A 71,859-nucleotide genomic window follows, 5' to 3' on the forward strand; every position below is an offset into this window, starting at 1 on the left:
AATTTGAGTCAAACAGAATTAAAAAAAAAAACTCCACCATTTACACTGAAAGCATCATTACTACACAGTTCAGTTACAGACGCTTCAGCACTTGTCCCCTTAGAGGGAGGGGTCACTGCAAAACAATACACAGTTGTTCTGAGTGATCACTTTTATCATACGATGAACACCTATGGGAGATTTTGGACTGACAGCGCTCGCCACCACCGTCATCTAAACACCACAGAGGGGATATGATTATGAAGAATGGTTCATCCTCCAGAGTTCAGATACTTGGAGTGGTGAAGATGTTCTGGTGGAACAACACCTGTATAAGATACTTTGTTGGTTTTTCCTTTGATTTGTCTCCTGACTGTTCATAGAAACTAAATAAATAACACGTTTACCTTATCAGCGCTGGTTACATATAGCCTACTGTTGTGCAGTCTTCAAGCAAGCTACACTATGTGTCTAAAATGTCTGCCGTGTTCCTGAGTCACATTCATCATCTCAACAAGCAGGACTGGCTGCAAAGGTGTCGATGCATAAACACAAATGTAGGATCAGTATTTCATTCCTGAGAAAGTCAGGACATTTATTAAAATGAGAAAAATGATTACAACTGTTAAATAATTATCGCACATTATGGGACCATTATTGATCGTACGCTGTACAGAGGCAAACATTATCAGACAAGCACAACAATTATTGAGTGGACAGCAAATTAGTGGACAGCAAGTGGTACTAGAATGTTTTAGGGTTAAGCTAACGATATGTGTATGATCTGATTGGTGACAATTAGGATCCTTAAACTCAAGGTACTCTTTTAGTCTGACTTTGAATCATAAAGTTAATAACAGTTCCAGGATAAGATTTTTAAACATGTACATGTACATTTTGATAAAGTGTAAAGATGAAATTTAAATTTGAATTCAGTATTTTTATCATATTTGAATTGAATAAACTGACTTATTAAAGTATATCTATAGTCACATATTCATTCAGGTCATCAGAGTTTTTACTTGTGACTTGTCACAGGGTGCTTGAGGTTGAAGGGCATCAGTCTGTCTAACTCACAGTGAACCAAACACCAACACTGACAGGAAGCTTCACCTGATCTGAGATTTTTTAAGGTAAACACAATAAAACTTGTGCTACAGAAAATGGACCAGACTCAGTGAATAGCTCCCTAAGCTTAACATCCTAAATCCTATGATAAGTATTAATTTGGCTACACAGACTAATGAGCAGTGATAACTAACATGTCTTTGGGGTCATCAGGTGGGAACCTCCTTTCACCAGTGTTTCGTCTAGTTGGTCCCACGACACCTCCAGGAGGCTAGACAGTGATCACTGGCGTCCCAGAGTCACTCCCCTAATGCCAGCCATCACTGCTCCTCACACCACGACTATTTTCTCCTTTATCTTGCCTATGCTACCACAAACAACATCATCAACTCAGACAAAACACACTAGCAGATGAGATGATTAAGCTGTGATCACTGCAGGTTTTTTACCTGCAGCTTCATATCAGCTGAGAAAGGCTAACTCCTGAAGGAGAGCTCAGAGTGTCTGACTGTAACTACCTGTTATTTGATTTATATTTTATTTTAGCTTCAATTCCAATGATGAAACTAAAGTCCTTGTTTTCATGTTCATGGGTTTCATGTGACTCAACCCTGATGTTGTTTACTCCACAGCTGTTGATTTGTTTTCTATGTCTGAAGCACGTGGGTGCCCAAAACCTTACTAGGAGAATTTATAATGGTTTTTCCTTTAATTTGTCATCCCTCCATATATGCCAGCTTGAAGCATCCAAATAGCACAACCAACTAGTTGGTCTGCTTTGACATATTTACAGACATTTATTACAACTTGGATATGTATCTAATCTCTCGAGCCACTCGAGTTTGAAGTTTATATCAAGAAAAATATCAAATTCTGAGCTGAGCTTTAAAACAAAAGACAAAGCCTTGACAAAGACACAGCTTCGAGTTGTGGTTCCCTATCATCTTTCACGTCTATGAGTCGTTAGCATTTTCACTAGAGAAACATTTCCAAACATCTCAGATTGCTTCATTTAAATGTTTAAATAACTATGTTGAGGCCTAAAGAGATACACATGAAGTTCACATGTTCATTTACAGTTAAGAGACTCATAACTCCCTGTACAAGTCATGTAAATGTCATACACTAGATGCTAATGTCTGAGAAGGAGATATGACCAAAGAGCTCACCTGCTCTGACAAACTCATTTGAGGTGCATTTCATGACTTTGACCTATAGCTATAACTGTACTATTCCAAACAGTGGGCTCATCCAGAGTTGAACCCGAGACCTCTCGCACCCTAAGCGAGAATCATACCCCTAGACCAACAAGCCTGATGGCAGCATAAGGACCACAAAGACAAGTGTGAATAAGGCTCCTCCCACACAGACAGGTGTGATGGAGTCTCCTCCCACACTAACAGGTCTGATGGAGGCTCCTCCCACACAGGCAAGTGTGATGGAGGCTCCTCCCACACAGACAGGGGTGATGGAGTCTCCTCCCACACTAAAAGGGCTGATGGAGTCTCCTCCCATACTTACAGGTGTGATTAAGGCTCCGCCCACACAGGCAGGTGTGATGGAGGCTCCTCCCACACAGACAGGGGTGATGGAGTCTCCTCCCACACTAAAAGGGCTGATGGAGTCTCCTCCCATACTTACAGGTGTGATGGAGGCTCCTCCCACACAGTCAGGTGTGATGGAGGCTCTTCCCACACAAACAATGTGATTGAATTTTATTTCCTTAGTTCAATCCACATTATTTTACAATGAAAAGATTTCATGAAATAGCAGAATTAGTCTTCCATATGATGCCGATGTTGATTGAAAAATAAATACTGTTTACATTTGAAGCTTGTCATGATTTATGTTGCATTTAATAAACGGACATCTGCATGTTAGATTCCCTTTCTGAAATGCAAATCAAGCTAGAAAGGTACTGACCTCACCAGAATCCTCTGGAAAGTAAACATGGGTCTGGTAAAAGCCAGGTAGGGGTAAGCAGAGGTCTGAAGCAGGTTCAACATACCCAGGATATATTTTTTAATATCTGGCTTAACTGAACCTGACATGACCGTCCTGGGTAACCTGTACTATGACACTGGTCTTCAACTGGCTCAGTTAACTCTGGGTTTACCTGTCCGTTATTTTCCTACAAAAGATTTGCAGCCAAAATTATGATATCAAACATGATCATTTTATTTATGTTTCTTTCTCTCCTGGTGGACGCTGTATAGAAAGTGTCCTACACTGTTGATGATGTGATATGGATGTAAACACCTTCAAATGAATTCTGGGAGCCAGCACTTGAATCCAACATGATGCAGTGCAATGCACACAATAAGCAAATAATACAATATAGTAATAAGCAAATCAAGTCCCACTGTAGATGAAACAAAGCCTTTTTACACAGCATGTTTGCTGATTAGAGATGCAAAGTCTAAATATATCATGAATTATCAAATGGATATTATTTAACCACAGAAGTTCTCCGTCATCTAATTCCCTCTACATTAAAAGCCAATGTTTAAGTCAGCTGCCGGCTGCACTCTGCAGGAGGTTGAAATAATTGTATTTTATGCCAGTGGTTGTATTTTGCAATGTCATCAAAGCAAGGAAGGGTGTGGCTGGCTGCTGAGGGCTCACAGACTGTGCCCTGACTGAAACCTGTCAGGAGATATTTCTCTGTGCTGCGTAGTCAGTTCTCCAGCAGCTCTGACAGTCCCTGTCCTGAACACGGTCTGTCTGAACTCAACAATTCACATCCTTTGATGGGCAGAGCTTTCTGTGAGATTACACAACGTGGGAGAATGTGATGCCTAGAAGACAGAAGCCAGGGGCTAATATTTAACATCTTTACAGTGTTGAGCACCAGCCCTACCAAGCTAACCACAGTTACTGTGGATGTATGAGGACACATCCATTTCCTTTTTTTTTTCACAGTAAATGTGCAAATGTCTGTTTGTGGATAAAGAATTTTGCATTTAGAATCATGAAGTTAAGTAGATATTCACGAGTGCTATCATAGATGATCATAGTAACCAATAATATTTTCAGGTTGAAGGAATAGAGAGAGTTAGCACCTTGAAAAAAAATGTGAGAGTCGAGATCTCTCCAAAACGTCTGGGCTATTTCACACTCAAAAAATAAGTGAGGAATTCTTTCTAAATCATATTCACAAAAGGCTACAAGAGCAAGCACGCCCCCCTGCTTTTATTTTGAAGGCTGTGACCGGAAACTGTGGTGTACACACAGTATCTAACTGGACACCTCAGGGAGAACAGCGGTGTATTGGGTTTCAAGGGTGTTGCAGTTTGATTCAGCGCAATTTCGTAATTCGGCAGCATCGCTGAAGAAGGGAGTGCAGCCATGGCGCAGGGGCTAAAGGAAAGATTTGAAAAGTTTCTCCATGAAAAGAATCTCATGACAGATGTGCTGGAGAAGATCGAGACAAAAACCGGAGTGAGCAGGACGTACATTGCTCTGGGTGAGTGTTGACAGCACGGGGATGGAAAAAGAGAGAGAAGAAGACGGACTGCATCACACAGGAAAAAATAGCGTATAACTCCGCCCGAGGCAACCTATAGTCCTAATTTAACTAAAGAGATCAAATGTCGCTCTTGTTATTGATAAGTAATAGTGTTATATTTAATAAGTGTGATATAATTTGATGATGTTATTATATTTGTGGTGACAAACATGTGCTATGATTTGTTCCAGCTGTCATCCTTATCATCGCAGTTTACTTGGTCATCGGTTACGGAGCCTCGCTGCTGTGTAACCTCATCGGCTTTCTTTATCCAGCCTACATATCGTGAGTGTTTTCTCCTCAAAGCAAGGAGGGGCCTGCCCAACACACACACACACACACACACACACACACACACACACACACACACACACACGTAAACAACACTGAATGAATTTAAACCACCTCACAGTTTGAATTATTGCTGCTGTTGTTGTTATTTTTATCTTCTCAGCTAAGTGAATACATGTGGCCCAGTCTCCAGCAGCCACTGTTACAGCATAATAACGGGTTTTATTATGAAACTGTAAAGCACCACTCCCGTTTTGGCTGAGCAGTTTTAAATGAAGGTTGTACCGTTGTAATTATACAACTGTTTCTACAAGCCACTAGCTACTATTACCTTCTCTTATCTATTAAACTAGTCCTCTACCTCTGATAATCTTCTGATCATGATATCATTATATCATTTTCTCAAACTGTAGTTTTAAGACTTGTACAGAGCTACACCCATGAATCAGTTATTGTGATGCAGTTATCCCAGTAACTGGTGCGGGCTCTGTGTTCCTGTTTGCCTCAAGGCCTCAGAGAATGACTCCATGATCAGACTGATTTAGAGTGACCAGGATTATTCTCAGCTGATGAGACTTTGATACTGTGAATTACAGAAATAGAACATTTGATAGCTTCAGCTAATGTCATGATCTCCTCATTATTTTAGGAAGCTGAATTAAAAATATGAAGATCTAGAAAATAAGAGAAAATAATATGAGTTATGATCTCAACAGACAATGACCAAACCACTTTATTCTGTCATGCTTCTGTAAAAAAGAAAGAGTTGAGGAAAAATAAAATTTCATGGCAGCAAACTTCAGTAAAATTTTGATTTAGGAGAATGAATGTAATTTAGACTTTTGTTAATTTTACTCGAGGTTAAAGTAACTTCATGGTTTATATCTGAGCATGGGGTTTTTTTTTGGTTTTTAGTCATTTATTGTGTTGAGCCTCATCCCTCATTAGAGCTTCTGCTGTATTGCTAACAGTCACAATGAGCCCAGTAACAATGTTCCTCAATATGACCTCTATGACTTCAATCACTTACTAAAGAAGAAATCATCTGAACTATCCTAATCACAGTTTTGACCATTTGACACCTCAGAGACGCATGTGTAAAAAGACACATAACAGCCTCCATCATGTAACTTGTTTCATATTATATAGAAAGGATCTCTGGGTAACCTTAAAGGTCCATATAGTCTAATGGTCTCTGTCCATGTGTAGTTTGATTATAAAGCAGGTCTAAGTTCTATATTAAAACTGTGAAAGTGTCAAAGCCTCAGTCCACAGAGAAACGCACACAGCCTGTATTCAGACACTGAGCCTTAAAACCAGCCGTCAGGACTTTGTGATGTCACAACAAAGCAGTCACTGCCCCACTGGACCCACCATCCAACCTTGTAGGATTTGTTTCTCCGAGTGTTTACCTGAGATCTGCTTTATTTTTATTGGATCACTCAGAAAACAGTCAGCCAATAAAAGAGTGGCTCAGAGCCTCCTCTCTTCTGATTGGCTCACCGACTTGTTGTTATTAGAGCTCCAGAGAGAAGCCTGAGAGAGGAGATGTAAAACTACACTGAGATGGTTTTTGGTTTTTAAAACCACAAATATATCTTCTGATGGATCAACACTTCAAATAAAACACTGGAGAAGAAGAAAATATGGAGCTTTAACGCTCTACATAATTTATATGTAAATAAGCTCACAGTGTTTCTGAAAAATTTTAACTGACAAGTTTAAACTGAACTCATCATTATTAGGTCTGACTCGTGAAACTGACAAACCTATCTAATTACAATTAATAATAAAAGAAAAGTTTATTTTAAAAATCTTTTTGTGGGATTTAAAGGAGTGAAAATTGTTTTCCTGCATTCTCCAACTAAAGAAGACAAGTTAGTAGAACTGGCTCTATTTGTAATGAATAACAGATTCCAAGTCATCAGGACTCTCTTTTGTTTGTTGTCTCTTATTCAACTTTCTAAGGCCTAACAACCTGAGCTGTTATTTATGCCATTGTTATTCATTATTTATTTATGCTGCGCATGCACCTTGGCGTATTGCTGTTATATTGGCACAGAATCAGAATCATTGTGAGTTGATCGCATATTGTGACTGACCAGTCAGTCCAGTCCTGACACACACACACAGCAGCTCTGTGCACTCTGAGGGAAAAGAAAGGGCTGAGTGAGTCAATGTGCTGTGCACAGCTCTACAAGCAGCGATGGCATAAACACAAAGTTCTTTTATGTTAAATTATGAGAAGTGTAAATAATAGTTCAGTTCGTTATGAAACTGTGGTGGACAAATTTAGTCAAGGCGATGATTGAGAAACACTGTAGAGGATTTACCAGGTGGTAAGAAAGAGCGCTTCTCTGCAGAGTCTCACTAATGTCCAATAGACATCCATGACACATGACAACGTTATACAACACACAGTATGCCACAAAGAAGCCTCGACCCTCTGAGGCTGTGTTGTAATGTTCCACCTGGCTTGTGTGTAAGTGGCAGAGTGTAGGCACGTTACTCTCTTGATACTGAGCCTTAAGATAACAGTGAAATACTGCACCACTGACTTCAGAGCAGGTTTTTGTTGGTCAATCGTGCAACTGCTTTCCTCTGCCTCAAGATAGCAATACTCCTGACCACTCCTCATTTTAAGACCAACACACCCATGGGTGCTCAGATGCATGCAAATGTATTTGCTATTTAAACAATGTGGGCACAGGATGGGAAAATGACAACTGTGTTGGTCTGACACTAACAAAGACACTTGTGTTTTGCGGGTGTAAGATAGGGCCCTTAGTCTCATGTGGGCCATGGCCTCCTCTGTTGGGGGCCCATTGTTACTGTCCTCCATGTTGTCTTCTCTTAGGAGGACATATCAAACAGCAGCTTTAAGCCAGATCAACACTGGTACTGCTAATAATGTCAACAAGGTCTTGACACCTGCAGTGACTGTTCAGAGGTGGGAGGAGATTATTACCATCACCCACAATCCTTGAGGCAGTCCTGGATGAATGCTATCGTCACATCAGCGTCTGGCTACCAGGCTGTGCCCCCTCACATTATCCTGCATACTCACCAAGCAGCAGACAGTTTCTAGTCACATGTAACTTCCTGCTGCCTTCAGACGGCTGTAGGGATTTAAAGGGGCACTCCATCAATAGTATCAATAATCAATAGTCAGATGAAGCACTAGTCAGTATGAAAACAGTAGTATAATGACTTTTGTGTCTCTGGTGGAAATGTATCATATTTGAAACTAGCCTGATGATGTCATAGTGATGTCATTAGGGCTTCAGCCTGGAGACATTTACAGCAGAAAACCTGTGTCACAAACCGGAGGTTCACAGTCATCATGAGTGACGTTGTCTTATATATCAAACTGTTTGTCTCCCTCTCTCTCCAGAATCAAGGCCATTGAAAGTGCCACCAAAGACGATGACACTAAGTGGCTGACCTACTGGGTGGTGTACGGACTCTTCAGTGTGGCAGAGTTCTTTGCTGATATCTTCCTCTCCTGGTTTCCATTCTACTATATTGGAAAGGTAAAGGTGTTTCAGTCAATGTGCTGAAACATTGATTCAAAAAAAGTCAACCTCAGTGTGAGTGTGCAGCTTTCCCATCCTGACAGGAGCCGCTCACTGATGAGTCAGCAGCTGGAGTAGGTGTGTATTTACTCTCAGTCCCTCTGAACAGAGTAAACTAATCAACATGTTGAGGGTGGGGCACACCGCTGTGATGATAAAGACTATCTGAGTGCTGAGAGCTTTGTCAGCAGCTGTAAAGCAGAGTGTGTGGTGGTGTTAGGGAGGGGCATCAGGCAGGGAGAGAACGACAGAGTGAAAGATGCACATCCTGTCAGAGCTCAGAAGTTTAATTGCCTCTTGTCATTAACTTAATAAGTACAAAAACAAGATTCTGATGAGGTGATCATTTATAATGTGCTATAACGTGCTGTGTCTCCCGCCTGCTTCCACACTCACACTGGTGATTTTGAGTGAATAAGTACGTTCTGAGTACAGCAACAAGATCACCAACATATTTCTAAACTTCTAAACGATAACAGTGATTGAGGAATGAGGAAAACATCGTTATTGTCATTTCCATGTCACATGACACACAGAGCGCACACACACACACACACAGGAGAGGAAAACATTCATTTGCAAGTCAAGTGAGTAAAGCAGCAGCTGAAAGGCGAACCACGATCACGCTCACAAGCTGCTGTCGTCATATCCGGTGAGAGCACAACGGCAGTGTTTGATTTGAGACAACACTACCCTGTTGGAATTCACACACTAGCCCAGTGAGTGTGCTGTGTACACAGTATACTACATGTGAGTGTACTGACTGAAGTATGTGATTTGAGACACAGCCATGCTGTAAAGCAGCTGCTGCCTACCACAGGCCTACAGCTATACTGTATAACATGAGATAAGAAACAACATGAATAAATAGTGATCTGTGACGTATGCTAATATGTGCTCACTAACATTTACTGCATGTTACTGACATTTGAACATTATGTTTTACGTCAAAGATTAAACAATGTGGTTTAACAGGCAACATGTGTAGGATATGCACATATCTCAAAAGAAAAGTGCATCAAATGAAGTTCACTTTGATTACATTATGTCCATAGTCTGACAACTATTACTTTATTTTGCACTGCAGTAGGGTCACAGTAACAGTATATATATGCAGCTGACAGCAGCAGAACCAGGGTCTTATATCACGGCTGTGTAAAGCTGAGAGTTGAGGGGACAAGAACAAATGGAGTGAAAGTGATATAAATATTAATATGATTCAGTATTTGTATGAATCTGTGCCTCCTCATCAGCAGCCTGTAACTTCAGGTACTACTGCTGCTACACTTCCTCACTGTGGGGCCCAGAACCCTCACTCGCAGTCTTGAGTACTCGTGTGTTCATGTGCCACCAAGTGTGTCCTTGTCAGAAAAATACACATAGCCCACACTTTACACAACCAGAGCTCAGTATGTCGCACACCTCACCACACTTCTCCAGCTGTTGGTGCTGACGTTTTCAGACCAACAACAACAGACATGAATTCATACCCAAACAGTAACTTCACATATGGTTATGTAATATCAAAACTCTTTTCTTCTAAATTGGACTGATGTGAATAATAACACATATTCAATTCACTTTGCTTGTATCGCAACAAATCACAACATACATAATAATATTGTAGAGAGAAACCCAGCAGTTCCACAATCAGCAGCACTTGGCAACAGTGGAGGGAAAAATCCTGCAGGTCTGGAGATACCTGCTTTTGTGAAATGTTGATGTGTTTTGACACGTAAATTTGTTTGCACAAACTGTTAATTAGGGTGGCACAGTGGCGCACGGGTTCAAACCTGCTGGCCTCTCTGTGTTTGCATGTTCTACTCGTGTCTGTGTGTTCTCTCATGGTACTCGTCGTCTCCCTCCCACAGTCAAACACATGCAGGTTAATTGACGACTCTAAGTGCCCATGGGTGTGAATGTGAGTGTGAATGGTGTTTGTCTCTATATGTCAGCCCTGTGACCTAAAGTCAGCTGGGATTGGCTCCAGCCCCCACACGACCCTATAAGGATAAGTGGTTTAGATAATAAATGAAAGTATTAATTAGTGAGCACAAATGAAGTATGTCAATAGCACAAATTAGTAATTGGAGGTTCCCTCAGCACAGCTGCTGGGCTCAGAGGGATGTAATAAATCTGCAGATGTGATGAACTGTTGGAAATGTCTGACTGTATCAGAGTATGACGGCTCGGATCATGTTGAGATCGCAGATTCCGTGATCATTATGATCGTATAAATAAGTATTATGATTACTAATGAGTGTGACTGTCCTCTTCCCCAGTGCGCCTTCTTAGTGTGGTGCATGGCTCCGACTCCCTCTAACGGCTCAGTCCAGATTTATAACCGCATCATCCGACCGTTCTTCCTCAAGAACGAAGCCAAGATCGACGACGTGGTGAAGAACCTGAAGGACAAGGCGTCTGAAGCTGCCGACAAGTTCAAAGATGAGGGTGAGTAAATCAACGTGTGTGTGTGTGTGTGTGTGTGTGTGTGTGTGTAGTGTTGACTGTAAACAGAGACCGACCCATACAGGAACATGAATCTGACAATCAGCCAGTATTCCAATATTTCAAAATATAAATTACAAATAAATCAACTTAAATTAATAAAAGAAGGGATTGAATATAGACAGCTTTATATGTTTTGTCCTGCAGCTTTAAATCTGTATCACTGAGTCCAAAACAGCCCACCAGGTAAACACAATGTTAGAGTGACTGAGTGACTGATTGTACATTTCTGCTCTTAACAAAAACCTACAATCCCCAGGATCCATTCTTTGGTTGACAATCTAATTTTACATTTTCTGACAAATGGTTGACTTAAACTTCTCTTTCATAATCATATCAACATTACTTGAAGTTTAAAGGACGTGTAGACAGGAGTATTATCCCACTAGATGGAGCCAAAATACAGAAATATTCACTCTCATTCAACAATGTTTATGACATTCAGTTATTTTACTTATCATTTCATCAAGTCAGAAGCACTCATTGTTCCGTCTGAAAATCAAAAGTAGAAATTGTAATAATAATAAACCAGATATGTGACGTTTGTGTGTCGTGTGTCCACAGCCAAGAGAGCCACAGCAAACATCATTTTTGAGGAGAAGAAGAGCTCCTAAGAGGCTTCCTGTCCGCAGCGTCGTCTCTGGAGCTGGTTCTGTGAATGATGAAATGTTGCCTTGAAAATGGTTGTTTTTAGTTCAAAACCTAATCTTCATTCACTCTGTATTAGATGTTACACATGTATCACGTGTCTCAGTTAAAGCCATTCCCCCTCAGTTTACTTATTTAACTTTGCCTTCTGGAGGGCTGACAGATAACTGCTGGCCCTGATTCGCTTTATGAACCAAAATAAAGACAAACTTGCTGAAGTTGTTCTCTGGTTGTGATTCTTTCTTCTGCCTTCTAAGGTAAATGAGAAATTCACTACAAGAACGATGTTATGTAAGGTTGTTTACAGGTACCTCTCAAGTCCAGCATTTCAGACTTTTGGAGCTGTAAAGATCATTTACCACTGACGGCTATGTCTGATCAGTCCACTGAGACTTTGTAACGCTTCTTAAACTTCACTGAGGAACATTTTGATCCAACATCAAATAAAAAATATTTAATTTCAAATCATCACAATTTCTGTTGAGTTTCTGAAAGTTCTGACCTCGTCTGTAAAAACACACAATTAAGTTTACAGCTGAAGATAAAGGAGGTTTTGAACCTGGCTGTTCTTCATCACCGTCATCATCACACTGTGATCCACAGAAATATTGTCTGACCTTTAGCCTTTAGGTCCTTACTCTCTCTTGCCTTACGACGACACCTGAGACTGATGCCCTGAAGCCTTGTTGAGATTGATTCTTCTTCTGTTCAAACAGCTCTCAAATGTGTCGTTCTTGGAGTTTTGAACTGAAACAGGACAAAGTCTAGCTGTGACTGATCACTGATATCACCGTGATGCTGCTGAGCCTGCTGTCTCCTGCAGCAGTGAGGAGGCTTCAGAGTGTGTGGTGAACCAGGGTCTCATCTGGTGTGGAGGAGCAGGTCCAGGTCAGCAGCAGTTCTCTTCACTTCTCCACTTGCCTTTAGAGACAATGACCCAGGCTTCTGCGATCTCCGCCCTGGTCTTAATATCATACACTCAAACATGACTCAGTGACCTGCCACAGGTGATCTGCACAACCCTGAACTCCTGCCCTGAGGTAATCCACAGACACACTGAAGCTCACAGATGGAGCTGGGACAATGAATTTATTTGTAAATCAGCCAATCAAGAGAAAATCAATCAGGTTGTGTTCTGATAAACCATCACCGACGCCTCCAGAGAGAAAAAAAAGGGGGTGGGGATCGTCACTAGCTCCAGCCTCGTGTGAAGGGAGGGGCGGCACTTTGTAAAACGTTGAGATTAGTGATGAAGGAACTGATCTAAAACCTTGGGTTTGGTGGAGGATGTATCTCTCAACATTCGATCTACCGCCGCCTGCACAGTGTCAACCACGTCTCCCCACTCTATCGCCTCTATGATGCATTCAAACGCTGCTCCGAGATCCGTCTGCTGCTGTGTCTCTCCAGTTTGTCCTCAGTCGAGCTCTGATTCTCTCACTGAGCTGAGACATCGACAGGAAGCTGCTTTTCACTCCCTCTGACAGGAAACAGCATCAAGTCATAACAGCTTCCTAGTACAAACTACGACTTCCCTACATGTCGGAGGAAACACCGAACATTTTCCTTCACTACATTCACCTGACAGATGATGTTGCTACTGACTTCATAGTTACAGATTTTATGAAGCTTATTCAACATGTGATCAGCTTGTAAAATATGATGCATCTGTCCAACAATATGTAATACTTGTTTTCACCTCAGCAAAAGTTAAACATACAAATAATCCAATAATGTCATGTATCAGGAAATAAACCTTTAAAAGAAGCAAGGACTTTTAATTGGTTTTTCTTCTTCTACTGAAGTAAAGGATCTGATTCTTCTTCATGTGGCCATGACTGTAACTGTATTAACCATCAGCCAATATCCCAATACTAAGATATATTGGCAATGTGTATATTATGTTGCATTATGATAACTAATAGTTCAGAGAAGGCTGACCACTAAAAACTACAACAACCCCCCTTTGGAACCCCAAATAGGCCCTGGGGTTCCAAAAGGAGGACAGTGTCTCCTGCCTGTGAAGACTCCAGCCTGAAGTTGAAGGAGCTGAGTCCCTGTTGTCCTCTTCCCTGTTTGTAAAGGAGCTGAGACCTAACGTCGAAGGAGCCGACTCCTCAGGGTTTCCCTCATCAGTCCTCCGTGCTCTCTTAGAGTTTACCTGCTCAGTGTAGTCCTCGTCCCTGCTCCTCTTTGTCAAGGAGCTGAGGCCTGAGGGTGAGGGAGCAGACTCTTCCAAACCTTTAAGACAGCTTCTGGTGCTCAGCAGGCACCTCAGGGTGCCAGACCATCAGCTGCTGAGCAGCAGCAGGATAAGTGGGAGCAGCGTCTAGAATACGGGAAGGAACACCAACAGGAGCAGCAAGAGGAATGTGAAACTATCTGTCAGTAATCCTGTCAAAAGTTTCCAGGTGGGAGTTGGCGAGCGAGAGGGGGGTGAGGTATGAAGTCTTCATCATGGTCGTCTTCATCCTCTGTCATGGTGCTGTACCCCGAATCAGTGCTGGTGTCATCAGACCAGTCCTCTTCCTCATCATCATCATCATCATCATCATCATCATCATCATCGTCATCGTCTTCATCATCTTCATCGTCTTCATCGTCCTCGTCAGATGAGACGTCGATCGGGCGATTATCTTCGTTGCGCTCCACATCCCAGATGAACGCAGCGCGGCCATCTTCTACAAGACATTCAATGATGTTGTTGAGAGGAAACAGTAAAGTCTTATAATTCAATAGTTTGGATTAAATAAGCAAAGCTAAAGTCAGAAGAAATATTATCATAATATTTTAACATTAATATCAAATGTTGTGCAGTATTATAGAAAGAATAATTGAGATAAATAAGATTTAAAGATGACTACTGTTTACTTTACTTAGTCACTTGGAAAAACTTTTAACCATTGATGTGTTGAGCTTGGACACAACTTTTTCACAAAGATGGAAATTTTGACTCTGTGACTCTACAAGTATTTTCACATTCACAGTGTAAGAGTTTGAGTTAAATTAAGATTAAAACTCAACAACTTTGTGTTTGGAATCTCAGCGTGACTGAGAGTAGAAGCCTGTTTTGTTTATTTACAGGTATAATTGATGTAAACAATCTTTTTGCATCACTGAGAATATGAATATGACAGGATGACTGGTGTTATGATTATTTCATATTTACAAGTTGGACACTAACTATCAGTTGTTGTTAACATTAAGTGTTAGTCTACATGAAAGTTCACAGCATTCTGACTCGTGAGCACAGTCATAGGGATCGTGTTTTACTCTGGACCGAAAACTGAAACAATGGTTTAGCCTTGAATTGAGGAGAAGTTATTTACACGCAAACACATTTAAAATGTGAGCAAATGATAAAAGACATTATTCTTGTGAGCACAGCCATGACATCAAAATCATGTAAAAAAAACATTTAGACACCCAAACATTCAGAGTTCTTCAGAAGCCCAAACAGAGAATACAGGGCAAAACAACAAGGACATTAATAATCTCAATTTAAAGAAAAGTAATATTGTGTCTGTCAACAACTCACAATTCATTCGAAGAGACTGGACAGGAGAGGAGTAGCTCGTGACGCTGCGCGCTTTTACGCACGGTTCTCTCCCCCTTTTTTTGGATTCCGGTCCCCGCCCACAGAGCCACGCCCAAAGCCTAGATTTGACCAAAATGCAAGAAACAGGAAAATGAGACATCACCGGACATGGAAAACGGGATGGGAGCTCAGTGATGGGAGTGCGACTGCCAAGCACGGAGCTCGAGGAAAAATGTGATCAGTCTGTCACTGGCCATTAACCACCTTTGTGTACGAGCACTAGAACAGAACATAGTGAGGACTTGTATGTTTACGTGGACAAAACTCTAAAAGGTTTGCAATAAGTTGCATAAATTGATTTAATATGTATCGCACATGCGTCATTACGCACAGCGAACCGTAGGAACGTTGATAAATGAATGCGCAGCCAACCACAGAGGTTCAACAAAATCATCATTTAAACCTTTGTAATCCTGTTCAGACTAAAACAGTAGTTTGTAACCGAGTCGTCTACAAGTGTGTGAGCGGCAAATCATGGGACGTGAAGAAGACTGTGGCACAGGGCGCACACATGCATCAAGTTACACAACAAACCGTTTTCTTCTTCTACAAAATTAACTACATTAAAAAATACCACAAAAAATCTGAGTAACCAAAGTACCAACATGTCACCTGATCCAAGAACAGTCAGACAATATTCCATTTTATCTCTTTCTTCAGTGGCCCTGAACAATTTGGTGCCCTAGGCAAGATTTTAGCTGGCGCCCCCCTTGCATCGCAATTTCACTACCAATGTTCATACACTCACACAGAAACTGCATAGCTTTGTCTTCGAGATTTTCTTTTATTTCGAATAGAAAATAACCCACAAAATAAAAACTGTACTAGAAAACAAGTGAGGGAAAATAAATTATAAATACTATATGTATTTTATATATCAGATATGTTTGAATTTTATTATTATGTGTGTGTTTAGAACTTTATATTTAGGGTTGGGGTGGAAAATTTGGAGATTTCGCCTCTACTAAAATCTCTCTAGTTTTGCTCTGCTTCACTATATCGATATCAATTCTGAATATGAAAGTATCAGCTCAGCATATATCAAGTCAAACTGCAAGGATCCAAACAACCACACACAACCACTGCTGTGTTTACACCTGTACGTCCTGACGTCCTGACGTTCGGAGCTATAAGTTCCATCATCTCCATGCTGCACGAGAAACAAATATTTTTGGCATTTTATGAAATTTGGCCCAGCCGCCATCTTTTTCTAATAATTTCGATGCAACATTTGGACAATTTGACGCCCTCAAACCAAAACAACAATGTTTTCAAATCACTGCACTAATTGTTAATGAATTCCACACATTTCCCGGGATATTTAAGAAATTCTGCCCATCAAATAATCATTTCACACAGAGAAATCGTCGAGTAAAGTGCCACCAAATCTGTTTTTCCAACAGGCTTATATGACATGGTGTGAACTGTCCACATTTACATTTAAACAGTTGTACTCTTTTATAGACTTTTTAGACCATGAACGGATGATTCAGTCATAAGTAAATTATTTTTATAATGGAGAATACTTTTAAAAGTGGTCTTACCTGCATGGTTGTCGAGCCACACATGGACGGCTGCCCTCTGCAGGTGTTCCTCCATGTCCTCAGGTCTATTGAAGGCCATGTTTCCACAGAGGTTCAGAGATGCAGTTTTGTAGTTTTGTTCTCCAACAGGATGCAGTGCTTTCTTCTCCAACAGTTCGCTTTCCACAGCTTTGGTTTACAACAGTCAATTCGTCTCCGAGTCCAGGTGCAAAGGGAGAGATGTAAATGACGCGCGGCCCTTATACACCCTGGGTTAGGTCGTCATACGTTTCTTGTAGTGTCGCGCGCGTGCGCGTGACATCATGACAGACAGACATCATGTTTACCTATTAATATTTTTCTCATTTTTGAATTTCATTCATGCTTGTATCTTTATTTTTCAATGATTCAGTTTTACGGTACAGTGTCCACAGATGATTAGCAATAAATACACAAATATCAACCATCAAATACAATATGATAAAAGTCATCAAATAACAATTATATTCAATTCAAGTTATGACCATATAGACTGGGAAAGTTGTCCATAGTACTTGTGGTCACTGGGACAAATTGGCAGCATAGCACAGTGGCAGAACCTTTCACCTACTGTATCTCAGTGGTTCTCAACCTGTGGGCTGGGCCCACTGTGAAGGTAAAATTTTGGTGAAAGATGTAAACATAAAAGTAAAAGAATGTTCTTGAATGTTTTAAAACAAAACGATCTTTAAAAACATTAAAAATGTTGAAAAACTCCATCCATTTCCACACAGCCATTTTCATTTGTCTGGTTTTAGGGCTTATCCGTGTGATGAGCCAATGATAGGAACTTTTGGACCACATCGTATATTTGTTTGCTATCACAGTCTGATTACGTGCTAAAATATCACATCCATTGCAAAAACTGGAGAATGAAAATGGAGCAACAGGAAGAGTTAACAGGAAGAGTTAAATTAATACTATTAATATAAATGTGCTCTGAGATTGTATTATCTGCCCTCCTTATTGTTACGAGGTCACATGTGGTCCACCAACATTTTAGAGATTTTCAAGTGGGCCATGAGTTGGAAAAGGTTGGGAACTACGGATCTATCTTACTACCCTTATTCTTGTTTGTCTCTGCCAGGGAGCTAACACTAGCTATATCCATCTCCAGATATCAGGGTGATTTCTCCTCAACACAAACAGTGCAGATGAATTAGTGAGCAGACTGTTTCTGCTGTTATTTTTTAAAGTACGCATTATGATGGTGGTGCTGAAGTGGTGCTGTTCGTTTATTATTCTTGCTTAATGGTTTTGCACATGTAAGTCTAAAAAAATATATAGAAGTGTCATGTTTTAATCTTTGCTCCTCGGTTGACAGTTTTGTGACCAGGAGATTTAGCCAGTAATTTGCACTTTACACAATTTTATATTCACTGAAACAACACTGTTGATCACTTGAAGATATATGATTGAATGGAGCAACAAGAACTGCCTCCTTCTGAACACCTCACCGAGGTATATAGAGGTAATAATGAGTTTCTCTGAAAAATGATAGGTTAAATTTCAGAAATGTGTACGTGTACACTGCAGTGTAACTTCAGTCATTAATAGCTATTAATAATAGGACTGGCCAACTAGTTTGTCCTCAACATAATGTTAACATGGCTGAATACAATCAGAAATTCAAGCTGCAGTTCGTGGGCTCTAACCCCTTTGTGCTCAATAGAGAGAAACAGCCAAATTTCAGCTAATTACACAAAACAGCTAAAAATCCATCACAGAGACCTCTGTCATCACAGAGGCTTGTTGTAGAGTATATTGCCTTAAATGCAAAGTCAATAGGACTCAAGGTGAGATGGGGGCAGCCTTTCAAACTTTTTGACCCTTAATTATAGCGCCGCCATCAGGTCATGGCGGCCATGTTTTGAAACTGATCTTACTCATTTATAAGAGACACTTATACACACATAGACACATATCTCGGTCCTTCAAGGCTGTATACCAAATTTGGTGTTGCTAGAGTGGAAATTCATAAAGTTTTATTAATTTCATTCATTTTATGCAAATTAGCTAAAAAACAATAATGGTGGCCACTATTATCACAGAGGGTTTTGATAGAGAATATTGACGTGTAGGTGTGAGGTAAATTTGAAGTCAGTTGGACTCGTAACTTGGCGGCAGCTGCCTTTCAAAGTTTTCACTCTGTTTACTGTTAATTATAGCACCACCCTGTAGTCCAGAAGGATCCATTTTTTTGTGAGGCATTTGCACATCACTTCTAGTTATGGTGCCAATTTTTGTGTCTCTGGCTCGTTCCAGCTCACTGCAAATTGATCAAAGACTTGAGATAGCAGAAAATGATGAATAGGCCACGCCCATTTCCATCAATCAATATGGCACTTCAGATTTTGCTTAATATTCACCCACAGAACATGTCTACCAAATTTGTTGAAAGTCTGTCCACCAGGTACATTTTTGGTATTTGTGGCGCCCCCTTTGGGTCTGGCTCAATTGCTTTGGCAGGCACACAGCCTGAAATTATCTAAACAGTTTTAAGAGCTAAGCCCCGCCTTTTATATTATTTATATTTTGATTGATGGCGGCCATGTTTTATAGCCGACCTTTTTATAGCTCATTTGCAAGAGAATCTTGTATCTACGGGGTTAGAACCCTTTTTTAATAAGTAATGTCACTATTTTTAACAAGCACACTTTTACAGGCGATACTACTCCGACTCGCCAGGCGTCGCTATCAAATAATTTCAGCCATATTGCTGCCTTCGGGTGGTGTCCTACTTTTTGGATTTGAAAATATTACTGGTTGTTATGGGTAACGTTTGCATGTAATCATGTACATGTGTTACTCTATGCGACCCAGCACAGTGGTAAATACCGAGAAAAATTACAATCACGGGATATTAATATGGAAACGATGTAATTCTCTTGTCACCCGACGGATGATAAGACTTCAAATAATTAATAATAACATTAAATAATAATTTGATTTCTATTTAGGGTTATTGCATTGCTGTCTGCGTAAACTATGTGAATCGGGTATCTGTATTTTCACCTGTCGTTATTACTATCATTGTTTTTATTGATGATTTATTGAAACTAGTCCTTACACTGCTGAATTGTAGGAGTCCGAGTTGCACTTAAACGTAGCAATACGTCATCGTGTAGCAGAAAAGATAGAGGGATGCAGCGGGACCGAACGAGCAACGCCGGCGGGGCTGAAAAGTAAGAATAAAGCCACTTACAGCTTTCCCTGTAAAATATGTGTGTTTACATCAGTTTATTTACCTAAATATAGCTCGTGGGTTGACTTAAGTATCCCAATATTGAGTGAAATGTCTCTTCTTCAGGCCCGACCGGGAGGCCGCCATAATGTCGAAATACTACGATGGGGTTGAATTTCCTTTCTGTGACGAGTTTTCCAAATACGAAAAAATGGCCAAGATAGGACAGGGGACCTTTGGGTGAGTGTTACACAAACATTTTACTGTGTGTTTACATCTGTGAATGCTAATGAGAATGCTAGCTGTGCTAATAGGGAACGTAGTCATAAGGAGACAACAGGTAAACACTGGATGTTTTGTTTTCCTCTATTCACGTACAACCTGGTTTTAACTGTTAGAAATAGGTGATCTCTAGAGGATCGTATATGAGTTAATAAACACTGTATGTAATGTGTCTACCAGGTTGGCTGCTTGTTGGGGGGAGTCTTTCTCTTCCAATCAGTGTTCATCACATCTAGGATGCCTGTTTGGAACATCCACCTACTCACTATATAGTTAATCAGCCGTTGTGTACTGCTGTTTGAATTTTTAACTGTGAAATGTATTAACTATGTAGTGCAGTACAAAATTGTCACGAGGCACACCAAAATATATTGGAAGATGAACACTACATTGATCAAGCTAAACCATCATGCATTGCGGCCCGTGTCGTGAAAGTGCTACAGAAGAAATCCTCTCCTTAACAGGCAGGCTGCTAGGGTTAGCTGCTAGCTAATGCGATTTGATATTTGTAAAACATCATAAACTGACTAAATAGTAAGAACTGACACAAATAGAGTACAGGCTGCTCTGTAGACACAAAGTTAAACATACTTTACAATATATACAATATATGAAAGATGCGTAAAAATTGCAGTCTTGTAAAATCGCATGTATTGTCATGTATTTTGCCTCACATGTGATGCAGCTGCTCTGATGTTTGTTTATGTGACAGAAATAATAACAAATATCCAGCGCATTCTGTAGCAATTTAACATTCAAGTAGAGTTTAACTGCTGTCTGCACTAGTGAGTCTTCTATGTAGCAAACACTGTTTAGAAGATGAGTGAGTGAGAGGACAAGTGGATAATTGAAACACAGGGTTTCAATTTTTTTTAAACAACTTTATTTATCACATGTATGTCAAAACAAAACAAACAGGATTGAAATCTTGAAATAAGATAACATGAAATAAATAAATAAAAGTAGAGAAAGCTGAGCCATTAAAATAATAATTCAATCAAAACAGCATTTAGTTATATAGTATTTTGTTATGATGATGATTTTGTTAACTAGTAATTCAATACGAAAGACACTGGTATGACTTACAAATCACCATTGAAGAGTCACTTGCTCACACTTTTAAATATAAATCCAACAGTATTTACAAAGCTCTATAATACAGATCAAAAGTGGAAGTGACATAAATGTCTTAGCTAGAAATGATTTACCAATATAATTTATACTTGCTTTCATGTGTAACTGTTTAAAATGAAATTGTGACCAAAATCAAAGTGTTTCATTTGAAGCTGTCTCTTGTAATGTGATTCTCTATTCTGTGTTTCACAGGGAGGTGTTCAAAGCAAAACACAGACAGACGGGGAAGAAGGTTGCGCTGAAGAAAGTCTTGATGGAAAATGAGAAAGAAGGAGTAAGTGACCATTTAGAGTCTACTAGTCAATTTACAGCCTGATATGCCAAACTTGTTCAGCACGGGTTCAGCATGGGTTTTTCAGTACAACAGAAAAGGCACATTAATGGACAATTGCGGTTTATGACAAGTTGGGTCTTATTTTTTTTATTTTGGCCTTCTTCATTTCTAATAGTTATAATAATATTGTGGACACCAAGTTAACTACAGTGATCAGGGAACAGGGAAGCGTTGGTAAAAAAAAAAAAAGAAGGTTGTAAGCAAACCCCTCGGTCAGGGTTCGGTAAGCCTGGCCTCGGGCCAACTTTTCTTTAATGTATTACATGGCAGGCCAGAACATAATCAATGTCTAATTTAAGATATTTAAGATATAAAATGCAACTGGAATTTACTTTGTTTCTGTTCACATATGTGGCACTGGCCCACAGTCACAGATAGGGTTGGTAAAAAAGATCATATGATCATCTTTTTGGTTAGAATAGCAATCCATCATCATGCTCATCATCTGCATTTTTTTTTTGTTTGTTTGTTTTTTTGTTTGTTTGTTTTTTGTTTTGTTTTGTTTTTTCTGATACAAAAGAATCACATTATCAAAATAATCTGGTGGGCCAGATATTATTGCTGGCAGGCCAGTTTTGGCCAGTGGCCCGCCAGTTGCAGATCGCTGCCCTAGGTTGATGAAACTAATTTGGAAGAGAATACAAGTGTGTAACCCAAAACTGTTTGTTGTCCACATCCATTACAGTTTACAGACCAACTGTCTGCTTAAACTTATATTATATTGTATTATCCTTTTGGGTACGCTCACTTTGTCTGATTCATTTTTTCCTGCCCTGACATAATGATGGTCAGAACTTAAATAAAGACAGAAATAAAAGGTGTTGCTTACCTTAATGATGTGTTTGGAGTCTTAGCTTTGAGCCCCCTCTAACCCAGTGTAGCTGCTGCCCCTTAAAACATTTCTTACTTGAAAATTTAAAACATCTTGAATCTGTACTCACAGAGCAGCTCATCTTTATCTTTGTTTCAGTTTCCAATCACAGCACTGAGAGAAATCAAGATCCTGCAGCTGCTCAAACACGAGAATGTGGTCAATCTGATTGAGATCTGCAGAACCAAAGGTTGGTGTGACAGTCAATCAGTTTCTGTCGTCTTCTAGATTTGTGCCGTTGTATTTTTAGGTCACTTGTTTTCCCTGCTGTGTATAAACAGCAGAATATGTCTTGCTCCAATTAGAAGGGCGAATAGAATATAAACAGGAAGCATATGTTGTGTAAACTTAGTTTGTTGGTGGATGGATGTTTTTCATTCTTTGTTTTCCTCTCATTGTTTTCGAAGCTACTCAGTTCAACAGATACAAAGGCAGCATCTACCTGGTGTTTGACTTCTGTGAGCACGACCTGGCCGGGCTGCTGAGTAACGCCAATGTAAAGTTCACCCTGGCCGAGATCAAGAAGGTCATGCAGATGCTGCTGAATGGACTGTACTACATCCACCGAAATAAGGTGAGGCATGTCTGTATTTAGAGAGGTATAAAAGCAGCAGGTGAGCAGAGGTCACACTGAACTGACACTAATCTGAAAAAACGAAGAATATTGATCTTGTTACACTTTAAACCAAAGAAATAAATTAGGCATTAATTAATCTCACTGCTACAATGTCTCATGGTCTGTGGCCTTCTGTTGGATCAGATCCTCCACAGAGACATGAAGGCTGCCAACGTGCTCATCACCAGAGACGGTGTTCTGAAGCTGGCTGACTTCGGTTTGGCTCGAGCCTTCAGCCTGGCTAAAAACAGCCAGGGGAACCGCTACACTAACCGCGTGGTCACACTGTGGTACCGACCTCCAGAGCTGCTGCTAGGTAAGAGATGAACACCAAACTCTGTGTGAGCACAAAGTAAGAAGTATGATGTGCACGGATTTGTGTTGTTGTTAGCTGTAAATGGATGTAGTGCATTTAATACAACACACCGATTTGTATGGGCTGGGTCTTGCAAACAACCTTGTGTACAGCAGGTAATCACACATGTACATGTGGTAGTGTTACTGTCAGTCACTGTCGGAAAAGCATACAGTAAGGATTAACAGCATCTACTGATGCTAAGTTTACTGAGTTTTCTCAAAAGACAATATCCAAAAGCACAATCAATAAACTCTTCTAAAACAAAGAGGAATTAAATAAATTCAAAACCTCAAAGTATTTGCAAACCTGATTTTTCTACATGTTTGAAACTTGCATTGTTTACGTCCATGCCTTCTCCTTCACTGACTGTGGTGGCACAGTACAGTCTCCTGTAGAGTAGTGCACTGTGTGAAACCACTGACAGGGATGTGTATCATACTGCAGATGTGTATAAGAAGCAGAACATTGCTCCATTGTGCATCAGGGTACCTATAATTTTAATGTAGTCTAGAACACTGGTTCCCAACCTGTGGGCCATGAAGGTATTTGAAGTGGGCCAACAGATCTCATTGTTTTGTTTTCTTATATTAAGGTCTATCACTGTGATAAGCCAATGATAACAATTTTTATGTTGTCGCTGCCTGACCACATCATACAGTTGCTTGCTGTCTCAGTCTGATCGCGCTAAAAGATCACATGGCAGAAACTAGAGTATCAACATGGATAGCTGGTTAGCAACAAGAAGAATTCAAAGGGAAGAATCAAGAGACGGATGATGAGTTAAGAAGTGATGACTGCTGTGTCAAACAAAACAGAAAGATCTTCCTGAGCTTCCTGCATGTTTCTCAGATCAGTCCTGAATGTTCGATGGTTATCATTAAAATAAAAGGTGCTTTGAGAACATTTAATTTGCCTGTGTTGTGTGAGCGTGGTGGCTGCCGTTGCTGAGCTGCTGCTGAGAAACACGTGTGTGTGCACACCAACTGCGTCTCTGTTGCGTTGCTGCTGCTGCTGCTTATTATTAATTAATTTCTGATTTATTTTTGACAGAAAACGTCACAAAAATGTCCCTGTCTCCACATGCAGCTGCTACAAAATTTAAAAAATATATTTCTATTTTTTCATGTCTGTTATATTCATATTCAGACTAGACATAGAAAGACTTTAGTGGTGTAAGTTTTGTGTAATGTTGCTGTTGTGATCTCAATATGACATCAACAGGTCAACAACAGGCTCACGTACACGTCACACAGGCAGTGTGTTCGCTCTCACCTGTTAACATGTGCACCGAAATGAAAACCAAGATGTCCAGCAGCCACAGCGTGCACACACACACACACACACACATCACGCATCCAGTGTGCTCCTGGCGTTATGGGGTCAGATGTGGATTGCCAACATTTTTGAGATTTTCAAGTGGGCCATGAGTTGGAAAAGGTTTGGAACCACTTGTCTGGAAGAAAGCATATGTTATCTGTCTATTTATTATCTGTGAATTTGTTTGTTTTTGGTAGGTGAGCGAGACTACGGCCCTCCCATTGACCTGTGGGGAGCTGGCTGCATCATGGCAGAGATGTGGACCAGAAGTCCTATTATGCAAGGCAACACAGAGCAGCACCAGCTCACTCTGATCAGCCAGCTCTGTGGCTCCATCACTGCAGAGGTAAGACGGCTGATGCTGCATCACATGACATCTACTTCTCTTATTTGTCAACTGGATATTAAACTGTTCTCTCTGTCTATCAGGTGTGGCCTGGTGTGGACAAGAAATACGAGCTTTACCAGAAGATGGAGCTTCCTAAAGGCCAGAAGAGGAAAGTGAAGGATCGTCTCAAAGCCTACGTCAAAGACCCGTACGCTCTGGACCTGATCGACAAGCTCCTGGTCCTCGACCCAGCACAGCGCATAGACAGCGACGACGCGCTCAACCACGACTTCTTCTGGTCCGACCCCATGCCGTCAGACCTGAAGAACATGCTCTCCACCCACAACACCTCCATGTTTGAATATCTGGCACCGCCCAGACGGAGAGGCCACATGCCGCAGCAGCAGCCCAATCAGAACAGAAACCCAGCCACCACCAGTCAGACTGAATTTGATCGAGTGTTTTAGTGGTTGGAGGAGTTTACAGTCGGGGTGTCACGTTTTAAACCCTGCCTCTCAGATGCTGCAGTGTTGTGATTGTCTGATCAGCACTGCTTTTTATTTTTTATTGATGTGATCATTTGACTGATCAGTCAATAGGACATGCAACAGGTGGAGCTGATAGAGCTTATCTGTTGGACCTTCTGGTAAACTACATCAAATGGTCTTCTGTGCTTATAGAGTGTACATGTTGACTTGAACAGGTCATTACAGTGTAAATATTTAATGTTATTACCACATTCAAATGTTTGAATAAAAGGTGTCAGCCACACTTTTTGGACAAATAGTTTGCTGGGTTGGACTTTATGTTTAAAAATGATTTTATTTTCCAGCTGCCAAATGTTGTTTTTGGTGAAGGTTTGTTTTTCCATTTCTTCTTCTTTGAGCGAAATGACACCGGGGATGAACAAGTATTTGGAGATACTTTACAGATGAATGTCAAAGCTAGAAATAACCATATATTTACATTTACATTTATATCTACAGTGACACCATATACACAACTTTTAAATGTGTTATTATTGTTAATAGGTTGAAGGATCAGGTTTCGTTTCAGCTCCACCTGAAATGGCAAGATACCTCATAATAATATGTAATTATGTCCTAATCACAGTGGCGGCAAATGTCATGTTATAACTTCTCAGATTGTGGTAGAATGTCAGACCAATACACAATATGTTAAATTCAGTTTCATAACATTTGTATGTAGTAACAACATTATCATTATTATGGATTAAGCTACCAAACAGTCACTCAACCAGCTACAACATTAAAACGCTGCTCATGCAATGGATCAGTAATGATAAAAATATATAACAGTGACAAGGTCCAGGCTGCATAATAAGTGACCTTCATAGTTTGAGTTTAGTTTTGGGTAATGCACATTTAAATAATGGTTTAATGTAGGACGTGAGTTTAATAAACATGAACCAAGCTGAAAGATTTGAGAGTTCGGTTCACTCTTCAGAGACAAAGTCCTGACTTCACGTGCAGTCAGTGCAAACACTGCTAACAGTCTTGTCAGGCTAAAATAGTAAAATGACTGGACACTGTGGTCTATCCAGCTATTTGAACATGTGCAATCATCGAGATGGTCTATGTCAATGTGGACATGGAGACAGCCCAGCATGATGTGTCCTCATGTCACAAGTTCAGAAATGAAAGGCAACAGTTATTCAGGGAGTTGGGTCTTCTGTACATTGGGTCACTGTACATTTAAAATACCTGCATTCATGTATAAAACAACTTCCCCTAATAACTAAGAAATTAAGAAGAAAGTCCAAATTCTGATTTTCAACACAGAAACCAAACTTAACACAATTCTTTTGGGCTGTAGCCAGCTCTGCATATCTCTCCATACAGACTACTGATTCACAATGAAAGAACAAATGTTCCAAGCTCTCAGTATCATTTTCACAGAATAGACAGTTATTCACATCATCATCACATCTCACAGATCACCCATGTTGTAACAGATTCAGATTCAGTCTTTTTTTTTTCTAAATTATACGTTTTTATTTATTCTTGGCTTTTTTAATTGGTGAAAAAACAGAAAGTGACATAGAAGACATTGTAAAAACATAATAGACTAAGTGTATATGAAATTAGATTTTAGGTGTGTGTGTGTGTGTGTGCGCGCGCGCGTATACAATAATAATAATAATAATTGGAATAGCAATAATGACAATAATGCTAACAATAATAATGACAACAATAATATATAATAGTAATAATGTGGTGATAGCGGCAAACTGTGCAGGCATGTATACAGACAGTATAATAATGCTTATGTAATATGATAAAAAAAATACATTAATAATATGATAATATATAATAATGATAATAGGGGTGGTAGAAATTATTTTTATTTTAGTATTTAAAAATATAGGATAAACACACAGCAAATAATTCTCTGTGGAGGGCAGTATTAGGCTTTACAGTGAACAGCCCGCCGGAAAATCATTAGAAGAAGAAGAAGAAGCAGCAGCATCACAAGGAGAAAAATAAATAAATAAAACAGTGATCAACTGTATACGGCTCATATCAGGAATATTGCTGTGTCTATGTAATGTCTATGAACTGAACATGTAACGTAGGAGATATTTTTCGATTGCTTCAAATGACTGATTGGACCACTCGCCACCCACCGTTAGATGTTAACGTTGACCGAGCAAGGAAACATCGGAACTCCCCCTTGAGTAGTTACATCCAGCAGAGCAGCGAGGAGCAGTGACACAACATCAACAAACAGCCTGTGAGTATGAAACTAGGCTCTGTTTAACCTGACTTCATATCTAGACGTCGTGTTGTTATAGTTTGTGTCTTATTATTTACACCTGCAACCTGTGTTAGCTCCTGTTTGCTAAACGTTGCCAGGAGTGGAAGTTGTTAACCTTATGTTAAGCTAACCTTATCATCCCTGTCATTAAACCTCCGCTGTGGAAGCACTGAAGCGAACAACACACAGTTAGCTAACAATGATGTTGCTATTACGATTAGCATAGGTAGCTTTAAAGCAGTTGATATGAGGTGCAAAGTGTTGCTAGGTTGATCACCCTTTGCCAACATCTGTGGCAGTTATATGTAGCATTAGCTACGTCATTTACGGGTAACCCTCCCTTCCCCTGTCCACATCCAGCCCCACACCCACAGGGCCCGTGGTGCTTACATACACAATATACAACACAACTGAGCACACTCCTGTGCAGCATCACTAACACGTCACATGATTCAAAACGGTGTCGTTACAATAAGTCTTTTATTTTGAAGTTGAAGTGTAGGACAGATCTTATCTGACAGGCTATATAGATTACATTGAATATATGTACAATCTCAGTGCAATGTCCACCTGTGACCTCTTTAAAGGTGTAATGTGTAGGATCATGCTACTTGCTCCACATCCATAGGGGGCAGCATTTCACCTCTTCCTCCCTGTCCAGTTAATCATGTTGTTGTTTTCACTCCATTGCTTGTAATTTATGATTTATATGTGCATTTATTGTTGATAGTTAAAATTGTTGATGTCACTGAAACAAATTATGAGTACTTGTAATACAAACAGAATGTTTGCATGACACATGGGTGTCAGTCTACAGCAGCATGAAAAAGGAATGATGACATCATCACAAGGGCAGAGTCAGAAATTAAGGTTTATTGTAAGATACTTTACTTACAAGGTATTTGGCTTGGTGTTTGGTGCAGTATACAATAAACATATTAACAGGAAATAATAAAAAGGTAAAATACTTCAACAGTCAAAAAGATGAATATACATAGATACATATATATATATATATAAAAAAAAACTATGAAATAAACTATGTACAAAAGTGTTGACAAAACTCTAAGCAGGATGTGAAAAAGATCACAGTATTGACAATATCTGTTCTGTGCAGGGATAATACTCCAAGGTGTTACTGTAATGTGGTTGTTGATGGTTGATGAGGACAGACACAGAAATAAAGGCAGGTGCTGGTCCATCACTGGGGAGGACTGGACTGGAATTCTGGTCCTGATACATGTTTGTCTACATGTGATAGGACAATTAGTTTAGACCATACAAGCTCTTTATATTCAAACATGTTAGGTCTGTTGTGTGTGTATAATAAATATTAGGCATAAATATGAATATGCTAAAACAAATACAGTATTAGGCAGTGGATCCTGAACCTGCTGGTTCTGGATCAAACAGTCTCTTTGTCTCACTTGTAAAAGAAAAATTACTGACGCATCTATCTGGACAACAGCCACAGGAACAGGCTAAATTCTACTACATCACTAAAACATCTGTAGACATCATCAATCATACATTTATGCCACCTAAAGTGTTTGTCAGTACGGTTCGTCATTTGCAGTAATGATACTTTTCGCTACAGACCAACATTAGATGTTATTCACCAGTCTATAAGAAAAGTTGCAGCTCAGCATCAAACCGCATCTCTTTACCTGGAGCTGTCTCCAGCGGTGGGAAGACACACTCTGCGTTCCTGTGATGCTAGATGGGAGTTTTTTGGGTTTTTTTGTCAGTAGCTGTAGCGTAACTTCAAGCTCTGGAGGAAGCTCTCCTTCTTCGTGTGACTGAGGGCAGACTAGACGCTACACTGACTCACACAGCATCTAGTGTCTAGGTGGTATAACAACACGGTAGGGGTGGGCGATATGACGATATTAGATCGTGAAGGATTACAACGTGAAGACGATCTTTCAAACTGCAGAGATCGTGGGATCGTCTCTAGGGCACTTTCTGTAAATTCAGTTCTATGCTGATGCACCGACGCACCAGACGTATTGACGTCGTCAACCTGACCGACCAATCATAGCGAATTACGGGCAGTGACGTGCTTTCCTACCCGCCTCCTTGTTTGTGTGTGTAGCGGTAGCACATGGAGAGCGATGGCTGAAAGCCAAACGGAGTTGGTCGCTAAAAAAATTCCACCTCCATTATATGGAATTGGTTTGGATTTTCCGCAACTGATCAAGCGCAAGCAAATGTAATCTGCAAAGTTTGCACAGAAACCGTTCCACGTCGGGTGGTAACACGACGAACCAGAATGTTGTTGTTGTTTACCTTAAACTTTACGTTGTTTGCACATGCAGGCAAAACTGCGACGATTTGAAATAAAATCTTTTAAGAAAGGTTCTTTGGTCTAAATTGTCTGTTTTTCTTTTTCCAATTTAAGATCGTGATAAAATCGAAATCGTGATTTTATTTTTAAAAAATCGTGATATGATATTTTTGCCATATCGCCCACCCCTACAACACGGTCTGGGACGCGGCTAGTTGGTTAGCATGCTCATTTCAGTAGATATCTCTGAAATACAATAGATGCAAGTCTTGGTCATGACATCATCGCGGTGGCTCCTTCACATCTCTATCGGGATATTGAACTGTTGGCAGTTCAATATCCTGACAGTTCCTGAGCAGGCGGGAAACCAGAGCGGTTCTGTAGACTGTCAAGAGGTGTAGCCCTAAGCCTCCAGTCGGCATCCCGTGAATGCAGTGTCTCTTTAAAACAGAGCCTCTAAATCTAGATACAATGAGCTAAGTTGTCAACACTGCAGCTGTAAACACCCAACAAATAGAACCTGTTTTTACCAGAAACTCCAACTCAGATGCACTTGGCTGACCACTGGTGGAAATACCATCAGTCAGTTAGTCAATCAGTTTGTTTCCAAATGCAGCATGCAACTGTTTTCAGTTACAAAGCTGTGATACAGCCACTGTTCAACACCTGACTCAAACATCAAACAGCAGAAAAAGTTAGCGACCAGTTGGTTAAGGAGCATTTAGCAGCTGAAGAGCCAGATATTTGGTCAAATTGCTTCATCTGATTAGTCCGTAATATCACAATTGTCTTACTTCTCAGTGTGCAGGCAGTCTGGACATTGTATTCCTACCTGTCCATCAGTCTGGAGTGTTGTGGAGGGGCAGGAGTGAAACCGAGCAGGCAGAGAGACAGCAGGGCAATCAAGACCCAGAATGCCTCTGTTCTTCAGAAAGAAGAAACTCAGTGATGACTCCCAAAAAAGACTGGAATATCAGCTGTGTCGGGTAAGAAGAGTCTGTTCATATTACAGTGTAATCAACACCCTACTGTCAGTGCTGAGGATCACATCAGCAATCTGCAGCCTTTTTTTGTCTTCATTATGAATATGAAACTTTTTTTCATTCATCAAAATGGCATCTTCCCAATTGTGTAGCTCTTTCAACATTATATGTCTTTTCTGTCTATTCTTTTTCTATTTCAAACAATGGCTCATCTTTGTGTTTCAGTCTAAGGAGGCGGGTGCTGATGACATCCTGGACATCTCAGCATGTCAGCTCTCAGAGGTGAGTATGTTACTGTGGACTGTTGTGAGGGAAGCTTAACTGATGAGTAGTTATTGAAAAACGTCTTCTACCTGTACTTGTACTACTGCAGTGCCTTCACTGTATTGTAGAACAGGTTGAGTTCAAACTGACCAGACAAAATCGCTACAACTGCATTACTCAATGCATGTTACACCAACATTGAGCCGATTCATTGAAGAGTCACATGCTGCGGTCCAAAAGTCAAAATGATCTCCTCTCTTACCACTTCTCCTCGACCTTGATGGAAAATGTCAATGAGGTGAAGGAAAGATGTGAAGGAGAATTCACAAGGACTTAGGAAAAGAATCTGACTGCTAACTAACTTTATTCTTTAGATTCTTCTCTCCTAACCACAAAAACAAAACAAACAGGATTGAAATGTTGAAATAAGATGACATGAAAGAAAAATAAAAGTAGAGAAACCTGAGCCATTAAAATAATAATTAGATAGAAACAAGGAATAAGAAATCTATATTTATGGATTTGGGCTTCAGTCGATCAGACCAGGATTTCCATCATTTCTGGATCGAGTCACAAACATAAAACAGCTGCTCTGGTGTTTCTACATTTACGTGGGTCTGCTGTGGTGAAACTACAATGGTGCATCACTTTAAATGTTGCTGCTGCAGGGAATTGTGGGATGGCAGTTCTCCTTTTCTCTAGTAAAGGTCAAGTGTTTCCTTTACTAAAGGAGATAAGATAGGAAGCATTGAAGCTCCTTTCCTCCTCATGTAGAGAAGTGGAGCAGCTGTGGTCATGATGCTGCTCAGATACTTCAGCTCATTTCACTCAGTTTGAACCTTTCTAAGAAAAAAAAGACTTTTTGACTGCAGCCACAGTTGTTTTTTACACTTGTGCTTTTTCCACTGTCACGTGACAATATGTCTTATAAAACGGCTTACCACCCAATAAAAGACGCAGTTCAAGTTTCAGCTTCACCTCTTTCTCTCTTTCTCACTTTACTTTTTTCTCTTTTTCATTCTCTCTCTCTCTTTATGGGAAGTCAGTGTCATTAAGTCAATAATCCACCTGAGAGAGAAACACCAGTTCACCAGAGCGAGAGATGTTCCAAAAGTCCAATAGATCATTTTTTCCTTCCTGATACCTGAGCATGTGAATTGGCAGATACTGAAATTGACACTGATACTGATCCAATGCCATTGCATTAGAAAAAAAATGAACCAGCTGTTTACTGCTAACCTTGTACAGATGTGATATGATTGCTGACATGACTCAGGTTAAACTTTTTGTAAAATATGAATAGATACATGAATAGAATGTAGCCATAGAATCTTTCTTCTATTGTCTAATAACACTATAATAACACTTCCTACACTAGAGCCACCCCTCCAAATTAAAGCCTTATATATTGAACACATACTGTGTGTGTGTGTGTGTATGTGTGCGCGTGTGTGTGTTGTGTCCATGCCTATTTCCATATTTGATCATTCCTTGCTCCTTGTTTCTCTCTCAGTGGTTTTCCATCGCTCCACTGCTCTTATTCCTGTTCAGAGTGAGGAAGCATTTCTGAAGAGACATTAGCAGGATACAAGACACCAGCCTTCACAGACACATCAGACTGAGCTGACTCTACATCACATCACTGCACTTTTGCGCTCAGATTTTACATCTGCTTAAAAATAGTGGATAAACAGCTCTTTTCATTCATTAGAAAGATTTTTAATATCGACCTTGAATAGTACAGTTATGGAGAAGAGAGCCTGGTGTCTTTCATCAATAACTACATTTTAATTACCCGTCACATTTGAGGCCTGTGTGTCAGGTAGAAACATAGTTTGATGGGAGATATATTCACCTCATTTTCCCTTTGTCTAAAACATTGCAGCTAATAAACCATTTCTACAAAACATCATACGATAGTAATATTAATTCATTTACAAAGACAATATCAATAAATGCAGATCCAAATAATTGAATTACATAAAAAAAAAAAAAAAAAAAAACTGCCTTTGCCAATAAAAACATGGTACATGTACATTCAGTGTCTGAGCAGTGACATACATCCACCTACAAAAGTGATATTCAACAAGGTGAAATGTAAACAACATGATGACGTGACTGGAATAAAAAGTATTAAGGTATTAATAAAAATATTTCTAAATATAATTTCTATTAAAGCCAGATTAAGGATATATTGTAAATAAGTAGATGAATTATCATTAGGTTTCTTACTCAGCATTTTCGCTCTGCAGTCTGATGATGAACAAACTGTTACGATCATGTGAACCACATAAAGCAGTTGAAGTTAATGTCAGACTGTTTCTGCTGCAGAGAGGAGATAAACTGAAATGTTTAAAAATGATCAATCAAATTTATAATCATGGAAATATTTAACAGAGTGGATCATTATTCTAATCAAAGACATCAGATTTTTAGTTTTTATTGCCAGTTATTGTCACAGTCTCCTCATGTTATTCTGAGCTGCGGTGATGGAAGAAGAGTGATAGCATTCCTGTTGTCTATTTTCATTGTCCTTTAGTCCGCCCTTATTTTATTGTACTATTATATATATACTTAAATGTATGAAAAGTGCCCTATAAATAAAGTTGTTTATTATTATTATTATTATTATTATTATTACAGTTCGTATTTATTAGTGTGTGGTAAGAACTGCAGGTGGTGACATCTTTGTTCTGTTCTTCCATAGGTTCCTTCAAGTGCCTTTTCCATTTGCAAGGTGCTACATAAGAAGGTGAGAATGCACTGTGGAGCTGTAAAGTTACAGCCTATTTATTTCCTATTCAGTGTATGTAATAAGTACTGTTTTACCAAAATCTACACAACTCCCCTCTGTCAGTACATGTGTGTGTCTGTTTCCCTGGTTGAACTCTCCCTGGTTGTTGCTCTCCTTCAGGTCCTTATCCTCCATAATAATGAGCTGAGGTCACTGCTGCCCAAAGGATGTGACATCAGGGCTCTCGCCACTTTAAAGGTAAAGTGATGCACAAGCATGATGAGAAATGAAAGCATATTACAGTGTTGTATGATTTATAACCTCTAAGCCAGGGATGCCAGGGTGAAATTGGTCAGGGGGCCAGATTTTTTTCAAGTGAGACCTCAGCGGGCCAAATTACACTTTCGAACTGAAAAGACCAAACACTGACACACATCACTGTTTGAAATTATTCATTAAGGCCTACATATCAAAAAGAAATTGCATTGGCACCACAATAGCCTCACAATGAGGCCTACAATTACATAGAAGCCTAAAGCAAGTTACAGTACCCTCTGAAAACGTAACATTGTCCTATCCATGCTAGGGCTCTAAAAAACACATATATTCAAACTATTTGAATATCTATTTGCGCATTATTCAATGACGCGCATCACATCAATACCAGGACAAACTAATACGAGACATAACTACTGTATAGGAAGGCTAGTTTATTTAAGTTTAAACATATTTGACAACATATTACCTACATAAAAATAACATGAACTAATGGCCAAGACCGCAGAGCTCACTCTAGCTCTCACACTTGCTCGCTCGCTCACTCTCTCTCTCTCTCTCCTCGCCCGCCCCCTCACGCTCTCTGTGCATACTAGTTTAAATGAACAACAACAATAAACAAATGCTGAGTGCTGATCAAAAGTTTTGTGCAAGCAATTTAAGCTTAGGGGGAGGGGGGGAGGGGGGCTCACTGCGCTGTTTGTCTCCCGCAAAGTCACACCAGGCAGCTCCGCAGGATTAATAAAGTATTTAACCTATTTTATTCGTTCATAACACATTTTTACCTAATGAAATTATCTGATTTAATTCACATTTCACATTCACGTTTTGTCTTTCTAAAACAACTTTACCCACTCGCAAAGCAGACAAAAAATGCTCTCCCATATCAACCCACGGGCCGGATGTGATGTTCAATCGGGCCGGGTCCGGCCCGCGGGCCGTAACCATGGCATCCCTGCTCTAAGCCTTCAGACACGGCGCATGTCCTCCTGTTTCACAGTCAACCTTTGCGCAAGCATCTCATGAGATAATGAAAAATGTATGATGGTTTATCAGAAGACCAAAAAGTCTGATAGACGCCTCATCTCTGACCCTCAGGTTTTGGATCTGCATGACAATAGGATCACCTCACTCCCAGAAGATATTGGGAAGCTGGCATCACTGCAGGTAAAGCCGTCATGAACTCAACTCATGGCACTAGAGGGAATGAGTGTGAATGAAAACTGCTCATCATGTATTTGTGTCCTATCAGATTCTGAATCTGGAGAAGAACCGTCTGAAGGCCCTGCCGGACTCCTTCGGCGATCTGCGTCTCCTGCAGACACTCAATCTGAAGGGTATGATACCGACTGCTCGCCTGTCCACAGGTAAGAGGACGTGTACAAGTCAGATGACATCACTGTGTATTCAACAGGTAACTGTCTCAGTGAGCTGCCAGTATCCGTCAGCTGTTTGAGCAGCCTCCGCACCCTGGACCTGAGCGACAACAACATCGTCCAGCTCCCCAAGACTGTGGCCCACATCCGCACGCTGGAGGTGTGTTGTCCTTCAATCCACGTTTACAGGAAACCTAAAACATAGATCTGCTTTTAGACAAACCCTGTGTGTGTGTGTGTGTGTGTGTGTGTGTGTGTGTGTGTGTGTGTGTGTGTGTGTGTGTGTGTGTGTGTGTGTGTGTGTGTGTGTGACAGAGCTTCACACTTGATGCTGCCATGATGACCTACCCACCTGCATCTGTGTGTACAGAGGGCACAGAGAGCATCCAGCGCTTCCTGTGCAGCGGTGAGTGTTTACTTTGTGGTTTCTACTGCATCGCCTTTCCGTCCCTTCCCAAGCATTTTAACTCATGAATTTAACAGGTAAAAACACAATTAAGACCCAGGGCTCATAATTACCAGGATCATTCACAGCGCAAAGATTTTTCTGCTTTCCTGTGAATCCAACAGAGTTTTATATTGTTTCATATCATCGGGGCTGAGCTGCAGCAATGCAGTTTAGGGATAATCTTTTTTTTTTCCTCCACACCGGTGACAGCATATTCAGTTCATTCTCGTGGACACGATATCTCAGTAACACATTCTGCTTACTGGTCCGATTCTTTATAAACTGAACCATTCCTTTAGCTATACAGTGTAATCAGAAGGCTGTATACTAATGTTATGTGAATAGCCCAGAATTTTAACTCTGGTGATTTTCATATCCTCAGTTCCACTGAATGATTAATTGCCACTTTATGGCTTAAATCCGATTCACATTAGACCTGTTGCCCAACTTTGTAAACTTGGACTTCAGTTCTAATCCTCATGACTTCAGTCCTGAGTGGAAGACTTATGGTAAGTTTCTTGGTTGATGTGGTTTTCAGAGCTGGGGGAGGAGTATTGCCCCCCATCCCAGTATCTGCTGCCAGTGCTGGAGAACGACTGTGGCAAACAGAGCTCTGACTGCTGGGACGGCATGGAGGAGGCCTGGCAGGTAACTATCCCACCCTGAACAGGTGTGGAGGTGAATGATGTGCTCCACTCTAGTGTAGAACGTGGACCTAGTTAATTGCTGTTGACACTGTATGAAGTGTTTTCTTTGAATCATTGAGCCTTCCCTCACTTTCTGTTGCAGAACAAATTCAGTGACTACGCCAGGAGAAAGGTTTGTGACTGCAGCCGACACAGCTGTCAGATTTCCCTACAGATGTGGGGGATGAGTTGGAGAGAAAATCTCTGCTCGTACTTAGAGCAGCACTAATCAATACTTTTGAGCTCTACAGAGCTTTTTAGCATCTCTTAGCTTATTTTTTCTGTCAGTCTCACTGCACTCACCAGCCTCCAGCAGCAGCAGAAACCTGATTCACCCTCCAACCTTGCAGGATTTGGTATATCTTAGTGTTTACCTGAAATCTGCTATATTTTTATTGGATCACTCAGAAAACAGTGAGCCAATCAGAAGAGAGGATCAGAGCCTTCTCTCATCTGATTGGCTCACTGACCTGAAGTGCAGACTGACCGAAGCAGAGGGTGGTGTTGGCTCCATGACGGTGTTGAGGTGGAGCTGGTGTGGCTCTGCTCCGAACACAGCAGGAGGTAACAGCAGGAGACAGAATGAGAACAGGAGGGAGTGTTAGGGAACAGGTTGCTGAAGCAGATGTGACATTACGTCAGCATTTAATGCATAGTGCCCAAATTACAAGTAACTGAACACTTGACTACTAAAAACAAAAACAGTTGACTGAGAGTTTTTATTTTGCTTCTGAGCAGCTCTAGTGCAGGATTGTAGCAAAGCGTAAAAGTTAAAGGTCTACATGTGTATCTTTGAAAGTAGATAGACATGTATATGATGCAGTATATAGACACTGAGCCTGTCCTCCATGCTGCAGCAACAGAAGCAGGAGGAGAAACTGGCTTTCGAGCGGCACCTGGAGGAAAGACAGAAGGAGCACACCCAGCTTCTACTGAGTAACAACTCCCGCAAGGAAAACATCCTCAACTCTGTCCGACAGGTACGCTGCATGCTCACCTGCTCACATGCTCACCTGCTCCTGGTCTTATAAAAATGTTAGTGTCCAGTAGATATGCATTTTTATTTTATTCTATAGATTCTTTGTCGGAGCTTTATCATTGTGTTGAAATTAAAGAGAAACTACCTGTGAGCTGATGGAGAATTTTACAGTTCTGTTGGTCCTTTAACAAGAAGTACAGCTTTACAGAGAGCTCAGCTTCGCCTTTTTATGCCTCCATGCCAAAAGGTCAAAGGTCAACTTCACTGTGACATCATAAGGGCATATTTGCTGCAACCTGTACTGGTTGGTGGAGGCAAACAACATGATAATTGTGGTCATTATACAGTTTTCATTTTAGCTAATAGACTTGCACGATATGAGGAAAATCAATCTGCAATATATGATAGCACTGTTCAGTATTGCCATGACAATATGTGATAAACAAATATTGAAGTGTGCATATACCGTTGTTATGTCTTCCTCTACCATCGTACTAGCTAACCTCATAGTTATCACTGAATTGAGAGTCAATGTGTATAAAGTCAATAATATCTCTCTGGAGAAAAGCAGTAGAGAACATTCAGCATAGTTTTTTCTGTGCCTTGAAAACCCTGTGTGAATCCTTGGTGCGTGTAAATAAATAGATTTTTTCTCATTTACATTTCATTGCGTTTCTCTCAGTCTCTTGCTATGTGTTTATTTCACACGTTCATGTAGTGATGATGACGAAAACATGATTTATAGGTCAGCAATAACAGCTAAACGAAGCTAATCTCCAGCAGCCCAGTGAAGTTACTACCGATCATTGACTTTTTCTAATCTGTTTATTTTACTGTTTCGTGTGAAATGTGTGTGTGATCTGTAGGAGCAGGAGCGTCTGGAGCAGGGAGTCAGCCAGCAGCAGAGGGCTCAGGAGGCCGAGAGGCTGCTGGTGCTGGAGAAAGTGAGACAAGCTGAGGACAACATCAGTAGCCGAATCAGCAACATGCTGATGGACAGCAACCGGTAGGACCTGCAGGAAGCGGCTTTGTTTGACTGTGAAGAGAGTGTGTGCATCTCTGTCACATATTAAATTCATCATTCTAACTGCAGTGTGTTTACATCTTTCCTCCAGGCAGAAGAAGAGCACAGAGTTTCTTCAGGCCATGGAGGAAGATCGGTGAGTGGGCAGATAACTGATCCTTAACATCCAGCTCTATTACAGCAGAGATATGAGGCACTCCAACAAATGGCCACAATCATGTTTTCCACTTACAAGACTGAGCCTGTCTGCCACACATACACACACACACACACACGCACACACACACACACACACACACACACACACACAACTCATCTTCGAATCCTGCACTTGAATGCAATCACTGTGATGCACTTTTTACTGGCCTCAAGAAAAAAAAACACTGAGAGACTTCAGCTCATTTAGTTAAACTGAACTAAAACCATGAGCAAAGAGCACCATTAGTCCCGTTTGAGCTTCCTGTTACATTCAGAATTGATTTTCTGCTCCTCATATACAAAGACCGTCATGGACGAGGACCAAGCTAAATCTCTAACTCCCTGAGTAACTATGTACCTCCAAGAACACTGAGATCATCTGCTGCTGCTGTATTGAAGGTTCCAGTGACAGCTGAAGGAAAATCTGGTGATGCAGCTTTTTTCAGTAACAGCCCAAAGCTGTGGAACACATGACCTATAGATATGAGAGAAGCAGCATGTGTTTAACACCCCAGCGGAGAGGGTGGTTATTCTGGGGCAACTTGGGGCTGTGCCCAGTGCAGATAAAACCCACAGTGAGATTGCACCTCACTGGGGTGGGGGTGGGGGGGAATCAGAACCTGCGGTGCATTTCAGTCCCAACTGAAAAAGAGGCCCTGTAGAGCCGTTTGCCTCAGAGCTGTTGAATAAAAGAGTGCACAAAGAAAGGTTTTCTGTTAAAAGAAAAGGTTTCTTACTTGATTTGATGCATTCAATGTAATCAACTTTTAACTTATGTTAATTATTTATTTATTTCTATTTTATTATAATTCCATCTCATTTGGCATGAATGTTTTTAATATGCTTTTATGTTCATTTTATGTCTTGTTTTGATTACTGGTAAAAGTCAGCAGACCATTACTATAAACTGTTGTTGACTTTCCCCACAGGATCCATACGGAGCATCTGACCGCCATCACACAGGAAGAGGCCAATTCACTGAGGAAACGGGAGGTGGCAGGTAAAGCTCAGCTGATGGAGCTGAAGCTGATGATGTTTGCAGCAGTTGTTTAATTAGTTTGTCCACACACAAAAAGACATCTGTGTTGTCAGAGATTTGATATATTTTCTTCATAGACTCAGTCGACCCAGCAAAAACTAATGCAGCAGTCCAGTTTGTAATGTTCAGTTATTAATAGAATTGATCATTTTGGATGATTTCATGGAGAAATCAGGGCTGCACAATTAATCAAAATATAATCCAAATCGCAACATGGCCAAGTGCAATATCCACATTTTTTGATGAAGGTGAACTGTGTCACATCGTTGTACATTGTTAGCACCATAAGTGTTGTGGTGCTACAGAGTCATTCTGTCCCACAGATCATATTCTCCAGACGTAAATGAACGTGTTTGTTTGGTACAAGACCAACAAAAATCATATCATCACCATCTTTTTTTAAATGTCAGACCTCATGAAGCTATGAAATGTAAAAATACCCATTCCAACTGAAATCACAGTCGCAATATGATATATATATATTTTTTTTGCATATTGTGCAGCCCAAGGACAAAATAATAGAAACACCTGGCTTTATAACACAATAAAAGTCACCAGCATCACAAACTGCAGCAGCTGAATCAACCTGAAACAGTTTCAACACAAACTGAACATTAGAACCTTCATGGAGGCAGGTGTACCTCATAAACTGAACTGAGCATTCAGAAAGTCTTCACACCCCTTCACTTTGTTCACTTTGCTCATTATGTTTTATGTTTTTATTTTTTTATTTTTTCAGTTTTTTTATTTAATAACTTTCCAAAATTTCTGTTTTGACTTTGTCATTATTGGCATGCTGAGTGTATTTTCATATCATATTCATATTTTCTGAGGTCTGTCTATTAAATCAACTCCACTGGTTTCTGTGTTCAGTACAAAGACATGTGAACCAGACTCCAGTAACTGTGTAGACAAACAATGTCACAAACAGCCCTGACTTTGTATCTGCTGTTGTTTTTTCTCACAATCATTGGTTTTGGCATTAATGTATCAACAGTACAGCTGGTGTAACATTTTTCACAAACCCAGACATGGACTCTCTCGTGCTGCTGAGTCATTGTATATTTAACAAAACTTGCAAAAGAATTAAGAAAAAACTCCAGTATTTATTTTTTAAGGAAATATTGATTTTTTTCAGTGAAAAAAAATATATTTTTCTCTAAATTTTGAGTCTTTGTGGCTGTTGAACATTTATCTCATTTTCAAGACTGACTTGAAATACACAGAATTTTCAAGATTATCAAAGAAAACTGTAATTTATTAGACACATTAATGGTCAGATTGATTCATTTTTTGATCACAGATTGCTATTGGTATCTGCCTGAAAAATCCAGTATGGGTCAAACTCTGCCTTTGATTTTATCTTTTCATTCCTCATCTTCCTGTGTGTGGACTCACCTTGTGTTCCCTCCTCTCTCCTCCCTCTGTGTGCTTGTAGCGGCCATGCAGAAGATGCTGTCAGACAGCTGTGCAATGAGCCTCCTCCAGGAGGCCAGTGACTGTCGCAGACAGAGCCTGGTCTCTGAGGCCTCCAGGAGGTTAAACACACACTCACACACACACACACACACACACACACCAGATCTGAGCAGAGACATGGTGATGCTGCAATTATCTGTGGACTTTGAGAAACATGTTGTTGTCTCTTCCCTTGTTCTGTAACAGTATAGAGAACTTGGACAGGAAGTTTGATAAGATGCTTTCCCTCCAAGCTCTGGACAAATCTAAAGCCATAGCTCACATCCTGCAGGAGGTACGTGGTGTTCTGTACCTGTCTGATCTTTCCCTCCTTGGTGTCAGTTTTGTTATTAGAGCGTGGCGGAATCAGTGAGTGTCACCCCGTTTCAGCCGCAGGCTCAGTCACCTGTCATGTCCTCTGACCTCTGCAGGAGGAGATGCAGAAAGCAGCGTTCCAGGCTCTGCAGCTGCAGAAAGACGCTGTACACGGCTACATCCGCAACCAGGTCTGTGCAGATGGGTGGAGACGGGTGGGGTGAGGGTCAGATCTGTCACGAGTCTCAGCTCGGTCCAAGTCTAGCTGAACAACTTCAACATGCTCTCATAGTTTGCAAGACATCCTGGTTTAGCTTTTGGTCAGCATCGTGTTTCATGTTCTACTTTGTGTTTCTCTGTTGCTCATGTTACATTTTAAATTGTGACAGACTTCAATTATGATATTGAAAGTGGAACGCTAGTTAGCATAGCTTGCTTGTGTCAGAACCGATTCCCAGTAGATGTTACACTCTTATGTTATTTTAACCCCTGATGAGTCATCAGCAGCTCCTGCACTCACTACCGTGTCCGTCCTGCTGTAAGGTAGCACTGAATTGTGTGTGTGTGTGAGAGAGAGAGAGAGAGAGAGAGAGAGAGAGAGAGAGAGAGGGGTAACAAGAGGTATAGCCCTGAGCCCCCCGGCCCACCAGGTTTATACCCAGTCTGTTTTAAACAAAGTCTCTAAATCTAGAGAGACACAGAGAGAGAGAGAGAGAGAGAGAGAGAGAGAGAGAGAGAGAGAGAGAGAGAGATAGAGAGAGAGAGATAGAGAGAAGAAGAGAAGAATGAGAGAGAGAAGAGAGAGAGAGAGAGAGAGAGAGAGAGAGAGAGGCCTGTTCATCAATATCTGTCACCATGCTCTCATCATTTGAGATTTGCAGTGAGCTGGAACAAACTACAGACACAAACTCACAACTAGAAATGATGTGGAAATGCTTTGCAAAAAATATGATCCCAATCGGCCAGAGTCAAAAAAGTGGAAATTTGAAAGGCTTCCCCCGCATCATTGAGAGTCCCATCATCTTCAAACTGAAGTCACAGCTACAGGTTAATATTCTCTACAAAAAGCCTCTGTGATAATTAAGGCCACCTTGATGGATATTTGGCTAATTTGCATAATGTGAAAAACAGTAAAATGAATTGAACTTTTTGGCATACAGGGGGACTGAGATACAAATTCCATCATTGGTTAAAATACATGGTCGCCATGGACCAAAATATCTTTGTAAAGGGCGGGGCTTAGTGAATATTGTTCATAACTCATGAACCATTTGTCCAATCATCATAAATCTTGCTACATGTCCCCAGGCCATGATTGGAAAGGGCCAAAGAATTTTGAGTCTGACCCACAGGGGCCACAAATGCAAAAATCTGTACCTCAAAACCAGGTGGACAGAATTTCACCAGAATTGGATTGGAAATTTTATTGAAAAAAATCTGAAGTGCCATATTGATTGGTACGAGTGGATGAGGCCTATGACATATATGTTCATAACTCAAGCTGACTAAACTCACTGGAAACATCCTGTGCTGTGTCCTGAACATACACACTGAGCTCTGCTGACATTTGATGGATCATTTCATCCGTGTTTTTATCCTGTTCATCAGCAGCATGTCCTTGCTCCCTGCTTACCTTCATGTTTGCTTCATGTTTGCTTCTCCACTGTCCCCAGATCAAGCTCATAGAGGGTGAATTAATGCAGCTGACTAAACTGGAGATTAAAAGACGCAATCTTAATGCTGAGAACCTGCAGGTGGGTGTCACCACCGTCTTCCTTTGTCTCCCCACATTTACACATTATGTTTTCTTTCTTCTTGCTCTTTATTACCACATAATTTATTTTGGTTATTTCCCCTTTCATTGCTCCATGGCAACAATTTATCATTGTTCATGCTGATGTTCATGAAAATAATGAACAGTAAAGGGGTTTAACATATTTGAATAGAGTGATAGTGATTATCAGAGGCAGGCTAGTGTCTTATTTTTGGCTTTTGTCAGTATTTACTAATGAGTGTGTGTTGTGACTCTGCCTGACGTGATGGTGTGTGTTGAGTGTGCAGGAGGTTCTGGTGGACCAGCGCACAGCTTTAAGTGATTTGTTGCAGCAGCTGCTGAAGCAGAGGGACCAGAGGGAGCAGGAGCTGCGGCAGATTCTGGTGAGTGACCGGCTGCTGGGACCTCAGTGTCACTGCTGTGGACCAACACACACACGTGTGTTTGACACCGGCCTGACATCAGGAATATTATGTATAATCAATGGCTAGAATACTTTCTACCACTAATGACTTAGTGACTACTCATATTCTTTGTCAAACTATTTGAAACATGATAAAGGTCCATGTAGTGTTCGTTTTGTCAGCTGCTGTTTTTTTATGCCTCCATGCCAACGACAGCCAGTCCATCCATCCCATTCTCTTTGACATGATATCTCACCTGGACTCAAGGTGGAACTGATTAGATTTTGGTGGTCAAAGGTCAAGGTCATGGTGACCTTTTAAAACACTTTTTATCCATAACTCAAGACTTCACAGAAATTATGACAGAATTTCACACAAATGGTTCATATTTTCCATGACAAACAGGGATGTAGTCTGAAACTAGTCTGAGTGGAGGAGGCAGACGACCACCAGGAGGTGATTCTAGTTAGAAGTCCATGTTAGTTTCAATCATATTTAGTCAAACTCACCCTTTTTAGTTTTAGTCAGGTTTGACATTAACATTTCAGTCAAACTTTATCAAACTGATTTCCATCCAGACATGAAAGAAAAGAAACAATGAAGTGTGGAAAGATGAGAAACAACATTAGCAAATCCAATGTTCTCTAACTCCTGAGTCGTCCATGAGTCAACCAGAACGTTTCCAGAGAAAGGAAAAGAAACAACAGGTCACATGGTCATAATGTTCAGGTTTGTCAGAACTGTTACAGAAAGGTGATTTTATTCTGTAACGTTGAGGCCTCAGTGGTTGTGTTGTACCAAACTGTGTTTACACAAGCATTTAAATGAAGTTGTAAAGAAAATGGAACCTCTGCACACAAAGCAAATGAAGCTGTCAACAGCAAAATACAGTTTATTCAAGCACAAAACATCTTCTACATAAAGAGGCTGTGCATTTTAACAACAACTACATGTCCCAAACAGACGACATGTAGCTCTCCTGTTGTTGTGAGAAGCTAGCACATAACATGACACCACTGCCTTTGGTAGTTGGCTTAATTTACATTTAAAGGTCCATATAGTCTAAAGGTCTCTGTCCATGTGTAGTGTGATTATAGATCAGGTCTAGCTTCTATATTAATACTGTGAAAGTATCAAAGCCTCAGTCCACAGAGAAATGCACACAGCCTGTATTCAGAACCTGAGCCTTAAAACCAGCCGTCAGGACTTCTGGAACTTTGTGATGTCACAACAAAGCAGTCACTGCACTCAATGGCAGATTCATTTCAGGATGACACTCGGGGATCAACACTTGCTCTGTCAGACAGACGCTGTCGAGTCAAACCAGCAGACTGAATGTAAAGTCATCATCAGTCGGGTCAGAGACTGAGCTCAAAATGGAAGAACAGGAAGTAGTCTTAGGTCTTTCTGTTGATTGGTCTGTTTAGTCTGTTTGAGATAGTCACAGCTTCACTTTGTCAGAGTCAGGTAAATGTCATCACCTCATGCTTCCCTCCATCTCCTCATCAGTTGATCACGTTTGGCTGCTTTTATTCCATGTTCACATCCACACACTGACACATTTACCTCCCATGTTGTCTCTGTCTCTCTGGGTGAAATGAGCAGGAGTCATTGTGTGTTTTCCAGGCTGAGATCGAGCGGAAGTCTGAGTCCAACCAGCAGAACTACTGGATGATCCAGTATCAGAGGCTGCTGGACGCCAAGCCTGTGTCGCTGCGCGTGCAGGTACAGAGCAGAGCAGGGCACACGCACACGCACACGCACACGCACACGCACACACACACACACACACACACACACACACACACATCTGGAGATTGAATGTGTTGTTCTAAAGCTGTGATGCTGTTGCAGGAGGCGGACATTGAGAAGGAGTTAGTCAGCCTGCTGTGTAAACTGTCGGCTCAGCACTACCTGCCCATCCTGGCTCATCATCGAGTGACGGCTGAGGCCCTTCGCCACATGACCTCCTCTGACCTCAAGAAGGTCCGTGTGCAACATCACGACTCACATAAGACTCAGTTGCTAGAAGCAGTTAATGTAAAGTGGCTATAATCAATATTTATTAATTAGTAGTGGATCACATGACCAGAATTATCACCTAGCTGCAGTTTCCTTCACCCTCATGTTCCCCAAGTTTTCTTGCTACTTTGAGCTCATTGTTTTGCTTCAGCAGCCTGATGTTCTCACTGAAAACCTTTTACAGTCTTCTTTACTTTACAACTGATGCATGAATAAGTAGCTAATAAGTTTCCATATAAACTGAGAAAGTGACTCGGTCAGTGTTGTGTTAAATGAATGCAGGTTTATCGCTCAATGAATGAGCAGAATAATCATCAGCTTCTCTGTTTTCAGCTCGGCATCAATGAAGTGGGAATCCAGAGGACTCTCCTGGCCTGGGCTCAGGAACACCAACCTCAAGGTACATTCATTCAATCTTTATTAAGGACACAGCGCATGGGGGGTTCATAGGAAGAAAACAATTACAAACAAAAAGAAATCCACGTAAGATAAAATCAAAACAAAAGACATTACACAATACTCAGACAGTAGGGACTTTAAGCAGTGACGGCTGAAGTGACGGCCACGGCGTGATGCGATGTCATAGATTCTATGTCGACACTTCCTACCATTGCAGCACGACTGTCAAGTCAAGTCAAGTAAATTTTTATTTGTATAGCGCCATTTCACAACATACGTTATCTCAAGGCACTTTAGACTTTCTCTTTATAATAATATTTACCCAACAATTCCCACCAAGAGCAAGTGCTAGGCGACAGTGGCAAGGAAAAACTTCCTACTGTCCACTACAGGAGAAAGACTAGTTTGCCGTACCGTGACACGTTAAAGAATCAGTACGTTTCTGTCATATTTCAATGACACCGTTAGTAGTTTTATGGATTATGATTTTATTTGTTGAAGATACCTGCTGACTTGACTGATTTTTCCTGTTTATTCATAGACATGTTGTTAACCTCCATCCTCCCTCTCCATCCCACAACCTCACTGTGCTGTGTGTTGATGAAACCAGATGGATTTAAACAAACTCCTCATCTGATATTAAATTGTCTCTAAAGCAAAGATCAGCAGCTCTCGGGTCATTTAAGAGACATATTGTAGCAACGTTCAGAGCGACCTCAGTTTCCTGAAGAAGTGAAGTAGCTGTTGTTAGAGTTAAATGTTGCTTAGAGATCTTTGATTTCCATTACTATGGCAACACGTTGGAATGCATATCACTTCAACCGTTGCTGCTTAAAGTCCTTATTTACATACAGCCTGCAACACCAGTGGTTCCACATTCTTGATGATAACCGGACGGAGCTCAGTTGAGGGTTGGTTAAGGCTGAGATATCGTTTTCAGAATCAGATACCCTACACTTACATCTATATATCGAATTTTGTATTGCAGCAGGACAGGTGGGTGCAGCAACATTAACAAACATTTGGCTGGTGCTGCAGCTGAACCTCACACACATCCTGCTTTATTATATATTAGACAGTTAACTGTTCATGTGTGAGCAGGTTGTAGCCTGATGGGTATAGGAAAGGGACTAAACTAAAAGTAAAATGAGCATCTTACCATGAAGACATACTGTAGATCCTCTGCCGCAGTGAATGAGGTGTTGGAGTCTCAGTGCTCTCTGGCTGACAAAGTAGCAACACTGGTAATAAAGTCTTTGGCTTTCCATTACTTTAATGTCTCTTTACTTATCAGCCATCATTAATGTTGATACTGATTTATCTGCAATCAGCTGAAATCAGCCTTTAAAATCAGCCTGTCGACGTATCAGTCTGCAGGTGATCAGAGTCACCTGTGTAACATTTGCTGTCCACTGATGGTGTTGTTCACCAGGAGCCTGTGAGGCGGTGCAGCAGGAGGAGGCAGCAGAAGTCACCCCCTCGGCTCCGCCCCCATCTTCTCCTCCATTCCTTCCCAGTACATCGACTATCCAGATGCCCAGTCCCCCACTCACCCCGGGGACCCCTGTCACCCCCTCAGCCCCCAGCCCTGTGGAGGGACCAGGGAGCTCTGAGTGTGTGGTCTGCATGGAGACCGGGGTAAGTAAAACCTTCAGTGTCAGTATTAAAACACTACGCTCAGTGATGCTAACATGTCTGGTCCAGGACTGTGACACCTGAACTTTACACCAGTGCTGAGGTGTCACTGGTGTGTAACAGACTTTAATACAGTTAGCACACTATATAAATAAACTTCATTTATTTTCAGCAGCACAGACAGCAGCTGGCCAAACTGTCTTCACCAGGCCATTTAACACAGATATAAACATAGAAATATAACCTCATTTGTTCAGTCAAGTAGACTACATCTGTTGTCTTTACATCCATGTTTACACTGGAAACAGGACCTGCCAATAGGCTTTCATCATGTGGCCAATTTGCCAAAACATTCACAATACAAAAAATATTCACTGTTTAGGCTGGAAAAAGGCTCAATTCCAACTAGAGGGTCCCATCCTGTCCTGTTACGTGACTGACTCCAGTGTTGACAATAGCATTTTCACAGTGGTTGGGTGGCACGGCCGGTGACCGATGTGTATGCAGTTTAGAGGGGGAGACTGTAACCCAGGTTTTTTTCTGTGGCTTCAGTTTAGAGATGTACACTAAGTGCCTCACATGCAGACTATAAGTAGATGCTAGCTGCAGGCTGCACACAGAGAAACCCCTAGTGGCCAAAGAAGAGTTATTTTGAAGATGCATCGACTCTGTGGCGGGCCGCCACTGCTAAATGAATGTAGAGGAAACACTGGGCTGCACTGTACAGTGCACAGAGCAGGGTGCTGAAATACATCTCCATAATGGCAACAGTTTGCCTACAAAGTAAAAGCACAAGGAAGTTCTGACAGGAAGTTCCAATGGTTCTGTTGCTTGATTGACAGACCTCTGAAATATTGGACATAAAATGTCTGACGTGAAGAAAATAACACCAGTTCAGTAAATCAGTTAAAATATGTATTTATGATATAATATATAATATGTGACAGGGCCACAACTCCACATGTGAACATTAAAAAAAAGTCAATTCGAGTTTCATTTTTATCAATCAATTTCTTAAATTGATTATGTTCTAGCTGCCGTCTAATGGTGTAAACTCTTCACAAGTATTACAGTTCCTCCAGAACTCTTTCTGTGTAATCAATCATTATTCATGATGTGCAGATATGAACGTCAGAGCCTCTCCCTCTCTCCAGTCTCAGGTCATCTTCCTGCCCTGCGGTCACGTGTGCTGTTGTCAGGTGTGCAGCGACGCTCTGCAGAACTGCCCTCTGTGTCGCGGCCACATCTCCCAGCGGATCCGCCTCTTCCACAGCTAGAACCAGCCGGGTCACCGTCCTGCACCGAATGCCACTCTATGTATGCATGGTCAAAAAACTGCTGTGAGCTAAACTCGTCATGTACACAAAACCTTTGTAGCTGGATTCTGAAGAGCAGAGCAACTTCCCTGTATTAAGACTATTCTCTCATGTATATAAGTTTAATATAGAGTTATTTTAATGCTGTTGTGTTTCTGGTTGTCACTTGTCACATCCAGGCCTATTATTAGTATTTTGTTGATCTTTTTTATTGTATGATTTTTATTTGTATCATATATGAAGAGCCAACATTAAACCAGTCAGTGGCTCAGGACCTTCTTTACTGATGTGCCTTTCTCTGAGAACTTCTTATTTGTCTCTGTTGCCAACCAAAGTAACACTAGTCCAACATCATTGAAGTCAACTAACAGAGTCTATTGATCATTGTTGGTGTTTGTTATAATCACTAATGCAATGTTTGACAGCTTGTCTTGTCCTCTCTCACTGTCACTTCCTCATCTTGTCCCTCTGTACTCGCTGGAAACATTTATCTGCTTTTAAATGGTGTGAATAATTAAAACATATATTAAGACAACAAACTCATTTCTCCAGATGTTTGTCGTTTATTTGATCTTTTCTGGGCATCAATCTCCCAAAGGGCCCGAGCTAATGAGCCGCTGGAGCCCTGTTACCACCCACAGCTCCTCCCACTCTGACTCATACGCTATGACATGGCACCAGTAATAATACTAGGGGTCGTCCTCACTGTTGCGGTAGCAGCAGCAGTAATATCAAGTGTTTGAGACTTTTTTTGTATTTATTGCAAATTATGGTTTCACAAATTTGATAGATCTGATGTAAATCTTTAACTTATGACTTGAACTGAAATTCTAAGTCATTATTTTGGATTTGGATTTTGGATTCATCTGATCTATTGTGATTAATCAGACGATGATCAGCTGTTCATATAAGGAAGGGGTGGGACTGAGCTTGGTTTAGTCTTAGCAAACAGGATCGGTTCAGTTTTTGACCCCATGTTAGATTAGAAATGTTTTATTTAAAGTAAAAATAAATCAGGCAAATCAGTGCAACAGAATCAGCCACTGAAGCGTTGTGACTGATGTGCGAGTCAAGAAGACACACAATTAAAGAAAAGGAACAGGTGAAGATATCAACAGCATGATGAAGTGTTGGCATGTGTTGGACACTTAAATATGTGTAGATGTCACACAGCAGCAGGAAGGACCAAATTACATCTACTTTACAACAGTTATTAAATCACAGAATCAGACCTAACTGTAAAATAACTAATGTTATATGTTACATGTGTGAATAACAGGACTGTTCTGGCTCCGTTCCTGTTCACAGCAGACTTTAAATACAACTCTGAGTCCTGCCACATCCAGAAATACTGGGATGACACAGCTATTGTGGCGCGTATCAGGAACGGGCAGGAAGAGGAGTACAGGGATGTTTTTAGTGTCCTCTGGAAACACTTCCATTGTGTTTATTTGCAGCTCATGTGTTGTCAAATTGATTAAGCTGTTTTTTCTGTTTGCATGTTTTCTTATGTTGTAGTGCAGTGAGCTCTCAGGGCCACCGTAGGTCTGAGTCCAAGATCCCTGGCTGGTTTTTATTCCCAGTTCATCTTCTTTAAATAGACCATGTGATTAAATCTCTAATAAACCAAGTTAAAAACTCAGTGACACAGTTTACAGCTGCTTTAAAGCCTTGACTGTAAATTGAACTCAGTATAAAACATGTTTTATAATGAGGTGATGTTGTGTGTGATGATCCATCATCCAAGAGAATACATGAAATATTCACAACAATTTCCATATCTATATTTTTTAATTGACTCATATTCACTACTTACACCGACATCTTTCATCATTACACATACATACAACACCTACACACATTACTGTCCGATGATGCACGTTTAAATTAAGGATCACTTAAATATAATCCAGTGTAAAACATTACACTGTGTTTGATGTGTCAGTTAAATGAATCCACCTGATGTCGACACTAGTGTTAGAATATTTACACGTCTAAAACAAACAGCAGAGTCGTGTGTGTGAAGCACGTGGTCAAAAAATTGACAAAGTAAAAGTAGGAACCGTGCGAAATGATTTCATTCAAATTAACAAGTGGAAGGTAATAGTGAATGTGTTTCACACATATGTAAAAACTGTGTAGCACTTTTTGGTGGCTACTAGCCTGTGGTGTTTGTATAAATGTAATGTAATGTAGTAACCATTATACCACACACATACAGGCGCGCACACACGCACACACACACACACACACACACACACACACACACACACACACACACACACACACACACACACACACACACACACAGTTCCAGTTCTCATGTTGTGGTATACATCACTGTTCCTGTGTAATTCATGTAAACACATTTGGCTTCAGGTGAGACTGAAGACAGTAAGGCTCTGTGTGAAGGTCTGGAGCTGCCCTGGTCCAAACCAGCTGACCGTTAAGAGTCAGCGTCAAGACAACAGCAACACTTGGGTGCAGCTAATCCACTCAGGTAAACGCCTCAAGTCAAAAACTTCATCTACACAACAATTATCTTTCTTCCATGAGGGCAAATTCATACAAGCATAGCACCCATTCAAATTTCAAACTGTCTGAATCCACTGATGTCACATGATCCTGTTACTTGGAGGAAGCTGGGTCGAGGTGTTTGAGAGCCCCTCCCACCAGGTGGAGGCTCCCCGTGATGAGGATGTGGATCTCGGCTGCGTCGCAGAGCGGAGCCGCTTTGGCTGTGATACTGGGTTTCACTGTGAAGACTCTATTGGCTGGGTCTCCCAGCACTGGATCCCTGCCCTGCGTGATCCACTGGAGGGCGCTCAGGATGCAGGGGAACACCAGGGTGTCTGCCGTCTTCTCAGGGACCATGGGCAGGGTGTCCTGGATCAGCAGCTGGGAAACTGTGTTGTCCCTCCTGCTGTGATGGAGATACCAGCTCCTCTCGTTGTCCAGGCAGCGAGTCAACATGTTCTCCACCGAGACGTTAAAGTTCTGCTGGTCTGAGAGGGAATGACACTTGTTTAATAGAACAGCATCACAGAGACTGAGAGTTTGGACCATTTCCAAATCTAAGTAAATTAATAGGTCAACATTTTGGGACATGAGCTCATTTATTTTCTATCTTATAACATACATTTTAAAAGACAAAAGCTGTGTGCAGTTCCCTGGGTTCACTGAGAGTTCACCAGGTTTGGTACCATTAGGCCTGTATCAAACCCTGTGCTCTCTGACAGCATCAAGAGCACCATCACTAACCCTCTACTGCCTTCTCTACTCTCTCCACCTCTTCTTCTTCTACTTCTACTTCCTGTTGGAACTACAGAAATAAGAAAGAGAGAAGAGAGACTCCAGATTTGTTGCTGCTGGAGAAAAGCTAATCTGTGTTTTTTCCCCTGAGTGTCAGAAAAGAAACCAGGAGGGATCCTGACCAGAGTCCTCAACCACCTCCACTGTCTCATTTCAACGTGAAGGAGCAGCGACTCTACTCCAAGCTTCCCCCCAGATGTCAGAGCTCTTCACTCTATCTCCAACTGTATGTTCAGACTTAAAGCGGCGAGAGCATCAAAGTGACAGGAAGTCATTTATTTTCTATGAAAGTCAGCGTGTCATGGTGGAGCGCAGCAGCATTCCTGCTGGCAGTGAATCTTGAGCGGTGTGGATGTCAGAAAAAATTGAACTCCAGGCAACTTTATGGTAATGAGCTATGACACAGTTCAGCGGGAACCAATCAGAATGTCGAAGTGCTCCACTTTAGAGAACACCACCATGTATACTTTTGTTCCTATCAACCTTTGTTCCCAGGCACAAAGGAGGAGGTTTTGATGATTGACACTGTAGGTCTTCCAGGTGAGTTAGTGACGTGTAGCCTAAAATATAAGAATGTGAAAACAGGACGGGATTGCATGCTAACTGGCACCATAACATGCAAATTGCTAGCATCTAGGTCATCTATGTCAGAGCGCCCACAAACTTCAACAGCATCCTTCAACAGGCAGCCAGAGCCATTGTTTTCACTCTCGCCACTTTCGGTCTGAATGTACAGTAAGGCTGAGCCCAGACACCCTGCAAAAGACTTCTACAAATGACTGAATTAAGGATCTGATGACCTTTGAGTTTTTGATTTTTAATAAAACTTCTAAAACCACATTTCACTTTGTCATTTGAGCTATGAGTGTAGATTGATGGGGAAAATTAAAACACAGAAAAGTCAAGGGGTCTGGAAACGTTCTGAAGCTATCGTGAACAATTAAATCAATTGTTGTCAATCTAAAAACTTTTGTCTCATTTGTAGTTGTTGCTGAAAAATGTAAAACCACTGGTCCAGTACTTCAATCCTGTTAGTTGGACAGAACACAACTGAACCAATAGGCTGAGAGTCTCACCTGCGTTACAGGAGGCGATGGCTTCAGTGATGTTTGGGCAGAACACCACGAAGTCAAACTGACACGGCTGAAGAGAAACAGGATGAGAGAAGAAAATGGATTTAACAAGAGCTGAAATGTGTCTCCAAACAGCAACAGACACATTTATCAAACACTGAAGATTATCAATTGATCACATTATTAATCCAGGTATGCTCTGAGCAAGGACAGTCAATCACAAACAAGTGTTTGATCCACATTTTTTTTAAAATCCTCACTTAATCTGCAAAAACATTTTTCTTCTTATTTACATTTTATATTGTACTCCATTCACAATCTGTTAGAGCTCAGGGCTCTTTAAGGCCATCTTTTGGTTCAGGACTCAGCTTCAGAGGGTGGACTCTGAAGCTGACCAATATAACACACTATAAGTAATGGAAAATTCAGAAAAGCATAATATGCCCCTTTAATATTTATGGATAATTTTATGTGTGAGATCATTAATATTTCCAACAGCAAAAAACAATGTGATATGAAAACAAGACTATGTCAAAACCTAGTATCCGTCTGGACATCTGGTCACATCCTGATTTTATAACAACTGTGACGTCGTCTGACAAAATCACCAAACATAAGTGAAAGACAAAGACTGAACTGTGATTTCAGCTGGATTTACTGTAACATGGCCACTCAGAGGGAAAGTTAGAAGAGACAGACTTAAAGGCTTTGCCTTTATTACGGCCATAGTGAGAGAGAGAGAGAGAGAGAGAGAGAGGTAACAAGAGGTGTAGCCCTGAGCCCCCGGTTGGCATCCATACATGGTCCAGACCTGAACCAGGTTTATACCCAGTCTGTTTTAAACAAAGTCTCTAAATCTAGAGATAATGAGCAAAGTTGTCAACACTGCAGCTGTAACCACCCAACAAATAGAACCTGTTTTTACCAGAAACTCCAACTGGCTGACCAGTTGTGGAAATATGATTGCAATCAATCAATCAGTCGATTAGTCTGTCAGTCAGTCAGTCACATTCCTGATCATAGGGCTGGCCCCTCTGTTGCAGTCCCATCAAAATAGTACATTGGATGAAATTAAATTAAACAAACATCTGAGATACAGTATCCACATTTTCTCTGCCACATCATCCTGCTCCACAGCTATAAAGACCATGACTCTCAGCAGCTGTACTCACCACCAGTAGTTTGAGCATGGCTGCTGAGTCTCTCTCTCCTGTAGCATTGAACAGTAAAACTCTGGCCACAGAGCCGCTGCAACACAAACATCAAACATCAAAGCAAAGAGCATCAGTTTACAGCTAATTTCAAAATAACCCTTTCAACCCTTTGGACCCTTTCAAAATAAAAGCTGTGGTGATAGTTACTGTTAATATTAATGTCTCACTTGTAATGCTAAACAAAATTCATTAATAAAATGTAAATATGACAGATATTAAACAGACATGGTGGACTTATATGAAGTCAGCAGGTGTAATAACAGCACCACACACAAACTGTCACTCACGTTGCATTCCTCTCATGCTGCGCTGCGGTCTCTCTGAACCACTGCACACAGGCCTGCATGCTGCGCATCGTGTGAGCTCCATCCAGGAAGTAGGTGACTGCTCCGTGTCTCAGAGTCTGGTTCCTCCCAGGCCACTCTGTGTCTGCCAGGCCTGCGACCAAACACAGGATCACGCTGGGTGAACTGGTAAATATTTCATTTACTGTGTATTTGAATCATTATTTTGGTGCGACACAGAGAGGAGATGACATTTCTCCAGTGGCAAGAAAAAGGAAGAGAACCTTTGAATTTAACTAATAATCAATATTTTATTATCTGAAGTTAGATGAAGATGTGAACATATTTTAAGACAAACACACACATTATTGTCAGCTGATGTTTATGGAGGCACATGTACTCAGAATGTGGATGTTTTTTTTTTTTACACATTTTGATTTCACACTCTAAACACCTGAACACACCTGAGTGTTGAATGAGTTTGTCGACACTTTGTTGTGACTCACCTTTCACCATGATGGGACTGGGTTTGAATGACTTTGCCTGAAGTGAACCCGTGTTCTCAGCAGTGGTGGAGGGAAAACTTTTATCTGTTGAGAGAGGACGGGTTGTAGTGAAAACGGAGGCAGGGAGGAATACATAGAACTGTTTTCTTCTTCCACCTGTTCAAGTGATGGTGTTTCGTCACAGGTGTATGATACAACTTTATTCAGACATGAGACATTTATCAGAAATCAGATCTGTTCCATCCATCGACTCCTTCGCGTTCGCGCCAAGTTGAGCCGTCTCCCTCATTTGGTTCGCTTGCTTGTTTTGTTGTTTGAGCCTCTGTGTTGATTGTATTTTTTCTTGATGTTGTGCAGCACTATGGTCAGCTGTTTGTTTTTTAAACATCCTCTATAAATAAATTTGAATTTAGAATTCTTGCACCATTTCTAGCACCTGGTTGTTATTGTGGTTGGAAAAGTTGTTTTTTAACCTACTTTTTTGACAGTGTCGTGATCTGATGATGAATCTCAACACCTTATTCACAATGTTTTGTGGCTTTATTAAAACTGATTTTTCGATTTGAGCTTCAGCCATCTTTGTCTTTATAATACAGGAGGTTACAATATGTCCTCTGAGCAACTGCATCTTCAGGACAAACTGAAGGCTACAGTGAGTCTCTATGGGAAAGTGACAACACCAGCTGGAGCTAGCTGGTTAGCATGCTAACTTCCATAGAATAAAAGATGTGATGGAGACAAATGTTGACACTGGTGTTGGTTTCCACCTCTGGAGACAGCTGTTGGTGAGTAAAGGAATGAAGTTTGATGCTTAACTCACAACATTTCTTCTAGACTGGTAAGTAAACAGTTGCTAATGTTAATGTTAGCTATGTAGCAAAAGAAAAACATACAAATAGCTCCTTTAAGAGTGCTCTAATGACAGTGGCAGAAGATGTGCATTTCTTTTTGTCTGTGTATTCAACCTTGGGCTGCTGTAGTCTTTCCATCATGAAGACAGCATTCAGTTCAGACTGTAACCTAAATGTTACTAGTAGGATTATTGTAGTGACTTTTACTCTGGTTACTCAGGCCAACATGTTAATTTGTGGTCGCAAAACCAAGTTTAGTCTGCTTCTAACCTGAAATCAGCTCTGGATTTAAGGAAATAAAGAAGAAGAAAAAAAAAGATCAGTGTTGGTTTTTTCAACTCATTTGTCTGGCTATTTAAACTTAGCAAATTAGCTTCAGTGGACATCATGTACATGTCATCTGTTGCACTTATCTGTATGTGATGATGTAAATCTGTGTGATCCCTGGTAAAGAAACAAAACCATGTGCAGACATCCAAGTTGTCTGGTTCTGTTTCAGCTTAATAACAAGAGTCTGACAATTACATTACAGAAGTACAAAGAAGTAACCTGCCAAACTAAACAGATGTGCCTGGTCAACTGTGTGAAGAAACAGCTTTTCTCTTATGGAGAAAATCTTTATATAGATTTCTGAATTACTTATTTTCTTCTAGTCATTGACACACAATTCAAATGTTAGTGACATCCAGTCCAACCTGGTAGACATCTTTTCTGCAGCCAGACGTGAGTCAGCTGGAGAGCCAGGGAGGCGTTGGAGTGCTGGTGCAGTCCTGCCAGGCCCAGACGCAGAGGTCCACAGTCTCCCTGATAGTCCTCTAGGTCTGGACACACCCACAGAGGACACTATGACAACAGCCGCAGATTAGATTGTATTACATACAACTGAGCAGCTAGGGACAAATTGTCAACAGACTGAAAACACTGTTAGTCTTGGTGGTCACTTACTCCTATGTCTTTGGCTCTCTCCTTGAGCACAGTCATTGCATGTTCTGGTTGTTTGGTTGTGAAGGCAGGAACCCCTGGCTGAAGAAAACACATGCACATGATTAACATCCAGTGACAAGGATGATATTTCCTTCAGACGAGGAACACATACTGAATCAAAAACTCACTTTGAGAAAAAAGAAAACCAGTCAAACTTCCCTGCAACGCAGCTGAATAAACAGCTGGTGATTCAGAAAATCTTTGTGGACAGCGGGTCCACTTGTATTTTGTCCCTTCACAGGTTCACAGTGAACCAGTGTGTACTGCCGGGCACAGAAGACAAAACTGTAGCTGCATTGGGAAGAACCGCCACTCGAGCTAAAACATCCTGTTTAGGATTTAACATCAGCTTTCCTCACTGGAAGAAGTGGAGTACTGTGTGGAGATGGAGAGAAGGGGTAACTTGTGTCTTCTGCTACAGGTCTCAGACAATAGTTTCGTTTGTTGGGCCTGTAAACCACGACTACTGGAGCAGCATCCTTTATCAGACCCACATCATTAAGATGCCTTCAGACTCCAGATCCATCACACAAAATGATAAAAGGGGAATGTGAACATAAACTAACGTGAACGATGTGCCTTTGATTACTTTGGTTATATGTCTGTTGGGTTTCACGTAAAAAAGTGAATTCATTTTTCCTTTTGGGAGACTTTTTCCTCTGACTTCTAATGATAAGATTTGCTTCCTATATTGTACACACTATAGTCTAATCTTCAACCTGTCAGTGTTTTGTGCGTTTATTTTATGTGTGCAGAGTGTTTTGCGCCACAACAACCAAACCAGCAATGAGCAGGTTACTTTTAAAAGACTTCAATGTACTTGAACTCCTTGAACTGCTTCCAAGTGAAGGAGTTAAAAGTATCTGGGGGTCTTGTTCACAAGTGAGGGTAAGATGGGGCAGGAGAATGACAGATGGATCGCTGCGGCGCCAGCAGTAATGTGGACACCTGATCGTTGTGGTGAAGAGGGAGCTGACCTGGAAGGCAAAGCTCTCTCTCAATCTTTGTTCCGACCCTCACCTGTGGGTCATGAGCTTTTGGTAGTGTCGGTGTCTGTTCTCTGCAGGGTGTCTGGGCTCAGCCTTGGAGACAAGGTGAGGAGCTCTGAGTAGAGCCGCTGCTTCATGTTGAGTGGTTTGGGCATCTGATTAGGATGCATCCCAGGCACCTTCCTTTGGAGGTTTTCCAGGCACATCCAACTGGGAGGAGACCCCTGGGTATACCCAGAAGTCGCTGGAGGGAGTTACATATCCCATCTGGCCTCAGAACGCCTCAGGATCCCCCAGGAGGAGCTGGAAAGTGATGCTGGAGAGGGACGTCTGGAAAACCCTGCTCAGCCTGCTGCGACCGTGACCCAACCCCAGATAAGTGGAAGAACTTATTCAGCACTTTACACTGTCTTCATCAGACGACGGAGTTCGCTCAGTTTTCCTCGAGATGTTCAATTGCACATTTCACACTTCCTATCTCCACTACTATATAGCAACTTCCATCTGCTGATGAAGACTATGGCATGAAGCCTTTGAGTCTTTCTTTTGTCATATTACTTCCAATATTAGTCCAATCACAATGACTTTCTGATGTAAACACACCTTAAAGATGCCTCCTTTTTGCCAGGCGATCTTCTCAATGGTGTCTCCAAGAATCTGTGTGTGGTCTATACCCAGAGAGGAAATGCCACAAGCCCACGGCTGACTGTTGAGACAAAGCAGACAGGAAAAAACACTGGTTTTATTACAACCTTGATAGATGTTGTAATAAAAGCCTGAACTTTATGGTACAACTGGCGATAAAATAAGGAGAGAAATGTACACAAAGGAAGAACTCTGAGTCCTGCCACATCCAGAATCTATCTATCTATCTATCTATCTATCTATCTATCTATCTATCTATCTATCTATCTATCTAAACTGTCTTGATAAGCAACATTACATCACAATGTGACTTTAAATGGGAACTAGCAAAGTCAGCAGTATTTCTGTTGTTGCTTCGCTGTTTTTCACAAACCACATGTCAAGCAAACATATATAATGCTGTGATGTCATTTCTGTGGCATGTGTGTTTGTGTGGCCACCTCTGCTCACGCCAATCACCCTGTTTCAGATAAGGTTGTTGCAGCACAATCTCAGATTTTGTTCAAACCTTGTCTACATCAGGAAGAAGCCCCAAAACCACAGGTTGTAAAATATTTCTGTTCAAATCCTGTTTCATATTTTTTAAACCCTAGATATTATTTCATTTTTATAGCCTCAAAAACACCAGGAAAGCCAGTTTTGGTGATTAATATCTTGAGTGTTGTTCCTATGCTCACCAAACTTTGTAGAATGGAAGACAAATATGATTTATTTAAACCAAAACTATTAGAAGCCTCTACTGCATGTCATTTTATTTCTATAAGGCCTTAGATCTGGCCACTTGACCAGAGAATACAGAAGGAAGTGTTGTGTATTGAAGGGGGCATTTGCAGCACATCAAATAGCATAATTCCATCAGGCTTTTGAAGTGTTCCTTTACAAGTATGGTCATTTGAGCAATCATGCATGTGCCAGTAGATGTAAAGGGGATTAAACATAGAACAATTTCGACATAGAACAACTTTGTATTGTACAGGCCTCTGAACTCTGAACAAACTCTAAACAAAACCCGAGACATTGCCAGACCCACAGAATGACCCTGTTATTCTGCTTATTCAAAAACAAAAAGGAAAACATATCCGCAATCTTCCCTGCACCCATCACCCCACCCAACAATTACATTACAGTCTATGACGACATTCAACCATCTAAATTTCACAATACTGAAAACAGTTTGTGTCCACATTAACATTTCAAGGTCATTTGTAGAGAACCTCTGTCCACAGTATTGTTATATGGTAAACCAATACTAGGAAGTTACCATAATACCCTGCAGCTCTATATACTGTATACCCCCATTTCATTGGGACCATTACTTTAAGGATGACAGTGTTTCAATAAGAGCTGAGTTTCCTGAGCTATGTGCGACAGCAGGACAGTGAGTGTTCAGTGCTGTGCCTCCACTCAAAATGAGCCACAAAACAAGAGGCATGGCTGCTTATTAGACACGCATGACTGAGCCACACTGTTGCACTGGGTTGCTGAGCCGTCATTACCATGAATACAAGCTGTAGTTTATTTAGGCTCAAACACATAATCACTATCCTGCTGCCAGAAATACTCACTAGAGTACCACACGTGGATTAATCCGCTATTAATAAGAGTCCAGAGTCCAGACATATTACTACAGACTTCTTTCTCTGCCTTTAAATAGAGAAGCTTACCTTATAATATTGGTGCAGTCATATGCTCCACCAATTCCAACTTCAATTACAGCTAAATCCACCTGAACAAAGAACAGCAACGTTATAATTGAAAGCAGGTTAGTAATTAAACTAATTATAACTTTTTGCTCTGATAATGGTTGATCGGTGTGTTAATAAAACACACTGATCCAGAGCCAGACATCTGAACGACAGACTAGACTGCCATGATATCTTATCTTCTGAGAACATCTATGATCCCCAGAGGATGAACCTTTATAATTACTGACAGGTAGATTTCTTGACTTAAAATAAAAAACAATCTACAGCCCAGATAACATTGCAAACTAATCAAATTCAATCAATTCACATTAATCTAAAGCCATATGTACATCTTCCTTCAGGGCTACTTCATCTGCTTTGAGAAACATTTGCTGATAAAGGCAGCGCAAGCTGCTAGCATACCTTCTCCTGAAGAAACACATGGAAGGCCAATATGGTGAGGAAGCGGAAGTACGCTGGCATCGTCCCTCCATGGGCATCCTGAGGAGGTCAAAGGTTGAGGACATAATGACTGCATCACTTTGTTTCTATGCAATAATGTAGACCAGTAAATGAAAAGGCTCTGTATTTTTAAATCCTCTCTCTCTTATAGCAGCTTTAAAGCTACAATAATCAATATTTCTATTGTAACTATTATTAAAAGTAAAGCCACAAGTGGTAATTTGCAGGTTCTAACCCTTTTGCACTTATTACTGGATTTGAAATAGTAAGTCTTTATACTATCTGCTACTGGAAAAAGTAAAAGTATTACTGCCACACAGTACCAGTCCACACAGGTCTCCATATTGTTTATTGTGACAGAATGAACCTCTTCATTATGTGTGCAATTCACCAGCGATCACCAATATGAAATGTGAATGAAAAAATAGCAATTTTCAAAGATTAGTTTGTGACACTAACAGTCAATTTAACACTGAAAACATCCGTCCAATTACATTTCTTCCATTATGACTCACCATGTTCATTAGTGTACCAATGTTAGGCCTACGCTGACAAACCGACTGAATAAGTAACAATTTATTTTACTCACTAGGACATTCTCAAAACCAAAGTCCAGTTTCTAATAACTATATCTAACACTGTTTGAAACAAGTGATATCTACCATCCAGAGAATGTCTGTGTCAATTCTGGTAGCATTTGAATGAAGACTTAGGGAGATATAGATGTTGACTGATTTTGCATATTTGGGAAGATATACAGAAACAGACTTCTGAACTGACCATAGGTCGCAGTGAGGCAAACTTTCATTTTTGGAGTTTGTGTTCACCATTCTATACGTCTCCTGAAATTTCACTTAGATCAGTTTTACAGTGTAAGAATGTGTACCACTTTTACCAATGGAAAAATAAAAAAACAGAATAAATAAAAATAAAAATAATAAAATACTGTGCCATTTTGTGCTATATTTTTTATTTCAAAGTCAATGTGCTGAGGCACAGAGTTTCAGAGTTTCAAGAACAAAAACTGTTTTAGCGTCCAAATTCTTAGGTCGTACTGTACATGCCTTAGCAGTTGATGAGACCAAAACAGAGGTAAAGAGAGTGAATATTGGATTTATTCGTCAGGTGGACAAAAACATATATTAAAAAAATATTTTACACCATTTGAAAACTCAAACTCAATTGGATTCAAAGGGTTAAATCAAAACCTCAGCACTAAACATTTAGGTAAGCTCATGTTATAACTTATACTAAAAGATTTATATCAAGATATCAAGATTCTTTGATTTGACTTCTCTATGGCACACAGTGAGTAGTTTTTTAAAGAATGATCATCAGTCTGTCCAAACAGCACACTGAATAACAATAATGTGACCAATCTACACTGTCACATGAGGGTCACGCTCATCTTGACATCAAGGGTCTCATTTTGCACTGGACTCAATTACAACCTGTGACAGTGATCAAACACAGCTGAGGCTGAAGCTCTACTCAGGCTGAGAACACAAGCAGATTCACAATCAGCTAAAATACAGAAGAAATCTATGCTGTCAGTTTTCGATGATTAAAGTTTTCTCCTCTGAATCCATTGAAGTGAATGAGTAGCCAGAGTTAGTTTCTGTCCAGTCAGTCCAGTTTCAGTAACAATCCTGAGATTTAAACTGATAAAGGAGCTGTGTTTCAAAATGATGCATGACCTACCTTAGTTTCATCCAGCCGTCCATAAACCTGCCAGAAGTATTTAGTGAAGAGTTCTTTTCCAATGGGCTGTCCATTGATTCGAATCCTCTCCCTGACTTGTACCAAGTGTGGGGAACTGCAACCGAGAAAGAAGCTTAAATCAAAAAATACTTATAATGCTGAAGTACATAAATATAAATGTTAACCTTGTCATCTTCCCCCTTTAACTGTGTCATTTATACATTTACTTGTATCAAGCCGTCAAGGATGTCATATCTCAACAGTTTCATGATATTTTAAATATGTAATGACACGACATTTAAAAAGCTACATTCCTGTGTATGAATTCGCCTGCTGACTCATTGTTTCACATGACTACAGATCATCATTCCCAAGGAAACTTGTTCTGTTCTGCTACCACAACCCTCATCAAAATTAATTATTAACAGTACTGTTGAGCTTTCAATAAAATTAAAATGTCTTAGTCATTTCTTTATTCTAATTATGACACTATCCCATAGATTAACTATAACAAGAGGTGATTAAATACAAATACTGCTCAGCCCATGCTTCAGGCAGTTCTGCATAAGCAGCTTAATACAGGCCCACAGCATCTGAGCAGACAATTACATCAAGTAGAACATTTAATGTGCTTACAAAAAATCTTTCCCAATTGTTTGATTATTGTAAAATGTATTTTCATCACATTGATTGACGTTCATTTGAATTTGGACTATTATTGGTGTGTAAATGTTCATCTTTACTAAAGGACTGTAGGTTGCAGCGAGGCAAACTTTCATCACCATTCAGTGGTTGTGCAGAAAAACTTTTAATTGTGGGACCCACAGGTGATTTATTGTGAAGTTTGGAAGGTCAAATATGTACAAATTTAGATTTTTGTAATGAGCCACGTCTACTTTATTAAATTTTATGCAACGACTGAGAAATGACCCTTGATTGTGCACACTGAGATAAAGACTTTTCACCCTAGAGGCAGACTATCACAAGACCACAGAGCATAGCTAGGACTTAGCGTCTGAAGGCGTGCACTGAGTTCAGTTACAATAATATTAGCCAAATTTTATTTACGAGCGTTAATGTAAAATTGATCTTAATGACAACTAATGGCCAGTCGGTGCAGAAAGTTGCACGGGTGCAGCAGAAGAAACTACAAAAACAAATTCCCTGTTAATAGGAGTGATGGTTGCCAAGACATGCAACACTTCCTCTTACGTTTCACTCTATACCTTTACCTGTAAAATCCTGTGCGGAACCCATAACTTCTTAAAATCTGCTCAGTGAATGCACATGTTGACCCCTGAAAGGCAAACACAGACACGTGCAGCTGTTAAAAACGTTTGAATCTCCTTCAGTGAATGAAAGTATGTTTGAAAACATGTTTGCATGTCCTGCTGTCAGAGCTGTCAGCCATCTATGATTGAAATGTAAACACAGGTTGAGTCAGATCAGTAAATTTTAAGATAGAGCTGGGACCTCCTACCACTCTACTGCATCAACAAACCAAACGGCTCAGCTCTAAATGTACATGTATCTGATTATATAGTGACTTATATAGTCAAATATTACTGACATCGGCACACACAAAGCAGCTTGTGTCTCGGTTGCTCACCTTGCCCTTTGTTCCCGTCACATGAATAATATTGAGATGGTTTAGTTCCTCCACCTTTGAAACACAACACACACACACACACACGTCAGATAAGACTAAAGGAAATACTTTCTGTATCACATCAGACAACAATAACCCTGTGTAATAGTTGAAGTTGTCACAGCTGTGTGACAGAACTGCCCTGTACACTGTGTGACTCACTGTGAGACCGGCTCGCTCCAAGAAGCCTCTCATGGCCTGGAGCTGCAGCTGAGGGTGGCTCCGCTCCCGTCGTACCTGCTCCAGAGCACCGGCATTGGTCTGTAGTGTGTTCAGAGTGCAAATGGCATCCTGTGGTAGAAGCAAAGAGTGACATGTTTAGAACCACAGCATGCTTGAAAAACAAACCACCATAATCAAACCACAGCACAGGAAAGAAGCTTGGATTTGATGGACTGTAAAAACCTTTGATAAAAGAGTCATCCATGGAATTACCCTACAGGTATTTCACATACACATGCTCAGTGAGGGAAACAAGTTAAGAAGCCAGAGTCTCAGGACTGGCTCTCTATCAATCACTTGTATTGAAGTCCAGGTCTCATCTATCAGTTGATAAGAAGACTGGTCAGCTAACAATAAACCTCAGAGGGTAAAAGGAAAACTTTAACCTGGACCTGAAAATGTTTAGTGCTGAAATGATCAGTTTATTCATCATTTAGTCTATCAACAGAAAATTAATCATTTCTCATGGAACTAGAATAACTGCCTCACGACTGTATGCCTCCACTAACCACTCAGGTTGTAGCTTAAATCCATGTCATGACTCATTATATAGTATGTACTGAAGACTTACAGTGTCAAATAATGGCCAGAAGTGTTTTTGCTCTATGTTATGATGTCACAATGAAGATGACCTTTGGCCTTTTGGATATAAATGATATAAAATCATTAACTAATTAGACATTTATGTGAAGCAATGATCTTTGAACACCAAATTCTAATCAGTTCATTCCTGACTCCAAGTGAATGTTTGTGCCATTTAAAGAAATTCCCTCCAGACATTCCTGAGGTATCGTGTTGACGTGAATGAGGCGAACAGATGACCTGGGAACATAATCTACGTTTTACAGCTCCGTAAATTCGCTGGGTTTCTAACTACTGGCCTAAAAAAAAGGAAGACACACCGGGAATTCACAGTGGGTATTTTCTGACATTTAATGAAAACAATAGATTGATAACTAGTATTATCATTGGTTGTAGCTCCACTCATGTTACTTACTATTACAGCTTTATATTGGCAAGGTGTTTAATTTTGTGAATGTGAACCAGCCTCTCAATAACAAATAAGTCTCTTGGTTTAAAAACTATTAAACACAAAACAACGATCCACACATTAGCACTGGGTAACATGTTCCTTTATTACTGGTGGTCAACTGATTAATCAGGCCGATTAATGACATTTTTTCATAATCAGCATCGGCTGATTAAAATGCTCACGAGGTTGATTTAAAAAAAAAAAAGTCAAATAAATAGACAGAGACTCTGTTTCCAGCGAGAGAGTATTCAGTGAGATTGGGACCATTTATGAGAAGAAAAGGCTCAGTGGGGAAAATGCTGAGAAACTTTGTTTCCTGCATTACAACTTGCAACTCATAACTTTGTTTAACTGGGACTGTATCTAAAAACAAGGAGAAGCTGCTACTCTGCACAGTACTGATATTGTTTATTTTTTTATTCATGTAACTTTACAATTTGTTCTCTCTCAAGTGCACTGAAACTTTATTCTTCATTCATAAGTTTAGCTGTGGACATTTAAGTTAACATTTTTTAATTTATAATAAGTGCACTGCAGACAGAGCGCAGATCTACTTGCAGACAATGCAAACAACGGTGTTCAATAAATGTTCAGCAAATGTTACCTTCAGCAGTTTTGTGTCTTATTTGTTCTTGTTATTAAATAAAAAAGAAAAAGTCGGCAAATCGGCATCGGCCATTGAAAAACCCATATTGGTCAGCCATTACTTATTACCATATCATATTCTAAAATATGCTTAAATATTACAAATGTATGCATGTCAGAGAGCCAGATGGAGCCTCTCCTCAGTTTCCTCAGCGACAGTTTGGAAAGAAGCAGCTACGTCTGGAGGAAAACAGAAACATTTGAATTGATTGTTCTTCTGGAGGTTTCTCCATGTCCATGTAGGATATCTCATGCACATACAACCACACACTATTTTTCTTTGTCTTCTCTCTCTCACTTATTTCATTTGTATTTCTTTATAAAATTGCTGTTAACTACTACTATTAATTACTCATTAACTACACTCAATGTAATTACAATAATGACATTGTTATTACAATAGCAGAGGGGTGTGGGGCTGGACATAGGCTGGCACAATACCCGACCAAAACCGTTTGGGTTTAGTCCAAGGCAGGACAAGACCTGCAATGAGCAAGTGCTGTCAAGGCCTGGGTGTAGCTCAAAGCAACATCTTCAAACTAAAAACTTAAGACTATAATAATAACTTTATTTATATAGCACCTTTTAAAAACAGAGCTTACAAAGTGCTTTGACAAACAAATGAAAAGTAACAATGGTCAAAATCGGGACACACATACGGTTGTTACAGAGGGAGGACCAACAATATTCATCAATATAGAAAGGACAGTTATAAGGAGCAGATGCCATATAGACACACACACACACACACACACACACACACACAGTAAAAGCAATACAAATGAAACACATTAAAAGCAATAAAAAGGACGACATCACATAAAAGCAAGCCTAAACTGACAAAAAATATAAATAATAACAATGAAGGTGGAGGTAGGGGCGGTCCTTTGCTGGCCAATCCTGACTGTCTCCCTCTGGGGCCTCTGCACACACTACTGGGGGAGTCGGATGTGGGGAGCTGTTGCTAATGAAAAGACATTGATGAATAGCCAGTCAACATCAAAGTGTCCAATCTAGAAAGGTCACAAGCTTTTAGAAAGAGAGGTGTTGTGTGTCTCATGTTCGAGCCCCATTACTTACCCAGTGCTCTTATGTCATTTCCCACAGACTCCAACACTAAATCAATAAATGTAGGGATGGCCATGTGTCCCTCCAGCCCCAGAGAGCGAGCTCTCACTGTCTGCTGGTCAGCCCATACCAGTCTTCATCTCAACTGGAATAAACAGAGAAAAGTAAATCATTCACAATAAAAGACCAATTCAGCTGTAATGTACTGCACAGTGCTTTCTTCTGAACTACTTCTGCATTACCTCACTATGAGCACAGCTACAGCTGCAGCCGCTCTGTCTGGCTGTGCTGGTTGAAGCTGTGGCTACATTTGTGGCTGAATATATAATGATGCAAATATGGCCACAGTAGCTGTACTGAACGTGCTCTTTACTGCTCCTGTTCACATCAGCCATTGTTAAGCCACACTGGATTTGAATCCATAGCACTTCTATCATGTATAACTGATGTATTACATATACACCAAAGGAGTTCAGGAATACACTACAACATTCAGCACAAGTGTCAGTTCACTGAACACATAACTGCATAAATGATATTTATAGTTATAGTTAATGTTACGCCCATTATAACAGCCAGGACACAGCTATGGCTACAGACACTATCACAGCCTGTCTCAATAACACAGTGTAGAGAGCTGGTTAACTAGCTCCATAGGTCTTAGTTATCCATCTACCTGCAATGATACAGATCATGTCTGAGAAGCCACAGCTAATGGTGGGTCAACTCGCAGCTGTGTATTAAAAGCCACCAAAAGCTTCCCAGTTATCACCTGCAGTGGATGCGTTCAAACATTTACAGAGTGCCTCTTAACTGTATAGCTGACAACACAACTGGTGACTCACATGCCTGTGCAGCTGCTGCCACACTCACAGGAACTGTTTCAGGGCCGCTGCTAAAATGACTGAATAAACACATTATTACAAGATAGATAACTTGTTTAGCTAGTGCTTTCTCCTTAAAACTTTTCTTACCTCTGAAACTGTCTCTGAGTTTAATAATAATTACTCTGTTTTACCAAAAGCTGCTTTAAAAAGGAGCTATCTTTTGCTATTGCTACATAGCTAATGTAACCATTAACAGCTGTTTACTTACCAGTATAGAAGAAACATGAGTTCAGCAACAAACTTCAAAGTTAACTAAGGGTGTGACGATACACTCAGCTCACGAGACGAGACGTTACACAATACTGGGTTCACGTGAAGGAGACGATATTTTAACACTATTTTTAAGAAAACTTCAATGAAGAAATATATGACTGGAAAAATTGTCTTTTATTCAACTGAAAATCACAAAATACAAAACAGTGCAGGTGCATTTGAAATGTTTTAACTAATCATCTTGTAATGAATGTCCTTAAGTTCTACTTTCTGAGTATGAATTATCATATGTAGTAAAAGACAGAACAATATAAGCACTGTAAAAGGTTTTGCCACAAACTATAAATGACTGGCTTCTCTCCTGTATGATTTCTCATGAGTCTCTTCAGACCTTATAACTGTGCATGAACTATGCATGAGCTTCTAGCTTCTAACTGAAGCTGCGGCTGACCTTCTGGCTGAACTCCTTTCCACAAATTCAATATAAAAAAACAAAAACAGTATAAATAACAAAAATAAACACTAAGTTTTTCTTAGTCTTATTTTTTTTAAGTGCAAATCAAAATCAAAGTAGTTCTCTCTCAATACTCAAAGTGCAAACAGACTGACCAAATTTTTCTTCAAGCATGATACAGAGCTAAGAGATGGTTACAGCTACACAGCCCAGCCTAAGGTCATGTTCTTTTTCAAGGATATATCCTGCAGTTGAAAAGACACGCTCACTTGGAACAGAGGTAGCAGGGATGGAAAGGTATACTTTGGCAAGTGGAAACAGCTGCAGTAGAGTCGGGAAGGTTGGGTCCAGCGCTGTGCTCTCCAGCAGGTATGCATCCCCGCTGTATCTGCCCGATATTTTACTGAGGATTGCGCTCTTCGTATGGGCCATGGTGGTGGAATCGCCATTGTTTGGTGTCATGCTCTGTTCAGTCATGCTCATCATGGCACAACGAGAGACACTGTGGGGCTCTTCTCCTTAAATAAGACTGTGGTGGCTGTCTTCAAAGGATTCAGCAGCTTCACAAGGTCTTCGGCATCTCTGATATCGCAGCTGTCCAGTGTATCAGTGTTTTGGGCGTGAGAGCTGCTGCTACGGCGGCTTGCTGCTCCGGGTAACGATCCAGCGTATCCAAGGTGCTGTTCCATTGCGTGGTAACGTCCATGATTAACTTGTGTGATGGCAGTTATAGCAGCTTCTGCTTGGACATCAACACCGTGGTAGCTGTTGAACTCTGATGAAAAAAAAGCAGACACTTGTCTCACCCGCCCGAGCAAACAAGTTACACCCACTACACTGAGGCCAGCTTGGGTCGCAAGGTTTATCCTGTGCGCAAAGCAATTTATGTGTGGCTCCAATCCTGCCTCGCGCGCAGCCACTTCCATATTACGCACATTATCCTTCAAAATAGCAATGCGATGGTTTGGCCTTTTGAGCTCCCAGTCAGTGACAGCTGCAGTAAAACTTTGGCTATGTTTGCCCCTGTGTCGGACTCAAAAAGTGGGCGAGTCTGCAGTACAACATTTACCCATTTCCAAGTTACTGTTGATTGTGTGGGCTCTAATTGTTATATAGCTCTGCATACCCCTAGAAGTCCCACCGTCAGCTGTTTTGGCGATGCTTTCTGCCTCTTTCAGGGTCTGTACAACCTTGGCCTTGGACTCTTTGTAGAGCTTCAGGACCACCGTGTGAGCAAAATGCGTGCATGCCGATATGGTGTACAAGGGTCTAATGTGTGGAGGAGTCGCTGAAATCCCAGATTTTCCACCACGGAAAATGGCCTCATATCAGCTGCAATGAAAACGCCTATGTCTCTCGTTATTGCCGTGGCTCTAGCACTTGACTGTGGAAGTTGCGATGCAAAAGCATTTGTCAGCATTGTCAGCACAGCTGTGGTGGTTCTGTAGGTGTCTTTGCATAGTGCTCGTGTTAGCCGCAGTATGGCACTATTTTCTTACAGTGCTTACATATTGTTCGTGTCTTGTCTGTCACTCTGTCACTGCTTATTGTTTCCACAGGGGTACCCAAAATGCTGTTACACAAACTATTTAAAAGTGGTGGGGCATTTTGTATGCTAATTTCATTGTCAGACTCATGTTGGCAGTTATGTACCAATATCTTGAAACTTTTCACCTGGAAGAGAAACACTGTCACATTTTAATATCGCCAGATCTTGTGGCACGAGATCTCATCACACCGCTAATGTTAACTCTTTTTTGCTTCTATGTCTATCACTTCTTTTCTTCTACTGAAGTTAGCATGCTAACTAGCTAGCTCCAGCCCAATTGGAGTGGCTCATCACTTTTCAATACCAAGTCACTGTAGCATCCAGACTGTCCTGAGGAAGTAGGTGCTCAGAGGATATATTATAACCTCGTCTTCAAGCTCTTGGAAAGACTGGAAAGTAAACGGATGTTAATGCTAACTTACAAACAACTCCATTAACTTATTCCTACATCTGTTGCAGTTGTTGATGTTTATGTCATTGTTAGCTAATCTGCCCAACATGATAGCTCATCTAATGTTGGCTAACAGACTATAAAAAAACCAAAAGAATTATGGTCAAATTCAATTTTAGTTACTGTTCCTAAACAAAGACATGACATCAGCTTTACTCTTTAAGATATCAGACACACATTATAAATTCCACATTTTCAAAAACACAATTTTAATTTAGACATTTACATTAACTTGCAAGCTCAGTTATATAACGTTAGCTTCACTTTCGGTTGAAAGCTTAACTAACTAACAAATGCTACGTAGCTATCTCTCATGAACTATGAAAAGCAAACCTTTTGTAAAAATATAACTTAAACTATAAAGTTGATAATGTAAAGAAATTAATTTTTTTTTTTTAAACAATTACCTTTTAATATAATTCCACCA

General features: G+C 40.6%; 4 protein-coding genes across 5 annotated transcripts in view; 3 read left to right on the forward strand and 1 right to left on the reverse strand.

Annotated features, from left to right (window-relative positions):
• Positions 1–4,295: 4,295 nt before the first annotated feature.
• LOC111221175 (receptor expression-enhancing protein 5-like) lies at positions 4,296–11,795 on the forward strand. The gene is made up of 5 exons (XM_022744531.1): positions 4,296–4,513; positions 4,747–4,840; positions 8,241–8,379; positions 10,704–10,872; positions 11,494–11,795. Exons 1-5 carry the CDS (start codon positions 4,396–4,398, stop codon positions 11,541–11,543), a joined length of 570 nt encoding a protein of 189 aa, XP_022600252.1. The 5' UTR covers positions 4,296–4,395; the 3' UTR covers positions 11,544–11,795.
• Positions 11,796–19,854: 8,059 nt separating this feature from the next.
• Positions 19,855–25,955, forward strand: cdk9 (cyclin dependent kinase 9). Its single transcript, XM_022744556.1, has 8 exons — positions 19,855–19,922; positions 20,048–20,161; positions 21,530–21,611; positions 22,642–22,732; positions 22,950–23,116; positions 23,303–23,474; positions 25,031–25,179; positions 25,263–25,955. The coding sequence occupies exons 1-8, from the start codon at positions 19,882–19,884 to the stop codon at positions 25,626–25,628; spliced, it is 1,182 nt and encodes a 393-aa protein (XP_022600277.1). The 5' UTR covers positions 19,855–19,881; the 3' UTR covers positions 25,629–25,955.
• Positions 25,956–27,667: 1,712 nt separating this feature from the next.
• lrsam1 (leucine rich repeat and sterile alpha motif containing 1) lies at positions 27,668–50,084 on the forward strand. Of its 2 annotated transcripts, none has more exons than XM_022744528.1 (25): positions 27,668–27,915; positions 31,028–31,212; positions 31,435–31,491; positions 34,181–34,225; positions 34,388–34,465; positions 35,582–35,650; positions 35,736–35,820; positions 35,898–36,019; positions 36,175–36,265; positions 36,846–36,955; positions 37,097–37,126; positions 37,851–37,973; positions 38,839–38,978; positions 39,088–39,132; positions 40,124–40,194; positions 41,672–41,771; positions 41,899–41,986; positions 42,123–42,197; positions 43,680–43,760; positions 44,068–44,163; positions 45,811–45,909; positions 46,039–46,170; positions 46,540–46,606; positions 48,038–48,243; positions 49,395–50,084. In XM_022744528.1, the coding sequence occupies exons 2-25, from the start codon at positions 31,141–31,143 to the stop codon at positions 49,515–49,517; spliced, it is 2,205 nt and encodes a 734-aa protein (XP_022600249.1). In that variant the 5' UTR covers positions 27,668–27,915; positions 31,028–31,140; the 3' UTR covers positions 49,518–50,084. The 2 variants fall into 2 exon arrangements, with proteins under 2 accessions (XP_022600249.1, XP_022600250.1); XM_022744529.1 differs by having other exon boundaries at positions 49,363–49,420.
• A 1,742-nt stretch (positions 50,085–51,826) lies between these two features.
• The window catches only part of fpgs (folylpolyglutamate synthase), a 21,429-nt gene continuing 1,396 nt past the window's right edge, over positions 51,827–71,859 (reverse strand). The window contains exons 2-15 of the mRNA XM_022744524.1: positions 65,073–65,201; positions 64,872–64,925; positions 64,495–64,559; positions 63,263–63,377; positions 61,523–61,600; positions 61,079–61,140; positions 59,373–59,475; positions 57,742–57,819; positions 57,492–57,639; positions 55,946–56,029; positions 55,443–55,593; positions 55,114–55,189; positions 53,945–54,011; positions 51,827–52,561 (exon numbers count right to left, since the gene is read on the reverse strand). Of these exons, the coding sequence (XP_022600245.1) occupies positions 52,185–52,561; positions 53,945–54,011; positions 55,114–55,189; positions 55,443–55,593; positions 55,946–56,029; positions 57,492–57,639; positions 57,742–57,819; positions 59,373–59,475; positions 61,079–61,140; positions 61,523–61,600; positions 63,263–63,377; positions 64,495–64,559; positions 64,872–64,925; positions 65,073–65,201 (1,587 nt within the window). The 3' untranslated portion in view covers positions 51,827–52,184. The remainder of the gene's footprint in view (positions 52,562–53,944; positions 54,012–55,113; positions 55,190–55,442; positions 55,594–55,945; positions 56,030–57,491; positions 57,640–57,741; positions 57,820–59,372; positions 59,476–61,078; positions 61,141–61,522; positions 61,601–63,262; positions 63,378–64,494; positions 64,560–64,871; positions 64,926–65,072; positions 65,202–71,859) is intronic.

This window comes from Seriola dumerili, unplaced genomic scaffold (genome assembly GCF_002260705.1).
Source record: "Seriola dumerili isolate Sdu_G_001 unplaced genomic scaffold, Sdu_1.0 BDQW01000081.1, whole genome shotgun sequence".
Classification (NCBI taxonomy): domain Eukaryota; kingdom Metazoa; phylum Chordata; class Actinopteri; order Carangiformes; family Carangidae; genus Seriola; species Seriola dumerili.

Excerpts from the sequence above, each read along its gene's own strand:
- cdk9 (XM_022744556.1), top strand. The coding sequence starts at position 19,882 with ATGCAGCGGGACCGAACGAGCAACGCCGGCGGGGCTGAAAA. Across the intron at positions 19,923-20,047 it reads AACGCCGGCGGGGCTGAAAA|GCCCGACCGGGAGGCCGCCA; the intron begins GTAAGAATAAAG and ends TCTCTTCTTCAG. Across the intron at positions 23,117-23,302 it reads ACTACATCCACCGAAATAAG|ATCCTCCACAGAGACATGAA; the intron begins GTGAGGCATGTC and ends CTGTTGGATCAG.
- lrsam1 (XM_022744528.1), top strand. The coding sequence starts at position 31,141 with ATGCCTCTGTTCTTCAGAAAGAAGAAACTCAGTGATGACTCCCAAAAA. Across the intron at positions 39,133-40,123 it reads CAGGCCATGGAGGAAGATCG|GATCCATACGGAGCATCTGA; the intron begins GTGAGTGGGCAG and ends CTTTCCCCACAG. Across the intron at positions 41,987-42,122 it reads TAGCTCACATCCTGCAGGAG|GAGGAGATGCAGAAAGCAGC; the intron begins GTACGTGGTGTT and ends TGACCTCTGCAG.
- LOC111221175 (XM_022744531.1), top strand. The coding sequence starts at position 4,396 with ATGGCGCAGGGGCTAAAGGAAAGATTTGAAAAGTTTCTCCATGAAAAG. Across the intron at positions 4,841-8,240 it reads CTTTATCCAGCCTACATATC|AATCAAGGCCATTGAAAGTG; the intron begins GTGAGTGTTTTC and ends CTCTCTCTCCAG. Across the intron at positions 10,873-11,493 it reads CGACAAGTTCAAAGATGAGG|CCAAGAGAGCCACAGCAAAC; the intron begins GTGAGTAAATCA and ends GTGTGTCCACAG.